The following is a 72089-nucleotide window of genomic DNA, read 5'->3' as shown; positions in this document are numbered from 1 at the left end:
TCGTGACCCACAAAGATTCGGAGAACAGGTTGCCACTCTGAGTTGTCCCGGGGGACGGTCCCGCACTACTGGGGAGGAGTTGGCTTGCTGTCATGAACTGGAAATGGGGCAATGTTAATGCTATTTCCTCTGTGGAGCGAGTTTCATGCCCACAGATCCTGCACAAATTTGACTCATTATTTCAACCCGGCATTGGCACTTTCATGGGGGCCAAAGTAGTGATTCACATAAACCCGGACAGGCCAGGACACCACAAGGCCAGAGCGGTGCCGTACGTGATGTGGGAAAAGATAGAAGGTGAATTGAACCGCCTGCTGAGGGAAGGTATCATTTTGCCAGTCGAATTCAGTGACTGGGCGAGCCCGATTGTACCGGTGTTCAAGGTGGATGGGTCGGTCAGGATATATGGTGATTACAAGGCCACCATCAATCGGGTGTCACTCCAAGACCAGTACCCGCTACCGAGAGCGGAGGATCTCTTTGCGATGCTATCCGGTGGCAAACTTTTTTCAAAATTGGACGTGACCTCAGCTTACATGACCCAGGAGCTGGCGAGAGAGTTGAAGAAACTGACCACCATCACGACACACAAGGGGTTGTTTGAGTACAACAGATGTCCGTTCGGGATTCGCTCGGCCGCCGCGACCTTCCAACGAAATATGGAAAGCCTCCTCAAGTCGATTCCAGGGACGATGGTTTTTCAGGACGACATCCTCATCACGGGTTACGATACTGAAGAACACCTCCACAACCTGGAGGAGGTGCTACGCAGACTGGACCAGGTAGGGCTGCGACTGAAAAAGGCGAAGTGCATCTTCCTAGCTCCAGAGGTAGAATTCCTGGGGATGAGGGTAGGAGTAGACGGGATGAGCCCGACTGCGTCCAAGCCGGAAGCGATCCAGAGAGCACCCAGACCCCGTAACACGACGGAGTTGCGTTTGTTCCTGGGGCTCCCGAACTATTTGGTAACTTTCTTCCCAAATTGAGCACGCTGCTAGAGCCGCTACACGTGTTCCTAAGCAAAAGTCGCGAATGGGTCTGGGGGGACAGCCAGGAAAGGGCTTTTAATAGAGCACACAATTTGTTATGTTCCAACAATCTGTTAACGCGATATGACCCATGTAAGAAACTTGTGTTAACGTGCGATGCGTCGTCCTATGGTGTCGGGTGTGTGTTGCAGCATGTCAATGCCAAGGGTCAGTTACAGCCGGTAGCTTATGCCTCCAGAAGTCTGTCCCAGGCAGAAAGGGGCTACGGGATGATAGAAAAGGAGGCGCTCGCATGTGTATATTCGGTAAAGAAAATGCACCAGTACCTGTTTGGCAGGAAATTTGAGCTGGACACAGATCACAAACCCCTCACGTCCCTTTTGGCCGACAACAAGGCCATAAATGCAGACGCATCGGTCCGCATACAGAGGTGGGCACTCACGTTAGCCACCTATGACTACACAATTCGGCACAGACCGGGCACCGAAAACTGCGCCGATGCATTCAGCAGGCTCCCACCAGCCACCACTGAGGGGGCTACCGAGCATGCCGCTGAGATGGTCATGGCTGTTGAAGCTTTCGCAAGCGAAGGCTCACCCGTGACAGCCCGTCAGACTAAAGTCTGGACAAATAGAGACCCGCTATTGTCTCTAGTCAAGAAATGTGTCCTGAATGGGGACTGGGCAGCCACGTACAGGGCATGCCCTGAGGAATTTAAACCATTTCACAGGGGCAGGGATGAACTCTCGATTCAGGCCGATTGCCTACTGTGGGGAAACCGCGTAGTCATGCCCCAGATGGGCAGAGAGGTGTTCATCAGAGAACTCCACAATGAGTATCCGGGCATTGTCATGATGAAGGCAATTGCCAGGTCACACGTTTGGTGGCCAGGGATAGATGCAGATCTGGAAGTTTGTGTTCGCAGGTACAACACGTGTGCCCAGCTGTGCAATGCGCCCAGGGAAGCCCCCCTTAGCCCCTGGCCATGGCCCGCCAAGCCTTGGTCACGCATCCATGATGACTACACAGGTCCTTTCATCGGAAAAATGTTTTTGGTTGTAGTAGACGCTCACTCCAAATGGATCGAGTGTGACATTTTAAATTCAAGCACATCCTCTGCCACGGTAGAAAGTCTACGGGCAATGTTCGCCGCCCACGGTCTACCGGACATCTTGGTCAGCGACAATGGCCTGTGCTTCACAAGCACTGAATTCCAGGACTTCATGGCAGGCAATGGAATTAACCATGTCAGAAAGGCACCGTTCAAGCCAGCCTCAAACGGCCAGGCAGAACGAAAAGTGCAGATAATCAAACAGGGGATGCTCAGAATCCAAGGGGGTTCCCTACAAAGCCACTTATCACGCCTCCTGTTGGCCAATAGATCCCGACTACACTCGCTCACAGGGGTTCCACCCGCAGGGCTGCTAATGATAAGGATGCTCAAATCCCGTTATCCCTTATACACCACACCATGAAAGAAATTGTTGAGAGCAGGCGCCAATCACAATATAACTACCATGACAGGAATGCGGGGGCACGATATATTGGTGTAAACGACCCTGTTGTTGTCCATAACTACACTGCAGGGCCTAAATGGCTCACAGGCACTGTGATTGCCAAAGAGGGCAATAGGATTCTGGTAGTTAAACTAACCAATGGACAAATCTGCCGCAAACATGGGGATCAAACAAAAAGGAGGTTCAGCAACCCCATAGAAGAAGCAGAGGAAGAACACGATACAGAGTTCACTCCAGCACAGGTGACCGAACACCGGAACCAAAGGGAGGAGAGCCCAGTCACTGTGGGCAGCCCGGACAGGCCTGAGGCACCGCAAACAGCAGACACTCAGGCCAGCGCCCAACAACCGGAGCCCCAACTCAGGCGCTCTACAAGAGAGCGTAAACCACCAGAGAGACTCAACCTGTGATCCCAAAAAGACTTTGGGGTCATGTATTCAACCAGCATTGTAACCCATTTTTAAATTCAAAACCTTATAAAATTGACGACATGCAGCCAACGTGCAAAAGTAAGAATTCTTTTAATCACCGTTAATTAGCCGATAACCTTCTTCAGAATGAAATAAATAATAATATAATTACTGAGGAACAGTGGTATCCTCAATCATTCATTTTCTCTTTACATGTGATGAAGTTTTATCCCTATCTCATTTACACGCTGTATGAGAATGGTTTAAAATTGTAAGTGTTTATGACTCAGTTGTAAAACCATTGATTGTGTGTGTGTCTATACTTGATAGGAGGAGCACTTGAGACCGAAGTTCCAGTTCTATATATGTACCAATAGAATCAATTTCCACCAGTTTCTTTAAACCCAATAACATAATTTATTTCTAATGGGCTGGATGGAACATGATCCATGTAAAAAATTGTTATCGTTTTACTTGAACTGAATGCTCATAAAATATTGGAGTGGGAACTAATTGGATAACAGCACTGCTGGCAACATTTGCGGAATAGATTCGTGCAGCCAAAACGCACAATGACAACCTGGGACTGTGCGGCACCGAATCCTCGGGGAAAAACAGTTAAACTCTTCGTCCCTGGGTGGGCTCGAACCACCAACCTTTCGGTTAACAGCCAAACGCGCTAACCCATTGCGCCACAGAGACTGATGGAAGTATAAGGTGCAAGACATCCAAAACCAGGGTGTCAGTCAGTTCAAGCTTCAGATTGCTCCGACCGGGATGGAACTTGTCCACTCTAAGTTGTACTTTTCCCAAATAAATGGAGGGACATTCATTGTGGATGTGTGGAAGCAGTCTGGTCCCGCACACTGCAGACACTTCCATGTCACCGCCAACCAGCTCTCCCACAACCGGTGTGATCTACCTTCCAGCCTTCCGGTGCCTTGTCTGTGACGAAGTATTCTGATTGTCCCGAAGCCGGTATTAGGTTTGAATTCCTTTTCAGCTCCTGACTGCGGATATTCCTGTGATTAAACGGGAACTAAATGCTTACAGGGACAGTTGGATTCACCATTTCTTTGCTTGGTGAAATTTCAAAGATTGAAAGCAACGCACATCAACCCCAAACCTCCCGTGAGATGGAAGCCCAGTTGCTGTTTCAAGCTTGAATGCAGGTACAAGCAGAACTTATTCAAAGAAAGTCCAAGTCCCTGAGACGCCTGATTATTTGCACCAAACTCTTTGCAAAGAGTTGAGGTTCATGTTTGGTGATCTGGGCACATCTTTCCCCAAACTACAACACTTCAAACATAACTCAATGGCTGTAAAGCGCTTTGGGGCGTCATGAGTTCCTGAAAGGCGCTGCAGATATGCAAGTCCTTCTTTGCAAAAGTTCGATGCAATTTCAAAATATGCGAGCAATATCAGGGCTCCTCTGGGACCCCTCGTAAATTTCAATGAACAACTCCAAAGGGAAATCACAGCCCGAGACCAACGAGCCAACTGTTTGACAAACGTGAAGATAAGGTGTAACCATGATCAAAGCATTTTTTTGTGTGTCGCTATTCAGAACATAAGAACTTAAGAACTAGGAGCAGGAGTAGGCCATATGGCCCCTCGAGCCTGCTCCGCCATTTAATATGATCATGGCTGATCCGATCATGGACTCAAGTCCACATCCCTGCCCGTTCCCCATAAGCCTTATTCCCTTATCAGTGAAGAAGCTATCTCTGTCTTAAATTTATTTAATGTCATGGCTTTCTCAGCTCTCTGAGGCAGTGAGTTTGACAGATTTACAATCCTCTGAGAGAAGAAATTCCTCCTCATCACAGATTTAAATGGGCGGCCCCTTATTCTGAGATTATGCCCCCTAGTTCTAGTCTCCCCTATCAGTGGAACCATCCTCTCTGCATCCACCTTATCAAGCTCCCTCATTACCTTATACGTTTCGATAAGATCACCTCTCATTCTTCTGAATTCCAATGAGTAGAGGCCCAACCTACTCAACCTTTTCTCATAAGTCGACCGCTCATCTCCAGAGTCAACCCAGTGAACCTTCTCTGAACTGCCTCCAAAGCAAGTATATCCTTTCGTAAATATTGTCAGTGTTTGTGATCCTCGCCTAATTGCCAGACGGACGGTTTGAATCGCCCCCACCTTACGAAAGTTCTAGATCCGGGAATTATTATTCAGAGTGTAAATTAAATCAGTCATGGAAAGGGATGCTTCAGTGATAAATCGTAGTATATTTATTTGGTCTAACATACACTGTCTAAAACATGCACTGCTAAACGAAATGTCTCTGTGGAGAATAAAATCCCGGTTACAAACAACATACATACAGTACAGAAATGAACCTAGTAACACGCAGTAATTCCCTGGTGGATTCTAACCCCACTCCTACCAATGAATTACCCTCCCCAGAATAGCCCTGAAAAGCTTCACTTCTGAGAAAACCCTGAGCCCTTACCCAGCTGGCCTGGGATATCTGGTGACTGGCTTGGGACACTCGCGACCATGTTCACCACCACACGCAGCCCGTTTCCTTGCTCAGCTCAGCTGTGGGAAGTCACTGCCTGGTCTTCAGTCTCGGTGGCTTCTTCTGCAGTACTGCGGCCCCTTCCTCTGGTACATCGATCGGTGGAGCGAGAGCGAGAGGGAGAGGGGGCTCTCTCTAGACACAAGCTGCAAGCTGCAAGCTCCAAGCTTCACACCAAGCTCCAAGCTAAAAATAAAGTGGAAAGGACCCTGTCTTTCTGGGAGTCTTGCTACCCCTATCTTTCCCGCCAATCTTTAAAACCCCTTTGTTTCTAAGCACGGGTACTTAGTCAGTGATGGGCCATCCCACCCATGCATTGGGCTGATGGCTCTTAGTCTGGGCATCTCTCTGAGCCTTTGAGTTGGGAAAGACCCAGCTCCTCCTTGGCTGGCCAGGCTGGTGGGTTCATTGTTCTGTGTCTCCTTCTGAGATGGAAGTGAGAAGTGCTTTTACAAATTAGAGTGGCTTTGTCAGTGGCCCCCCTTCCTGGCCGACAGCTCTTTTGTCAATGGATGACTGACAGGTCTTTTGTCCCAGCTAACTGCCATGCGGTCTCTGGAGTTTTAACAAAACCAGCTTTTTCACATATCTGCGCAGGGTGTTCCCAGCACAGGGAAAATAGCCTCAGAAAAATAAAATCCACAAAATATTCTCGACTGAGTCCATTCTTTAAACAGAAACTTTGTGATCTCTTCATTCTGCTCTGCTAATTATCGATCTTGCCACGTAAAAAGTGCGTTGGCATTGCAATGCATTAATGTAAAATGAATGAAAAGAAAATGCAACGTTTTGTCGAGTGCAAAACATGCAGTGCCTGCATTTCAAAAAGCATTGCTTTTATTCATCCTGCGGAATGCATATTGCACAGATAATCTCAGCACACATTGTGCAGGCAAAGACAGCATTCGACAACAAAGTGATTTGTCCTCCGCTGATTTGTAGCAGATAACTGACGGTTGAGCACACAATTTGACAACTAGACTTGTAGATCAAGCATCAATGAAAAAGGCAACAAAACTGCCCACCAGCACCAGGTGTCTTTCACTTGTTTGTCCCAAATTTTCAGCAGCTGGGACAACAAGAATTTAGGTTTCACTGAAATTTGAACTCAAATCACTAGATTTAAAATCAAGAGGGCTCACCATTACATGATGGAACCAACTATTCCAAAACATTTGAAACATACTTCGTCACAGACAAGGCACCGGAAGGCTGGAAGGTAGATCACACCGGTTGTGGGAGAGCTGGTTGGTGGTGACATGGAAGTGTCTGCAGTGTGCGGGACCAGACTGCTTCCACACATCCACAATGAATGTCCCACACTTTATTTGGGAAAAGTACAACTGAGAGTGGATAAGTTCCATCCCGGTCAGAGCAATCTGAAGCTTTAACTGACTGACACCCTGGTTTTGCATGTCTTGCAGTGTGTATCTGTGGTGCAATGGTTTAGCGCATTCGGCTGGTAACTGAAAGGTGGGTAATCCAAACCCATCTCCGGGCGAAGCCTTTTAATGTTTTTCCCCGAGGATTCGGTGCCGCACAGTTCCGGGTTGTCATTGTGCATTTTGGCTTCACGAATATATTCCGCAAACATTGCAAGCTTTGCTGTTATCCAGTGAGTTCCCACTCCAATACTTTTATGAACATTCAGCACAAGTAAAACGATAACAATTTTTTACATGGATCATGTTCCTCCATCCAGTCCAATCAAAATAAATTATGTTATTGGGTTTAAAGGAACTGGTGAAAATTGATTCTATTGATGCATATATCAAACTGGAACTTCGGTCTCAAGTGCTCCTCCTATCAAGAATAGACACACACACAATCAATGGTTTTACAACTGAGTCATAAACACTTACAATTTCTCATACAGCATGTAAATGAGATAGGGATAAAAATTCATCACATGTAAAGAGAAAATGAATGATTAAAGATACTACTGTCCCTCAGTAACTATATTGTTATTTATTTCATCCTGTAAAAGGTTATCGGTTATTTAACGGTGATTAAATGAATTCTTATTTTTTCATATTAGCTGCATGTCATCAATTTTATAAGGTTTTGAATTGAAAAAAGCTGTTACAGAAGTTACCGCCCTGACCTGGAATCGAAGCTGTTTTTCGGTGGTATAAGGAGTGGTTTTACCCAATCATTTAAAGGTGATTTCAAAGAATCACGTGACGTTAAATTCAGATCAAGGTTACAATGTGTTTCGGTGTGAAACAAGTGGATTGAAAAGGACAATAATGACACCAAGCATTACGATGCAGCGATGCAGCAATGCAGCGTTCCCTGGTGGTCCAGTGATTAGGATTCGGCGCTCTCACCACCGCGGCCCTGGGTCGATTTCCGGCCAGGGAAATTGCACTTCCATCAAAATTAAAACCTTAGAAGAAAGAGTTACATGCATCTCATGTGGAAAAAAAGATTCATTGATTTAAACATCATTAATTAATCCATTGTAGAACTTCAATCATTTAATTTGCCCTGAGTATGTGAGGAACTTTTATCCCGACCTCATTGTATTTTAAGAGCATGGTCCAGCCCCGGTATCTCCACCTGTGAAAGTAGGAAACTGCTGGAAATACACAACAGGACGGGTAGCCTTTGACAAATAATTAAACCCAGGTTACAGACTCTCTCCCTTCCCCTGCCCTTTGCGGGACACTTGTTCCCCTTTAATTTTACAGACTGACTGAGTTCACTAACCGCGGGGAGAGAGTAGATGTCTCCGCGGCCCCACTGTGCTAACATGGAAGATAACACGATGGGGATGTGGGGTGGTGGGTGGGGATCAGTGACATGTTTGTGTAAAGGGCAGCGGAGGAGAAGGATTGACAGCTGTCAGTGAGGGACAGAAGTTGTTTAAGGTGAGCCAACACATTCCCGATCAGCACAGAAGGCATTCACTGGTCAGCTGCCCTCTGCTGTACTTCTGGTCAGAGCGGTTTCCGCAGTGGAGCCGTTATCACGTTTGCTTTCCATGTGAAAGGATCCCGTGCAGGAAGATTATGTTTAAACTTGCTGTGGATGAACAGTCATGGGCGAGTTTATTCTCCTGTCAAAAGAGCGACAGTGGCTTCTCCCTTATTCTTTAATTGCTCTTTATTTCACTTCACTAAATAGATATATTTGAGTGAGAGAAATTGTTCCAGAGTGTCGCACACTTCATCTTTTGTTCCCTTTCAAACACATAAAATTAGGCCGGGGGAATAAATCCAGAAAACAAAGCCGAGGGATATCGACAAGAGGAAGAGAGAAGGGGAAATACTGTCCCCACCCAGAACTAATGCAGAAACCCCTCTGCTGCGCTCGGGGTGGCCACCCACAGCCTGGATACACTAACGTCCCAACAGCTCATTGACTGTCGGAGTGGGACCGTGCGACGCTTCAGAAGACAGGACGAAAAAGCAAAGTCACTGATTCAGTGCCATGTGCTTCTCTGACTGACACCGGGGAAACGGTGAGACAGATTTTGGAGCATAGGTCTGGTTATTGTGAAACAGCAAAGAAAATATGCAGTCTGGAATTAAATTATTGAATGTGTATCCTGCTCGTTTCTTGGTTAGGGAGCCCGAGTTCGGAAAGTAACTTTTTAATTCAAACTTTTTTCAAATAATTACATGCAATTAATTAAACTCTGTGGGAGGTGGGGTGATTAAAACATCACCGATCGGAAAGGAATTGCCCGCGGGAAGCCTCCAACCGGAATTTTTGCGCCAATATTCCCACCTGGATTGTTTTGCAGACTTACAGTCAATACTTCAATAACTGAACTGTAATAATTTCAGGAGCTTTCATCATAGATGATATTTTATACCCTATCTGACTGAACACACTCTGAATTTTTGAAATTGGTTTCAAATGTTCATTGCTCAGAAGTCAAGGAACCTGGGGTACTTTTTTCAATTTATTTCACAGCAAATATATTCTAAAATGATGTTTCGGCCCGGGCTCGTTTCGTGCGTGAGACGAACGTGATAACCACTACACTACAGAAACCACTGCTGAACTTATGGCCCAGAGAGAAGTGTTAAGCCAGAAGGTGTAATTCTGAATCCCTTTCTCTGAAAAAATCTTTTCACAAACATTTCTCTGACCGAAGCTGCACAAGTCAAAAATGTTCCTTTCAAAGTCGTCAAACTCCCAAATTAACGCACCCCCCGAATCTTCTGGATCAGAAAGCTCGAGTTGTGCCGACTCAATCCATAAATCTGACTTTACTCACCCTGTATTTTAGGAGATTGGTTTAAAATGTTCATTGCTCATAAGACACGGAACCTGGGGCTACTTTTGTTCAATGTATTTCACAGCAAATATATTCTAAAATAAAGCACGCGCCCAGGCTCAAACCAGGGACATTTCATGTGGGAGGTGAACATGATAACCGCTACACTACGTAAACCTTTCCTGAACCCAGCCCCCGGTTCGTCATTTGTACCACAATTAAACCCAATGAGATCGGAATAAAAGTTCCTCACATGCTCATGGCAAAATAAATGGTAAAAGATTTACAAAATAATTTATGTATTAATTAATGATGTTCAAGTCAATGATTCTTATTTTTTATACATGATTTGCATATAGATCTGTCAAATAAATGAACTCTTTTTTTAAGCAGGTTTTGAATTAAAAGTACAACTTCCCAGGGTGGGAATTGAATCCAGGACACAACGTTGAGAGTATTGAATCCTTACCACTCGACAACCAGGGACCGATAGACCGTTTTACTGCTGCATCATTATAGTTCCTGACATTATTGTCATTTTCAGTTCACTTGATTCACACCGAAAAAGATTGTAACTGTTGTGTATGCATGCCTGTTTACTGTGTGATGTCTGTAACACTGCTATGTAACACTGAATGTACTCTTACACTCTACACACCTTACCTACACCAGAGGATGCTGCTGCTTGAGACTGAAAGGTTACCTGCAACCCAGTATATGAAGGAGCTCACAGCTTGGTGTCCTCACTCGAGGAGCTTCAAATAAATGACTACAGGTCTACACAGTTTAAGTATCATACCCTGCCTCGTGGAGTCATTACTCAAGGTGCCTACATACACTACAGTAAACGCCACTTGAAATCACATTCAAATGATTCATTGAATCCACCCCTTGTACCACCGCAACACAGGTTCAATTCTTGGTCAGGGAGATAATATTTACAACACAGTTTTCAAACTAATAGCCCTATATAAATGTCAACATACAGCTAATGTGAAAAAATTAATTCATTTAATCATGTTCAATGAACCGATAACTTTCTTTTGCAGAATTAAAGAAATGATAATATGCTTACTGAGGGATAGTGGTACATAAGAACATAAGAACATAAAAATTAGGAACAGGAGTCGGCCATCTAGCCCCTCGAGCCTGCTCCGCCATTCAACAAGGTCATGGCTGGTCTGGCCGTGGACTCAGCTCCACTTATCCGCCCGCTCCTCATAAACCTTAATTCCCTTATTGGTTAAAAATCTATCTATCTGTGACTTGAATACATTCAATGCGCTAGCCTCAACTGCTTCCTTGGGCAGAGAATTCCACAGATTCACAACCCTCTGGGAGAAGGAATTCCTTCTCAACTCGGTTTTAAATTGGCTCCCCCGTATTTTGAGGCTGTGCCCCCAAGTTCTAGTCTCCCCGACCAGTGGAAACAATCTCTCTGCCTTTATCTTGTCTATCCCTTTCATTATTTTAAATGTTTCTACAAGATCACCCCTCATCCTTCTGAACTCCAACGAGTAAAGACCCAGTCTACTCAATCTATCATCATAAGGTAACCCACTCATCTCCGGAATCAGCCGAGTGAATTGTCTCTGTACCCCCTCCAAAGCTAGTATATCCTTCCTTAAGTAAGGTGACCAAAACTGCACGCAGTACTCCAGGTGCGGCCTCACCAATACCCTATACAGTTGCAGCAGGACCTCCCTGCTTTTGTACTCCATGCCTCTCGCAATGAAGGCCAACATTCCATTCGCCTTCCTGATTACCTGTTGCACCTGCAAACTAACTTTTTGGGATTCATGCACAAGGATCCCCAGGTCCCTCTGCACCGCAGCATGTTGCAATTTCTTCCCATTCAAATAATATTCCCTTTTTACTGTTTTTTTTTCCCAAGGTGGATGACCTCACACTTTCCGACATTGTATTCCATCTGCCAAACCTTAGCCCATTCATTTAACCTATCTAAATCTCTTTGCAGCCTCTCTGTCCTCTACACAACCTGCTTTCCCACTAATCTTTGTGTCATCTGCAAATTTTGTTGCACTACACTCTGTCCCCTCTTCCAGGTCATCTATGTATATTGTGAACAGTTGTGGTCCTAGCACCGATCCCTGTGGCACACCACTAACCACCGATTTCCAACCCGAAAAGGGCCCATTTATCCCGACTCTCTGCTTTCTGTTAGCCAGCCAATTCTCTATCCATGCTAATACATTTCCACTGACTCCGCGTATCTTTATCTTCTGCAGTAACCTTTTGTGTGGTACCTTATCGAATGCCTTTTGAAAATCTAAATACACCACATCCATCGGTACACATCCAACATGCTCGTTATATCCTCAAAGAATTCCAATAAATTAGTTAAACATGATTTCCCCTTCATGAATCCATGCTGCGTCTGCTTGATTGCACTATTCCTATCTTGATGTCCCACTATTTCTTCCTTCATGATAGTTTCAAGCATTTTCCCTACTACAGATGTTAAACGAACCAGCCTATAGTTATCTGCCTTTTGTCTGCCCCCTTTTTTAAACAGAGGCGTTACATTAGCTGCTTTCCAATCCGCTGGTACCTCCGCAGAGTCCAGAGAATTTTGGTAGATTATAACGAATGCATCTGCTATAACTTCCGCCATCTCTTTTAATACCGGCATTTCATCAGGACCAGGGGACTTGTCTACCTTGAGTCCCATTAGCCTGTCCAGTACTACCCCCTAGTGATAGTGATTGTTTCAAGGTCCTCTCTTCCCACATTCTTGTGACCAGCAATTTCTGGCATGGTTTCTGTGTCTTCCATTGTGAAGACCGAAGCAAAATAATTGTTTAAGGTCTCAGCCATTTCCACATTTAGAAACATAGAAACATAGAAAATAGGTGCAGGAGTCGGCCATTCGGCCCTTCTAGCCTGCACCACCATTCAATGAGTTCCTGGCTGAACATGTAACTTCAGTACCCCATTCCTGCTTTCTCACCATACCCCTTGATTCCCCTAGTAGTAAGGACTTCATCTAACTCCTTTTTGAATATATTTAGTGAATTGGCCTCAACAACTTTCTGTGGTAGAGAATTCCACAGGTTCACCACTCTCTGGGTGAAGAAATTCCTCCTCATCTCGGTCCTAAATGGCTTCCCCCTTATCCTTAGACTGTGTCCCCTGGTTCTGGACTTCCCCAACATTGGGAAGATTCTTCCTGCATCTAACCTGTCTAACCCCGTCAGAATTTTAAACGTTTCTATGAGGTCCCCTCTCATTCTTCTGAACTCCAGTGAATACAAGCCCAGTTGATCCAATCTTTCTTGATAGGTCAGTCCCGCCATCCCGGGAATCAGTCTGGTGAACCTTCGCTGCACTCCCTCAATAGCAAGAATGTCCTTCCTCAGGTTAGGAGACCAAAACTGTACACAATACTCCAGGTGTGGCCTCACCAAGGCCCTGTACAATTGTAGCAACATCTCCCTGCCCCTGTACTCAAATCCCCTCGCTATGAAGGCCAACATGCCATTTGCTTTCTTAACCGCCTGCTGTACCTGCATGCCAACCTTCAATGACTGATGTACCATGACACCCAGGTCTCTTTGCATCTCCCCTTTTCCTAATCTGTCACCATTCAGATAATAGTCTGTCTCTCTGTTTTTACCACCAAAGTGGATAACCTCACATTTATCCACATTATACTCATCTGCCATGCATTTGCCCACTCACCCACCCTATCCAAGTCGCGCTGCAGCCTCATAGCATCCTCCTCGCAGCTCACACTGCCACCCAACTAAGTGTCATCCGCAAATTTGGAGATACTACATTTAATCCCCTCGTCTAAATCATTAATGTACAGTGTAAACAGCTGGGGCCCCAGCACAGAACCTTGCGGTACCCCACTAGTCACTGCCTGCCAGTCTGAAATGTCCCCATTTACTCCTACTCTTTGATTCCTGTCTGACAACCAGTTCTCAATCCATGTCAGCACACTACCCCCAATCCCATGTGCTTTAACTTTGCACATTAATCTCTTGTGTGGGACCTTGTCGAAAGCCTTCTGAAAGTCCAAATATACCACATCAACTGGCTCTCCCTTGTCCACTCTGCTGGAAACATCCTCAAAAAATTCCAGAAGATTTGTCAAGCATGATTTCCCTTTCACAAATCCATGCTGACTTGGACCTATCATATTACCTCTTTCCAAATGCACTGCTATGACATCCTTAATAATTGATTCCATCATTTTACCCAGTACCGATGTCAGGCTGACCGGTCTATAATTCCCTGTTTTCTCTCTCCCTCCTTTTTTAAAAAGTGGGGTTACATTGGCTACCCTCCACTCCATAGGAACTGATCCAGAGTCAATGGAATGTTGGAAAATGACTGTCAATGCATCCGCTATTTCCAAGGCCACCTCCTTAAGTACTCTGGGATGCAGTCCATCAGGCCTTGGGGATTTATCGGCCTTCAATCCCATCAATTTCCCCAACACAATTTCCCGACTAATAAGGATTTCCCTCAGTTCCTCCTCCTTACTAGACCCTCTGACCCCTTTTATATCCGAAAGGTTGTTTGTGTCCTCCTCAGTGAATACCGAACCAAAGTACTTGTTCAATTGGTCCGCCATTTCTTTGTTCCCCGTTATGACTTCCCCTGATTCTGACTGCAGGGGACCTACGTTTGTCTTTACTAACCTTTTTCTCTTTACATATCTATAGAAACTTTTGCAATCCGTCTTAATGTTCCCTGCAAGCTTCTTCTCGTACTCCATTTTCCCTGCCCTAATCAAAACCTTTGTCCTCCTCTGCTGAGTTCTAAATTTCTCCCAGTCCCTGGGTTCGCTGCTATTTCTGGCCAATTTGTATGCCACTTCCTTGGCTTTAATGCTATCCCTGATTTCCCTTGATAGCCACGGTTGAGCCACCTTCTCTTTTTTATTTTTATGCCAGACAGGAATGTACAATTGTTGTAGTTCATCCATGCGGTCTCTAAATGTCTGCCATTGCCAATCCACAGTCAACCCCTTCAGTATCATTCGCCAATCTATCCTAGCCAATTCACGCCTCATACCTTCAAAGTTACCCTTCTTTAAGTTCTGGACCATGGTTTCTGAATTAACTGTTTCATTCTCCATCCTAATGCAGAATTCCACCATATTATGGTCACTCTTCCCCAAGGAGCCTCGCACAACGAGATTGCTAATGAATCCTCTCTCATTACACAACACCCAGTCTAAGATGGCTTCCCCCCTAGTTGGTTCCTCGACATATTGGTCTAAAAAACCATCTCTTATGCACTCTAGGAAATCCTCCTCCACCGTATTACTTCCAGTTTGGTTAACCCAATCTATGTGCATATTAAAGTCACCCATTATAACTGCTGCACCTTTATTGCACGCACCTCTAATTTCATGTTTGATGCCCTCCCCAACATCACTACTACTGTTTGGAGGTCTGTACACAACTCCCACTAACGTTTTTGCCCTTTGGTATTCTGCAGTTCTACCCATATAGATTCCCATTATTGAATCCCCCTTCTCATCTTCTAAGGGACCAACATTTACTTTAGTCACTCTTTTCCGTGTTATATATCGGTAAAAGCTTTAACTATCCATTTTTATGCTTTGCACAAGTTTACCTTTGTAATCTATCTTTCCTTTCTTTATTGCTTTCTTAGTCATTCTTTGCTGTCGTTTAAAATTTTCCCAATCTTCTATTTTCCCACTAACCTTGGCCACCTTATACGCATTGGTTTTTAATTTGATACTCTCCTTTATTTCCTTGGTTATCCACGGCTGGTTATCCCTTCTCTTACCGCCCTTCTTTTTCACTGGAATATATTTTTGTTGAGCACTATGAAAGAGCCCCTTAAAAGTCCTCCACTGTTCCTCAATTGTGCCACCGTTTAGTCTGTGTTTCCAGTCTACTTTAGCGAACTCTGCCCTCATCCCACTGTAGTCCCCTTTGTTTAAGCATAGTACGCTCGTTTGAGACACTACTTCCTCACCCTCAATCTGTATTACAAATTCAACCATACAGTGATCACTTATTCCGAGAGGATCTTTTACTAGCTTCAATCATTAATTTTCTCTTTACATGTGATGAACTTTTATCCCTATCTCGTTTACACACTGTATTTTAGGAGAATGGTTTAAAATTTTAAGTGCTTATTGTCATGTATTCAACCAACATTGTAACCCATATATAATCTGACCTCAGTTGTACACTGTGAGAACAATGACCACTAGGTAGTGAACTTGTGGGAGACACTTCTAACCTGGACCTTCAGGTATAAAAGGGGAAGCTCCACCCACTTTCATCACTTGAGTGCTAAGGAATAAAGGACAGGCCACAGACTGACCTTCTCTCAAGCATGGGCCTCGTGTGCATTTCTACTGTATAGTAAGGATGTATCAATGGCGACGAGAAACTGGGATTTAAACCACGTGAGCATGGCCGCTAGCAGAATAGACGAGAGATACTGTGTTAAGGAATGGTTGGGACAGAGAATCAACATTGTTGAAGCAGCACACAGTTCTCCAGGCAGACAAGGGCAATCGGGCATGCCCCAACATGTAGTCGAACCCAGAGGGGGAGTTCGACAGAGATAATGGCAAGCTGAACGGTGATTCACACCATTGCAAGGGACAATGTGGCCAGTAATGGGGCCATCAACACCTGTTAATGGCACACTCAAGGACAGTCACAGGGGTAGTCAGGGACGATTGACTAGCAAGGGATCTTTTGTTTCCAACAACAGCTCATGTTGGAGGCATGGAGGCACAAACTCAGCCGGAGATTGCAGAGATGAGCAAAATACCTACAGAAATTGCAGAAATGAACGCTGGGGGAAATCGCTGGAAGCTGAAGTTCAGTGAGTTCATGTGGAGCACGTATACAGTTCATACACCAGGACGCCACCGATAATGATGAAAGTGCTCCTCAGTGGCATCCCAGTATCAATGGAGCTAGACACGGGGGCTAGCCAGTCCCTGATGGGTAACAAATAGTTTGAAAAGTTGTGGGCGTCCAAGGCCAGTAGGGCCAAAATTATCACCGATTGACGCACAGCTACGGACATACACCAAGGAGATCATTCCGGTGCTTGGCAGCGCCACGACAATCGTGACCCACAAAGATTCGGAGAACAGGTTGCCGCTCTGGGTTGTCCCGGGGGACGGTCCCGCACTACTGGGGAGGAGTTGGCTTGCTGTCATGAACTGGAAATGGGGCAATGTTAATGCTATTTCCTCTGTGGAGCGAGTTTCATGCTCACAGATCCTGCACAAATTTGACTCATTATTTCAACCCGGCATTGGCACTTTCATGGGGGCCAAGGGAGTGATTCACATAAACCCGAAAGCCAGGCCAGGACACCACAAGGCCAGAGCGGTGCTGTACGTGATGTGGGAAAAGATAGAAGGTGAATTGAACCGCCTGCTGAGGGAAGGTATCATTTTGCCAGTCGAATTCAGTGACTGGGCGAGCCCGATTGTACCGGTGTTCAAGGCGGATGGGTCGGTCAGGATATATGGTGATTACAAGGCCACCATCAATCGGGTGTCACTCCAAGACCAGTACCCGCTACCGAGAGCGGAGGACCTCTTTGCGATGCTATCCGGTGGCAAACTTTTTTCAAAATTGGACGTGACCTCAGCTTACATGACCCAGGAGCTGGCGAGAGAGTTGAAGAAGCTGACCACCATCACGACACACAAGGGGTTGTTTGAGTACAACAGATGTCCGTTCGGGATTCGCTCGGCCGCCGCGATCTTCCAACGAAATATGGAAAGCCTCCTCAAGTCGATTCCAGGGACGGTGGTTTTTCAGGACGACATCCTCATCACGGGTTGCGATACTGAAGAACACCTCCACAACCTGGAGGAGGTGCTACGCAGACTGGACCGGGTAGGGCTGCGACTGAAAAAGGCGAAGTGCATCTTCCTAGCTCCAGAGGTAGAATTCCTGGGGATGAGGGTAGGAGTAGATGGGATGAGCCCTACTGCGTCCAAGACGGAAGCGATCCAGAGAGCACCCAGACCCCGTAACACGACGGAGCTGCGTTTGTTCCTGGGGCTCCCGAACTATTTGGTAACTTTCTCCCAAATTGAGCACGCTGCTAGAGCCGCTACACGTGCTCCTAAGCAAAGGTCGCGAATGGGTCTGGGGGGACAGCCAGGAAAGGGCTTTTAATAGAGCACACAATTTGTTATGTTCCAACAATCTGTTAACGCGATATGACCCATGTAAGAAACTTGTGTTAACGTGTGATGCGTCGTCCTATGGTGTCGGGTGTGTGTTGCAGCATGTCAATGCCAAGGGTCAGTTACAGCCGGTAGCTTTTGCCTCCAGAAGTCTGTCCCAGGCAGAAAGGGGCTACGGGATGATAGAAAAGGAGGCGCTCGCATGTGTATATTCGGTAAAGAAAATGCACCAGTACCTGTTTGGCAGGAAATTTGAGCTGGAGACAGATCACAAACCCCTCACGTCCCGTTTGGCCGACAACAAGGCCATAAATGCAGATGCATCGGTTTACATACAGAGGTGGGCACTCACGTTAGCCACCTATGACTACACAATTCGGCACAGACCGGGCACTGAAAACTGCGCCGATGCACTCAGCAGGCTCCCACCAGCCACCACTGAGGGGGCTACCTAGCATGCCGCTGAGATGGTCATGGCTGTTGAAGCTTTCGCAAGCGATGGCTCACCCGTGACAGCCCGTCAGACTAAAGTCTGGACAAATAGAGACCCGCTATTGTCTCTAGTCAAGAAATGTGTCCTGAATGGGGACTGGGTAGCCACGTACAGGGCATGCCCTGAGGAATTTAAACCATTTCACAGGGGCAGGGATGAACTCTCGATTCAGGCCGATTGCCTACTGTGGGGAAACCGCGTAGTCATGCCCCAGATGGGCAGAGAGGTGTTCATCAGAGAACTCCACAATGAGCATCCGGGCATTGTCATGATGAAGGCAATTGCCAGGTCACACGTTTGGTGGCCAGGGATAGATGCAGATCTGGAAGTTTGTGTTCGCAGGTACAACACGTGTGCCCAGCTGGGCAATGCGCCCAGGGAAGCCCCCCTTAGCCCCTGGCCATGGCCCGCCAAGCCTTGGTCACGCATCCATGATGACTACACAGGTCCTTTCATCGGAAAAATGTTTTTGGTTGTAGTAGACGCTCACTCCAAATGGATTGAGTGTGACATTTTAAATTCAAGCACATCCTCTGCCACGGTAGAAAGTCTACAGGCAATGTTCGCCGCCCATGGTCTACCGGACATCTTGGTCAGCGACAATGGCCTGTGCTTCACAAGCACTGAATTCCAGGACTTCATGGCAGGCAATGGAATTAACCATGTCAGAAAGGCACCGTTCAAGCCAGCCTCAAACGGCCAGGCAGAACGAAAAGTGCAGATAATCAAACAGGGGATGCTCAGAATCCAAGGGGGTTCCCTACAAAGCCACTTATCATGCCTCCTGTTGGCCAATAGATCCCGACCACACTCACTCACAGGGGTTCCACCCACAGGGCTGCTAATGATAAGGATGCTCAAATGCTGTTATCCCTTATACACCACACCATGAAAGAAATTGTTGAGAGCAGGCGCCAATCACAATATAACTACCATGACAGGAATGCGGGGGCACGATATATTGGTGTAAACGACCCTGTTGTTGTCCACAACTACACTGCAGGGCCTAAATGTCTCGCAGGCACTGTGATTGCCAAAGAGGGCAATAGGATTCTGGTAGTTAAACTAACCAATGGACAAATCTGCCGCAAACATGTGGATCAAACAAAAAGGAGGTTAAGAAATCCCATAGAAGAAGCAGAGGAAGAACACGATACAGAGTTCACTCCAGCACAGGTGACCGAACACCGGAACCAAAGGGAGGAGAGCCCAGTCACTGTGGGCAGTCCGGATAGGCCTGAGGCACCGCAAACAGCAGACACACAACCGGAGCCCCAACTCAGGCGCTCTACAAGAGAGCGTAAACCACCAGAGAGACTCAACCTGTGATCCCAAAAAGACTTTGGGGTCATGTATTCAACCAGCATTGTAACCCATTTTTAAATTCAAAACCTTATAAAATTGACGACATGCAGCCAACGTGCAAAAGTAAGAATTCTTTTAATCACCGTTAATTAGCCGATAACCTTCTTCAGAATGAAATAAATAATAATATAATTACTGAGGAACAGTGGTATCCTCAATCATTCATTTTCTCTTTACATGTGATGAAGTTTTATCCCTATCTCATTTACACGCTGTAAGAGAATGGTTTAAAATTGTAAGTGTTTATGACTCAGTTGTAAAACCATTGATTGTGTGTGTGTCTATACTTGATAGGAGGAGCACTTGAGACCGAAGTTCCAGTTCTATATATGTACCAATAGAATCAATTTCCACCAGTTTCTTTAAACCCAATAACATAATTTATTTCTAATGGGCTGGATGGAACATGATCCATGTAAAAAATTGTTATCGTTTTACTTGAACTGAATGCTCATAAAATATTGGAGTGGGAACTAATTGGATAACAGCACTGTTGGCAACATTTGCGGAATAGATTCATGCAGCCAAAACGCACAATGACAACCTGGGACTGTGCGGCACCGAATCCTCGGGGAAAAACAGTTAAACACTTCGTCCCTGGGTGGGCTCGAACCACCAACCTTTCGATTAACAGCCGAACGCGTTAACCCATTGCGCCACAGAGACTGATGGAAGTCAAAGGTGCAAGACATCCAAAACCAAGGTGTCAGTCAGTTAAAGCTTCAGATTGCTCCGACCGGGATGGAACTTGTCCACTCTCAGTTGTACTTTTCCCAAATAAATGGAGGGACATTCATTGTGGATGTGTGGAAGCAGTCTGGTCCCGCACACTGCAGACACTTCCATGTCACCACCAACCAGCTCTCCCACAACCGGTGTGATCTACCTTCCAGCCTTCCAGTGCCTTGTCTGTGACAAAGTATTCTGATTGTCCCGAAGCCGGTATTAGGTTTGAATTCCTTTTCAGCTCCTGACTGCGGATATTCCTGTGATTAAACGGGAACTAAATGCTTACAGGGACAGTTGGATTCACCGTTTCTTTGCTTGGTGAAATTTCAAAGATTGAAAGCAACGCACATCAACCCCAAACGTCTCGTGAGATGGAAGCCCAGTTGCTGTTTCAAGCTTGAATGCAGGTACAAGCAGAACTTATTCAAAGAAAGTCCAAGTCCCTGAGACGCCTGATTATTTGCACCAAACTCTTTGCAAAGAGTTGAGGTACATGTTTGGTGATCTGGGCACATCTTTCCCCAAACTACAACACTTCAAACATAACTCAATGGCTGTAAAGCGCTTTGGGGCGTCATGAGTTCCTGAAAGGCGCTGCAGATATGCAAGTCCTTCTTTGCAAAAGTTCGATGCAATTTCAAAATATGCGAGCAATATCAGGGCTCCTCTGGGACCCCTCGTAAATTTCAATGAACAACTCCGAAGGGAAATCACAGCCCGAGACCAACGAGCCAACTGTTTGACAAACGTGAAGATAAGGTGTAACCATGATCAAAGCATTTTTTTGTGTGTCGCTATTCAGAACATAAGAACTTAAGAACTAGGAGCAGGAGTAGGCCATATGGCCCCTCGAGCCTGCTCCACCATTTAATATGATCATGGCTGATCCGATCATGGACTCAAGTCCACATCCCTGCCCGTTCCCCATAAGCCTTATTCCCTTATCAGTTAAGAAGCTATCTCTGTCTTAAATGTATTAAATGTCGTGGCTTTCTCAGCTCTCTGATGCAGTGAGTTCGACAGATTTACAACCCTCTGAGAGAAGAAATTCCTCCTCATCACAGATTTAAATGGGCAGCCCCTTATTCTGAGATTATGCCCCCTAGTTCTAGTCTCCCCTATCAGTGGAACCATCCTCTCTGCATCCACCTTATCAAGCTCCCTCATTACCTTATACGTTTCGATAAGATCACCTCTCATTCTTCTGAATTCCAATGAGTAGAGGCCCAACCTACTCAACCTTTTCTCATAAGTCAACCCCCTCATCACCGGAGTCAACCCAGTGAACCTTCTCTGAACTGCCTCCAAAGCAAGTATATCCTTTCGTAAATATTGTAAGTGTTTGTGATCCTCGCTCAATTGCCAGATGGACGGTTTGAATCGCCCCCACCTTACGAAAGTTCTAGATCCGGGAATTATTATTCAGAGTGTAAATTAAATGAGTCACGGAAAGGGATGCCTCAGTGATAAATCGTAGTCTATTTATTTGATCTAACATGCACTGTCTAAAACATGCACTGCTAAACAAAATCACTGTCTCTGTGGAGAATAAAATCCCGGTTACAAACAACATACATACAGTACAGAAATGAACCTAGTAACACGCAGTAATTCCCTGGTGGATTCTAACCCCACCCCTACCAATGAATTACCCTCCCCAGAATAGCCCTGAAAAGCTTCACTTCTGAGAAAACCCTGAGCCCTTACCCAGCTGGCCTGGGATATCTGGTTACTGGCTTGGGACACTCGCGATCATGTTCATCACCACACGCAGCCCGTTTCCTTGCTCAGCTCAGCTGTGGGAAGTCACTGCCTGGTCTTCAGTCTCGGTGGCTTCTTCTGCAGTACTGCGGCCCCTTCCTCTGGTACATCGATCGGTGGAGCGAGAGCGAGAGGGAGAGGGGGCTCTCTCTAGACACAAGCTGCAAGCTGCAAGCTCCAAGCTTCACACCAAGCTCCAAGCTAAAAATAAAGTGGAAAGGACCCTGTCTTTCTGGGAGTCTTGCTACCCCTATCTTTCCCGCCAATCTTTAAAACCCCTTTGTTTCTAAGCACGGGTACTTAGTCAGTGATGGGCCATCCCACCCATGCATTGGGCTGATGGCCCTTAGTCTGGGCATCTCTCTGAGCCTTTGTGTTGGGAAAGACCCAGCTCCTCCTTGGCTGGCCAGGCTGGTGGGTTCATTGTTCTGTGTCTCCTTCTGAGATGGAGGTGAGAAGTGCTTTTACAAATTAGAGTGGCTTTGTCAGTGGCCCCCCTTCCTGGCCGACAGCTCTTTTGTCATTGGATGACTGACAGGTCTTTTGTCCCAGCTCACTGCCATGCGGTCTCTGGAGTTTTAACAAAACCAGCTTTTTCACATATCTGCGCAGGGTGACCCCAGCACAGGGAAAATAGCCTCAGAAAAATAAAATCCACAAAATATTCTCGACTGAGTCCAATCTTTAAACAGAAACTTTGTGATCTCTTCATTCTGCTCTGCTAATTATCGATCTTGCCACGTAAAAAGTGCGTTGGCATTGCAATGCATTAATGTAAAATTAATGAAAAGAAAATGCAACGTTTTGTCGAGTGCAAAACATGCAGTGGCTGCATTTCAAAAAGCATTGCTTTTATTCATCCTGCGGAATGCATATTGCACAGATAATCTCAGCACACATTGTGCAGGCAAAGGCAGCATTCGACAACAAAGTGATTTGTCCTCCGCTGCTTTGTAGCAGATAACTGATGGTTGACACACAATTTGACAACTAGACTTGCAGATCAAGCATCAATGAAAAAGGCAACAAAACTGCCCACCAGCACCAGGTGTCTTTCACTTGTTTGTCCCAAATTTTCAGCAGCTGGGACATCAAGAATTTAGGTTTCACTGAGATATGAACTCAAATCACTAGATTTAAAGTCAAGAGAGCTCACCATTACACCATGGAACCAACTATTCCAAAACATTTGAAACATACTTCGTCACAGACAAGGCACTGGAAGGCTGGAAGGTAGATCACACCGGTTGTGGGAGAGCTGGTTGGTGGTGACATGGAAGTGTCTGCAGTGTGCGGGACCAGACTGCTTCCACACATCCACAATGAATGTCCCACCCTTTATTTAGGAAAAGTACAACTGAGAGTGGATAAGTTCCATCCCGGTCGGAGCAATCTGAAGCTTTAACTGACTGACACCCTGGTTTTGCATGTCTTGCAGTGTGTATCTGTGTTTCAATGGTTTAGCGCATTCGGCTGGTAACTGAAAGGTGGGTAATCCAAACCCATCTCCGGGCGAAGCCTTTTAATGTTTTTCCCCGAGGATTCGGTGCCGCACAGTTCCGGGTTGTCATTGTGCATTTTGGCTTCACGAATATATTCCGCAAACATTGCAAGCTTTGCTGTTATCCAGTGAGTTCCCACTCCAATACTTTTATGAACATTCAGCACAAGTAAAACGATAACAATTTTTTACATGGATCATGTTCCTCCATCCAGTCCAATCAAAATAAATTATGTTATTGGGTTTAAAGGAACTGGTGAAAATTGATTCTATTGATGCATATATCGAACTGGAACTTCGGTCTCAAGTGCTCCTCCTATCAAGAATAGACACACACACAATCAATGGTTTTACAACTGAGTCATAAACACTTACAATTTCTCATACAGCATGGAAATGAGATAGGGATAAAAATTCATCACATGTAAAGAGAAAATGAATGATTAAAGATACTACTGTCCCTCAGTAACTATATTATTATTTATTTCATCCTGAAAAAGGTTATCGGTTATTTAACGGTGATTAAATGAATTCTTATTTTTTCATATTAGCTGCATGTCGTCAATTTTATAAGGTTTTGAATTGAAAAAAGCTGTTACAGAAGTTACCGCCCTGACCTGGAATCGAAGCGGTTTTTCGGTGGCAGAAGGAGTGGTTTTACCCAATCATTTAAAGGTGATTTCAAAGAATCACGTGAAGTTAAATTCAGATCAAGGTTACGATGTGTTTCGGTGTGAAACAAGTGGATTGAAAAGGACAATAATGACATCAAGCATTACGATGCAGCGATGCAGCAATGCAGCGTTCCCTGGTGGTCCAGTGATTAGGATTCGGCGCTCTCACCACCGCGGCCCTGGGTCGATTTCCGGCCAGGGAAATTGCACTTCCATCAAAATTAAAACCTTAGAAGAAAGAGTTACATGCATCTCATGTGGAAAAAAAGATTCATTGATTTAAACATCATTAATTAATCCATTGTAGAACTTCAATCATTTAATTTGCCCTGAGTATGTGAGGAACTTTTATCCCGACCTCATTGTATTTTAGGAGCATGGTCCAGCCCCGGTATCTCCACCTGTGAAAGTAGGAAACTGCTGGAAATACACAACAGGACGGGTAGCCTTTGACAAACAATTAAACCCAGGTTACAGACTCTCTTCCTTCCCCTGCCCTTTGCGGGACACTTGTTCCCCTTTAATTTTACAGACTGACTGAGTTCACTAACCGCGGGGAGAGAATAGGTGTCTCCGCGGCCCCACTGTGCTAACATGGAAGATAACACGATGGGGATGTGGGATGGTGGGTGGGGATCAGTGACATGTTTGTGTAAAGGGCAGCGGAGGAGAAGGGTTGACAGCTGTCAGTGAGGGACAGAAGTTGTTTAAGGTGAGCCAACACATTCCCGATCAGCACAGAAGGCATTCACTGGTCAGCTGCCCTCTGCTGTCCTTCTGGTCAGAGCGGTTTCCGCAGTGGAGCCGTTATCACGTTTGCTTTCCACGTGAAAGGATCCCGTGCAGGAAGATTATGTTTAAACTTGCTGTGGATGAACAGTCATGGGCGAGTTTATTCTCCTGTTAAAAGAGCGACAGTGGCTTCTCCCTTATTCTTTAATTGCTCTTTATTTCACTTCACGAAATAGATATATTTGAGTGAGAGAAATTGTTCCAGAGTGTCGCACACTTCATCTTTTGTTCCCTTTTAAACACATAAAATGAGGCCGGGGGAATAAATCCAGAAAACAAAGCCGAGGGATATAGACAAGAGGAAGAGAGAAGGGGAAATACTGCCTCTACCCAGAACTAATGCAGAAACTCCTCTGCTGCGCTCGGGGTGGCCACCCACAGCCTGGATACACTAACGTCCCAACAGTTCATTGATTGTCGGAGTGGGACCGTTCAGCGCTTCAGAAGACAGGTCGAAAAAGCAAAGTCACTGATTCAGTCCCATGTGCTTCTCTGACTGACACCGGGGAAACGGTGAGACAGATTTTGGAGCATAAGTCTGGTTATTGTGAAACAGCAAAGGAAATATGAAGTCTGGAATTAAATTATTTAATGTGTATCCTGCTCGTTTCGTGGTTAGGCATTCACAGAGGGAGCCCGAGTTCGGAAAGTAACTTTTTAATTCAAACTTTTTTCAAATAATTACATGCAATTAATTAAACTCTGTGGGAGGTGGGGTGATTAAAACATCACCGATCGGAAAGGAATTGCCCGTGGGAAGCCTCCAACCGGAATTTTTGGGCCAATATTCCCACCCGGATTGTTTTGCAGACTTATCGTCAATACTTCAATAACTGAACTGTAATAATTTCAGGAGCTTTCATCATAGATGATATTTTACACCCTATCTGACTTAACACACTCTGAATTTTTGAAATGGTTTCAAATGTTCATTGCTCAGAAGTCAAGGAACGTGGGGTACTTTTTTCAATTTATTTCACAGCAAATATATTCTAAAATGATGTTTCTGCCCGGGCTCGCACCAGGGCCGTTTCGTGTGTGAGACAAACGTGATAACCACTACACTACAGAAACCACTGCTAAACTTAGTGCCCAGAGAGAAGTGTTAAGCCAGAAGGTGTAATTCTGAATCCCTTTCTGTGAAAAAATCTTTTCACAAACATTTCTCTGACCGAAGCTGCACAAGTCAAAAATGTTCTTTTCAAAGTCGTCAAACTCCCAAACTCCCAGAAAGCTCCAGTTGTGCCGACTCAATCCATAAATCTGACTTTACTCACCCTGTATTTTAGGAGATTGGTTTAAAATGTTCATTGCTCATAAGACACGGAACCTGGGGCTACTTTTGTTCAATGTATTTCACAGCAAATATATTCTAAAATAAAGCACGCGCCCAGGCTCAAACCAGGGACATTTCATGTGGGAGGTGAACATGATAACGGCTACACCACGTAAACCTTTCCTTAACCCAGCCCCCGGTTCGTCATTTGTACCACAATTAAACCCAATGAGATCGGAATAAAAGTTCCTCATATGCTCATGGCAAAATAAATGGTAAAAGATTTACAAAATAATTTATGTATTAATTAATGATGTTCAAGTCAATGATTCTTATTTTTTATAAAAGATTTGCATATAGATCTGTAAAATAAATGAACTCTTTTTTTTATAAGGTTTTGAATTAAAAGTACAACTTCCCAGGGTGGGAATTGAATCCAGGACACAACGTTGAGAGCATTGAATCCTTACCACTCGACAACCAGGGACCGATAGACCGTTTTACTGCTGCATCATTATAGTTCATGACATTATTGTCATTTTCAGTTCACTTGATTCACACCGAAAAAGATTGTAACTGTTGTGTATGCATGCCTGTTTACTGTGTGATGTCTGTAACACTGTTATGCAACACTGAATGTACTCTTACACTGTACACACCTTACCTACACCAGAGGGTGCTGCTGCTTGAGACCGAAAGGTTACCTGCAACCCAGTATATAAAGGAGCTCACAGCTTGGTGTCCTCACTCGAGGAGCTTCAAATAAAGGACTACATGTCTACACAGTTTAAGTATCATACCCTGCCTCGTGGAGTCATTACTAAAGGTACCTACATACACTGCAGTAAACGCCACTTGAAATCACATTCAAATAATTCACTGAATCCACCCCTTGCACCACCGCAACACAGGTTCAATTCTTGGTCAGGGAGATAATATTTACAACACAGTTTTCAAACTAATAGCCCTATATAAATGTCAACATGCAGCTAATGTGAAAAAATTAATTCATTTAATCACGTTCAATGAACCGATAACTTTCTTTTGCAGAATTAAAGAAATGATAATATGGTTACTGAGGGATAGTGGTACATAATAACATAAGAACATAAAAATTAGGAACAGGAGTCGGCCATCTAGCCCCTCGAGCCTGCTCTGCCATTCAACAAGATCATGGCTGATCTGGCCGTGGACTCAGCTCCACTTATCCGCCCGCTTCTCATAACCCTTAATTCCCTTATTGGTTAAAAATCTATCTATCTGTGACTTGAATACATTCAATGCGCTAGCCTCAACTGCTTCCTTGGGCAGAGAATTCCACAGATTCACAACCCTCTGGGAGAAGGAATTCCTTCTCAACTTGGTTTTAAATTGGCTCCCCCGTATTTTGAGGCTGTGCCCCCAAGTTCTAGTCTCCCCGACCAGTGGAAACAATCTCTCTGCCTCTATCTTGTCTATCCCTTTCATTATTTTAAATGTTTCAACAAGATCACCCCTCATCCTTCTGAACTCCAACGAGTAAAGACCCAGTCTACTCAATCTATCATCATAAGGTAACCCCCTCATCTCCGGAATCAGCCGAGTGAATTGTCTCTGTACCCCTTCCAAAGCTAGTATATCCTTCCTTAAGGAAGGTGACCAAAACTGCACGCAGTACTCCAGGTGCGGCCTCACCAATACCCTATACAGTTGCAGCAGGACCTCCCTGCTTTTGTACTCCATGCCTCTCGCAATGAAGGCCAACATTCCATTCGCCTTCCTGATTACCTGTTGCACCTGCAAACTAACTTTTTGGGATTCATGCACAAGGACCCCCAGGTCCCTCTGCACCGCAGCATGTTGCAATTTCTCCCCATTCAAATAATATTCCCTTTTTACTGTTTTTTTTTCCCAAGGTGGATGACCTCACACTTTCTGACATTGTATTCCATCTGCCAAACCTTAGCCCATTCATTTAACCTATCTAAATCTCTTTGCAGCCTCTCTGTCCTCTACACAACCTGCTTTCCCACTAATCTTTGTGTCATCTGCAAATTTTGTTGCACTACACTCTGTCCCCTCTTCCAGGTCATCTATGTATATTGTAAACAGTTGTGGTCCCAGCACCGATCCCTGTGGCACACCACTAACCACCGATTTCCAACCCGAAAAGGGCCCATTTATCCCGACTCTCTGCTTTCTGTTAGCTAGCCAATTCTCTATCCATGCTAATACATTTCCACTGACTCCGCGTATCTTTATCTTCTGCAGTAACCTTTTGTGTGGTACCTTATCGAATGCCTTTTGAAAATCTAAATACACCACATCCATCGGTACACCTCTATCCAACATGCTCGTTATATCCTCAAAGAATTCCAATAAATTAGTTAAACATGATTTCCCCTTCATGAACCCATGCTGCGTCTGCTTGATTGCACTATTCCTATCTTGATGTCCCACTATTTCTTCCTTCATGATAGTTTCAAGCATTTTCCCTACTACAGATGTTAAACTAACCAGCCTATAGTTACCTGCCTTTTGTCTGCCCCCTTTTTTAAACAGAGGCGTTACATTAGCTGCTTTCCAATCTGCTGGTACCTCCGCAAGTGCAGAGAATTTTGGTAGATTATAATGAATGCATCTGCTATAACTTCCGCCATCTCTTTTAATACCCTGGCATTTCATCAGGACCAGGGGACTTGTCTACCTTGAGTCCCATTAGCCTGTCCAGCACTACCCCACTAGTGATAGTGATTGTTTCAAGGTCCTCTCTTCCCACATTCCTGTGACCAGCAATTTCTGGCATGGTTTCTGTGTCTTCCATTGTGAAGACCGAAGCAAAATAATTGTTTAAGGTCTCAGCCATTTCCACATTTAGAAACATAGAAACATAGAAAATAGGTGCAGGAGTAGGCCATTCGGCCCTTCTAGCCTGCACCACCATTCAATGAGTTCATGGCTGAACATGCACCTTCAGTACCCCATTCCTGCTTTCTCACCATACCCCTTGATTCCCCTAGTAGTAAGGACTTCATCTAACTCCTTTTTGAATATATTCAGTGAATTGGCCTCAACAACTTTCTGTGGTAGAGAATTCCACAGGTTCACCACTCTCTGGGTGAAGAAATTCCTCCTCATCTCGGTCCTAAGTGGCTTCCCCCTTATCCTTAGACTGTGTCCCCTGGTTCTGGACTTCCCCAACATTGGGAAGATTCTTCCTGCATCTAACCTGTCTAACCCCGTCAGAATTTTAAACGTTTCTATGAGGTCCCCTCTCATTCTTCTGAACTCCAGTGAATACAAGCCCAGTTGATCCAATCTTTCTTGATAGGTCAGTCCCGCCATCCCGGGAATCAGTCTGGTGAACCTTCGCTGCACTCCCTCAATAGCAAGAATGTCCTTCCTCAGGTTAGGAGACCAAAACTGTACACAATACTCCAGGTGTGGCCTCACCAAGGCCCTGTACAATTGTAGCAACACCTCCCTGCCCCTGTACTCAAATCCCCTCGCTATGAAGGCCAACATGCCATTTGCTTTCTTAACCGCCTGCTGTACCTGCATGCCAACCTTCAATGACTGATGTACCATGACACCCAGGTCTCTTTGCATCTCCCCTTTTCCTAATCTGTCACCATTCAGATAATAGTCTGTCTCTCTGTTTTTACCACCAAAGTGGATAACCTCACATTTATCCACATTATACTTCATCTGCCATGCATTTGCCCACTCACCTAACCTATCCAAGTCGCTCTGCAGCCTCATAGCATCCTCCTCGCAGCTCACACTGCCACCCAACTTAGTGTCATCCGAAAATTTGGAGATACTACATTTAATCCCCTCGTCTAAATCATTAATGTACAGTGTAAACAGCTGGGGCCCCAGCACAGAACCTTGCGGTACCCAACTAGTCACTGCCTGCCATTCTGAAATGTCCCCATTTACTCCTACTCTTTGCTTCCTGTCTGACAACCAGTTCTCAATCCATGTCAGCACACTACCCCCAATCCCATGTGCTTTAACTTTGCACATTAATCTCTTGTGTGGGACCTTGTCGAAAGCCTTCTGAAAGTCCAAATATACCACATCAACTGGCTCTCCCTTGTCCACTCTTCTGGAAACATCCTCAAAAAATTCCAGAAGATTTGTCAAGCATGATTTCCCTTTCACAAATCCATGCTGACTTGGACCTATCATATTACCTCTTTCCAAATGCACTGCTATGACATCCTTAATAATTGATTCCATCATTTTATCCAGTACCGATGTCAGGCTGACCGGTCTATAATTCCCTGTTTTGTTTCTCCCTCCTTTTTTAAAAAGTGGGGTTACATTGGCTACCCTCCACTCCATCGGAACTGATCCAGAGTCAATGGAATGTTGGAAAATGACTGTCAATGCATCCACTATTTCCAAGGCCACCTCCTTAAGTACTCTGGGATGCAGTCCATCAGGCCCTGGGGATTTATCGGCCTTCAATCCCATCAACTTCCCCAACACAATTTCCCGACTAATAAGGATTTCCCTCAGTTCCTCCTCCTTACTAGACCCTCCGACCCCTTTTATATCCGGAAGGTTGTTTGTGTCCTCCTCAGTGAATACCGAACCAAAGTACTTGTTCAATTGGTCTGCCATTTCTTTGTTCCCCGTTATGACGTCCCCTGATTCTGACTGCAGGGGACCTACGTTTGTCTTTACTAACCTTTTTCTCTTTACATATCTATAGAAACTTTTGCAATCCGTCTTAATGTTCCCTGCAAGCTTCTTCTCGTACTCCATTTTCTCTGCCCTAATCAAACCCTTTGTCCTCCTCTGCTGAGTTCTAAATTTCTCCCAGTCCCTGGGTTCGCTGCTATTTCTGGCCAATTTGTATGCCACTTCCTTGGCTTTAATGTTATCCCTGATTTCCCTTGATAGCCACGGTTGAGCCACCTTCCCTTTTTTATTTTTACGCCAGACAGGAATGTACAATTGTTGTAGTTCATCCATGCGGTCTCTAAATGTCTGCCATTGCCCATCCACAGTCAACCCCTTCAGTATCATTCGCCAATCTATCCTAGCCAATTCACGCCTCATACCTTCAAAGTTACCCTTCTTTAAGTTCTGGACCATGGTCTCTGAATTAACTGTTTCATTCTCCATCCTAATGCAGAATTCCACCATATTATGGTCACTCTTCCCCAAGGGGCCTCGCACAACGAGATTGCTAATTAATCCTCTCTCATTACACAACACCCAGTCTAAGATGGCCTCCCCCCTAGTTGGTTCCTCGACATATTGGTCTAAAAAACCATCCCTTATGCACTCCAGGAAATCCTCCTCCACCGTATTGCTTCCAGTTTGGTTAACCCAGTCTATGTGCATATTAAAGTCACCCATTATAACTGCTGCACCTTTATTGCACGCATCTCTAATTTCATGTTTGATGCCCTCCCCAACATCACTGCTACTGTTTGGAGGTCTGTACACAACTCCCACTAGCGTTTTTTGCCCTTTGGTATTCTGCAGCTCTACCCATAAAGATTCCCATTATTAAATCCCCCTTCTCATCTTCTAAGGGACCAACATTTACTTTAGTCACTCTTTTCCGTTTTATATATTGGTAAAAGCTTTAACTATCCGTTTTTATGCTTTGCACAAGTTTACCTTTGTAATCTATCTTTCCTTTCTTTATTGCTTTCTTAGTCATTCTTTGCTGTCGTTTAAAATTTTCCCAATCTTCTATTTTCCCACTAACCTTGGCCACCTTATACGCATTGGTTTTTAATTTGATACTCTCCTTTATTTCCTTGGTTATCCACGGCTGGTTATCCCTTCTCTTACCGCCCTTCTTTTTCACTGGAATATATTTTTGTTGAGCACTATGAAAGAGCCCCTTAAAAGTCCTCCACTGTTCCTCAATTGTGCCACCGTTTAGTCTGTGTTTCCAGTCTACTTTAGCCAACTCTGCCCTCATCCCACTGTAGTCCCCTTTGTTTCAGCATAGTACGCTCGTTTGAGACACTACTTCCTCACCCTCAATCTGTATTACAAATTCAACCATACTGTGATCACTTATTCCGAGAGGATCTTTTACTAGCTTCAATCATTAATTTTCTCTTTACATGTGATGAACTTTTATCCCTATCTCGTTTACACACTGTATTTTAGGAGAATGGTTTAAAATTTTAAGTGCTTATTGTCATGTATTCAACCAACATTGTAACCCATATATAATCTGACCTCAGTTGTACACTGTGAGAACAATGACCACTAGGTGGTGAACTTGTGGGAGACACTTTTAACCTGGACCTTCAGGTATAAAAGGGGAAGCTCCACCCACTTTCATCACTTGAGTGCTAAGGAATAAAGGACAGGCCACAGACTGACCTTCTCTCAAGCATGGGCCTCGTGTGCATTTCTGCTGTATAGTAAGGATGTATCAATGGTGACGAGAAACTGGGATTTAAACCACGTGAGCATGGCCGCTAGCAGAATAGACGAGAGATACTGTGTTAAGGAATGGTTGGGACAGAGAATCAACATTGTTGAAGCAGCACACAGTTCTCCAGGCAGACAAGGGCAATCGGGCATGCCCCAACATGCAGTCGAACCCAGAGGGGGAGTTCGACAGAGATAATGGCAAGCAGAACGGTGATTCACACCATTGCAAGGGACAATGTGGCCAGTAATGGGGCCATCAACACCTGTTAATGGCACACTCAAGGACAGTCACAGGGGTAGTCAGGGACGATTGACTAGCAAGGGATCTTTTGTTTCCAACAACAGCTCATGTTGGAGGCATGGAGGCACAAACTCAGCCGAAGGTTGCAGAGATGAGCAAAATACCTACAGAAATTGCAGAAATGAACGCTGGGGGAAATCGCTGGAAGCTGAAGTTCAGTGAGTTCATGTGGAGCACGTATACAGTTCATACACCAGGACGCCACCGATAATGATGAAAGTGCTCCTCAGTGGCATCCCAGTATCAATGGAGCTAGACACGGGGGCTAGCCAGTCCCTGATGGGTAACAAATAGTTTGAAAGGTTGTGGGCGTCCAAGGCCAGTAGGGCCAAAATTATCACCGATTGACGCACAGCTACTGACATACACCAAGGAGATCATTCCGGTGCTTGGCAGCGCCACGACAATCGTGACCCACAAAGATTCGGAGAACAGGTTGCCACTCTGGGTTGTCCTGGGGGACGGTCCCGCACTACTGGGGAGGAGTTGGCTTGCTGTCATGAACTAGAAATGGGGCAATGTTAATGCTATTTCCTCTGTGGAGCGAGTTTCATGCTCACAGATCCTGCACAAATTTGACTCATTATTTCAACCCGGCATTGGCACTTTCATGGGGGCCAAGGTAGTGATTCACATAAACCCGGAAGCCAGGCCAGGACACCACAAGGCCAGAGCGGTGCCGTACGTGATGCGGGAAAAGATAGAAGGTGAATTGAACCGCCTGCTGAGGGAAGGTATCATTTTGCCAGTCGAATTCAGTGACTGGGCGAGCCCGATTGTACCGGTGTTCAAGGCGGATGGGTCGGTCAGGATATATGGTGATTACAAGGCCACCATCAATCGGGTGTCACTCCAAGACCAGTACCCGCTACCGAGAGCGGAGGACCTCTTTGCGATGCTATCCGGTGGAAAACTTTTTTCAAAATTGGACGTGACCTCAGCTTACATGACCCAGGAGCTGGCGAGAGAGTTGAAGAAGCTGACCACCATCACGACACACAAGGGGTTGTTTGAGTACAACAGATGTCCGTTCGGGATTTGCTCGGCCGCCGCAATCTTCCAATGAAATATGGAAAGCCTCCTCAAGTCGATTCCAGGGACGATGGTTTTTCAGGACGACATCCTCATCACGGGTTACGATACTGAAGAACACCTCCACAACCTGGAGGAGGTGCTACGCAGACTGGACCGGGTAGGGCTGCGACTGAAAAAGGCGAAGTGCATCTTCCTAGCTCCAGAGGTAGAATTCCTGGGGATGAGGGGAGGAGTAGACGGGATGAGCCCTACTGCGTCCAAGACGGAAGCGATCCAGAGAGCACCCAGATCCCGTAACACGACGGAGCTGCGTTTGTTCCTGGGGCTCCCAAACTATTTGGTAACTTTCTTCCCAAATTGAGCACGCTGCTAGAGCCGCGACACGTGCTCCTAAGCAAAGGTCTCGAATGGGTCTAGGGGGGACAGCCATGAAAGGGCTTTTAATAGAGCACACAATTTGTTATGTTCCAACAATCTGTTAACGCGATATGACCCATGTAAGAAACTTGTGTTAACGTGCGATGCGTCGTCCTATGATGTCGGGTTTGTGTTGCAGCCTGTCAATGCCAAGGGTCAGTTACAGCCGGTAGCTTATGCCTCCAGAAGTCTGTCCCAGGCAGAAAGGGGCTACGGGATGATAGAAAAGGAGGCGCTCGCATGTGTATATTCGGTAAAGAAAATGCACCAGTATCTGTTTGGCAGGAAATTTGAGCTGGAGACAGATCACAAACCCCTCACGTCCCTTTTGGCCGACAACAAGGCCATAAATGCAGACGCATCGGTCCGCATACAGAGGTGGGCACTCACGTTAGCCACCTATGACTACACAATTCGGCACAGACCGGGTACTGAAAACTGCGCCGATGCACTCAGCAGGCTCCCACCAGCCACCACTGAGGGGGCTACCGAGCATGCCGCTTTGATGGTCATGGCTGTTGAAGCTTTCGCAACCGATGGCTCACCCGTGACAGCCCGTCAGACTAAAGTCTGGACAAATTGAGACCCGCTATTGTCTCTAGTCAAGAAATGTGTCCTGAATGGGGACTGGGCAGCCACGTACAGGGCATGCCCTGAGGAATTTAAACCATTTCACAGGGGCAGGGATGAACTCTCGATTCAGGCCGATTGCCTACTGTGGGGAAACCGCGTAGTCATGCCCCAGATGGGCAGAGAGGTGTTCATCAGAGAACTCCACAATGAGCATCCGGGCATTGTCATGATGAAGGCAATTGCCAGGTCACACGTTTGGTGGCCAGGGATAGATGCAGATCTGGAAGTTTGTGTTCGCAGGTACAACACGTGTGCCCAGCTGGGCAATGCGCCCAGGGAAGCCCCCCTTAGCCCCTGGCCATGGCCCGCCAAGCCTTGGTCATGCATCCATGATGACTACGCAGGTCCTTTCATCGGAAAAATGTTTTTGGTTGTAGTAGACGCTCACTCCAAATGGATCGAGTGTGACATTTTAAATTCAAGCACATCCTCTGCCACGGTAGAAAGTCTACGGGCAATGTTCGCCGCCCACAGTCTAGCGGACATCTTGGTCAGCGACAATGGCCCGTGCTTCACAAGCACTGAATTCCAGGACTTCATGGCAGGCAATGGAATTAACCATGTCAGAAAGGCACCGTTCAAGCCAGCCTCAAACGGCCAGGCAGAACGAAAAGTGCAGATAATCAAACAGGGGATGCTCAGAATCCAAGGGGGTTCCCTACAAAGCCACTTATCACGCCTCCTGTTGGCCAATAGATCCCGACCACACTCGCTCACAGGGGTTCCACCCGCAGGGCTGCTAATGATAAGGATGCTCAAATCCCGTTATCCCTTATACACCACACCATGAAAGAAATTGTTGAGAGCAGGCGCCAATCACAATATAACTACCATGACAGGAATGCAGGGGATATATTGGTGTAAACGACCCTGTTGTTGTCCACAACTACACTGCAGGGCCTAAATGGCTCGCAGGCACTGTGATTGCCAAAGAGGGCAATAGGATTCTGGTAGTTAAACTAACCAATGGACAAATCTGCCGCAAACACGTGGATCAAACAAAAAGGAGGTTCAGCAACCCCATAGAAGAAGCAGAGGAAGAACATGATAGAGAGTTCACTCTAGCACAGGTGACCGAACACCGGAACCAAAGGGAGGAGAGCCCAGTCACTGTGGGCAGTCCGGATAGGCCTGAGGCACCGCAAACAGCAGACACACAGGCCAGCGCCCAACAACCGGAGCCCCAACTCAGGCGCTCTACAAGAGAGCGTAAACCACCAGAGAGACTCAACCTGTGATCCCAAAAAGACTTTGGGGTCATGTATTCAACCAGCATTGTAACCCATTTTTAAATTCAAAACCTTATAAAATTGACGACATGCAGCCAACGTGCAAAAGTAAGAATTCTTTTAATCACCGTTAATTAGCCGATAACCTTCTTCAGAATGAAATGAATAATAATATAATTACTGAGGAACAGTGGTATCCTCAATCATTCATTTTCTCTTTACATGTGATGAAGTTTTATCCCTATCTCATTTACACGCTGTATGAGAATGGTTTAAAATTGTAAGTGTTTATGACTCAGTTGTAAAACCATTGATTGTGTGTGTGTCTATACTTGATAGGAGGAGCACTTGAGACCGAAGTTCCAGTTCTGTATATGTACCAATAGAATCAATTTCCACCAGTTTCTTTAAACCCAGTAACATAATTTATTTCTAATGGGCTGGATGGAACATGATCCATGTAAAAAATTGTTATCGTTTTACTTGAACTGAATGCTCATAAAATATTGGAGTGGGAACTAATTGGATAACAGCACAGCTGGCAACATTTGCGGAATAGATTCGTGCAGCCAAAACGCACAATGACAACCTGGGACTGTGCGGCACCAAATACTCGGGGAAAAACAGTTAAACACTTCGTCCCTGGGTTGGCTCGAACCACCAACCTTTCGGTTAACAGCCGAACGCGCTAACCCATTGCGCCACAGAGACTGATGGAAGTATAAGGTGCAAGACATCCAAAACCAGGGCGTCAGTCAATTAAAGCTTCAGATTGCTCCGACCGGGATGGAACTTGTCCACTCTCAGTTGTACTTTTCCCAAATAAATGGAGGGACATTCATTGTGGATGTGTGGAAGCAGTCTTGTCCCGCACACTGCAGACACTTCCATGTCACCGCCAACCAGCTCTCCCACAACCGGTGTGATCTACCTTCCAGCCTTCCGGTGCCTTGTCTGTGACAAAGTATTCTGATTGTCCCGAAGCCGGTATTAGGTTTGAATTCCTTTTCAGCTCCTGACTGCGGATATTCCTGTGATTAAACGGGAACTAAATGCTTACAGGGACAGTTGGATTCACCGTTTCTTTGCTTGGTGAAATTTCAAAGATTGAAAGCAACGCACATCAACCCCAAACGTCCCGTGAGATGGAAGCCCAGTTGCTGTTTCAAGCTTGAATGCAGGTACAAGCAGAACTTATTCAAAGAAAGTCCAAGTCCCTGAGACGCCTGATTATTTGCACCAAACTCTTTGCAAAGAGTTGAGGTACATGTTTGGTGATCTGGGCACATCTTTCCCCAAACTACAACACTTCAAACATAACTCAATGGCTGTAAAGCGCTTTGGGGCGTCATGAGTTCCTGAAAGGCGCTGCAGATATGCAAGTCCTTCTTTGCAAAAGTTCGATGCAATTTCAAAATATGCGAGCAATATCAGGGCTCCTCTGGGACCCCTCGTAAATTTCAATTAACAACTCCGAAGGGAAATCACAGCCCGAGACCAACGAGCCAACTGTTTGACAAACGTGAAGATAAGGTGTAACCATGATCAAAGCATTTTTTTGTGTGTCGCTATTCAGAACATAAGAACTTAAGAACTAGGAGCAGGAGTAGGCCATATGGCCCCTCGAGCCTGCTCCACCATTTAATATGATCATGGCTGATCCGATCATGGACTCAAGTCCACATCCCTGCCCGTTCCCCATAAGCCTTATTCCCTTATCAGTTAAGAAGCTATCTCTGTCTTAAATGTATTAAATGTCGTGGCTTTCTCAGCTCTCTGATGCAGTGAGTTCGACAGATTTACAACCCTCTGAGAGAAGAAATTCCTCCTCATCACAGATTTAAATGGGCAGCCCCTTATTCTGAGATTATGCCCCCTAGTTCTAGTCTCCCCTATCAGTGGAACCATCCTCTCTGCATCCACCTTATCAAGCTCCCTCATTACCTTATACGTTTCGATAAGATCACCTCTCATTCTTCTGAATTCCAATGAGTAGAGGCCCAACCTACTCAACCTTTTCTCATAAGTCAACCCCCTCATCTCCGGAGTCAACCCAGTGAACCTTCTCTGAACTGCCTCCAAAGCAAGTATATCCTTTAGTAAATATTGTAAGTGTTTGTGATCCTCGCCCAATTGCCAGATGGACGGTTTGAATCGCCCCCACCTTACGAAAGTTCTAGATCCGGAATTATTATTCAGAGTGTAAATTAAATGAGTCATGGAAAGGGATGCTTCAGTGATAAATCGTAGTATATTTATTTGGTCTAACATACACTGTCTAAAACATGCACTGCTAAAAGAAATCACTGTCTCTGTGGAGAATAAAATCCCGGTTACAAACAACATACATACAGTACAGAAATGAACCTAGTAACACGCAGTAATTCCCTGGTGGATTCTAACCCCACCCCTACCAATGAATTACCCTCCCCAGAATAGCCCTGGAAAGCTTCACTTCTGAGAAAACCCTGAGCCCTTACCCAGCTGGCCTGGGATATCTGGTTACTGGCTTGGGACACTCGCGACCATGTTCACCACCACACGCAGCCCGTTTCCTTGCTCAGCTCAGCTGTGGGAAGTCACTGCCTGGTCTTCAGTCTCAGTGGCTTCTTCTGCAGTACTGCGGCCCCTTCCTCTGGTACATCGATCGGTGGAGCGAGAGCGAGAGGGAGAGGGGGCTCTCTCTAGACACAAGCTGCAAGCTGCAAGCTCCAAGCTTCACACCAAGCTCCAAGCTAAAAATAAAGTGGAAAGGACCCTGTCTTTCTGGGAGTCTTGCTACCCCTATCTTGTCCGCCAATCTTTAAAACCCCTTTGTTTCTAAGCACGGGTACTTAGTCAGTGATGGGCCATCCCTCCCATGCATTGGGCTGATGGCCCTTAGTCTGGGTATCTCTCTGAGCCTTTGTGTTGGGAAAGACCTAGCTCCTCCTTGGCTGGCCAGGCTGGTGGGTTCATTGTTCTGTGTCTCCTTCTGAGATGGAGGTGAGAAGTGCTTTTACAAATTAGAGTGGCTTTGTCAGTGGCCCCCCTTCCTGGCCGACAGCTCTTTTGTCATTGGATGACTGACAGCTCTTTTGTCCGAGCGAACTGCCATGCGGTCTCTGGAGTTTTAACAAAACCAGCTTTTTTACATATCTGCGCAGGGTGTCCCCAGCATAGGGAAAATAGCCTCAGAAAAATAAAATCCACAAAATATTCTCGACTGAGTCCATTCTTTAAACAGAAACTTTGCGATGTCTTCATTACGCTCTGCTAATTATCGATCTTGCCACGTAAAAAGTGCGTTGGCATTGCAATGCATTAATGTAAAATTAATGAAAAGAAAATGCAACGTTTTATCGAGTGCAAAACATGCAGTGCCTGCATTTCAAAAAGCATTGCTTTTATTCATTCTGCGGAATGCATATTGTACAGATAATCTCAGCACACATTGTGCAGGCAAAGGCAACATTAGACAACAAAGTGATTTGTCCTCCGCTGATTTGCAGCAGATAACTGACGGTTGAGCACACAATTTGACAACTAGACTTGTAGATCAAGCATTAATGAAAAAGGCAACAAAACTGCCCACCAGCACCAGGTGTCTTTCACTTGTTTGTCCCAAATTTTCAGCAGCTGGGACAACAAGAATTTAGGTTTCACCGAGATTTAAACTCAGATCGCTAGATTTAAAATCAAGAGGGCCCACCATTACACCATGGAACCAACTATTCCAAAACTTTTGAACCATACTTCATCACAGACAAGGCACCGGAAGGCTGGAAGGTAGATCACACCGGTTGTGGGAGAGCTGGTTGGTGGTGACATGGAAGTGTCTGCAGTGTGCGGGACCAGACTGCTTCCACACATCCACAATGAATGTCCCACACTTTACTTGGGAAAAGTACAACTGAGAGTGGATAAGTTCCATCCCGGTCGGAGCAATCTGAAGCTTTAACTGACTGACACCCTGGTTTTGCATGTCTTGCAGTGTGTATCTGTGGCGCAATGGTTTAGTGCATTCGGCTGGTAACTGAAAGGTGGGTAATCCAAACCCATCTCCGGGCGAAGCCTTTTAATGTTTTTCCCCGAGGATTCGGTGCCGCACAGTTCCGGGTTGTCATTGTGCATTTTGGCTTCACGAATATATTCCGCAAACATTGCAAGCTTTGCTGTTATCCAGTGAGTTCCCACTCCAATACTTTTATGAGCATTCAGCACAAGTAAAACGATAACAATTTTTTACATGGATCATGTTCCTCCATCCAGTCCAATCAAAATAAATTATGTTATTGGGTTTAAAGGAACTGGTGAAAATTGATTCTATTGATGCATATCTCGAACTGGAACTTTGGTCTCAAGTGCTCCTCCTATCAAGAATAGACACACACACAATCAATGGTTTTACAACTGAGTCATAAACACTTACAATTTCTCATACAGCATGTAAATGAGATCGGGCAAAAAATTCATCACATGTAAAGAGAAAATGAATGATTAAAGATACTACTGTCCCTCAGTAGCTATATTAATATTTATTTCATCCTGAAAAAGGTGATCGGTTATTTAACTGTGATTTAATTAATTCTTATTTTTTCTTATTAGCTGCATGTCTTCAATCTTATAAGGTTTTGAATTGAAAAAAGCTGTTACAGAAGTTACCGCCCTGACCTGGAATCGAAGCTGTTTTTCGGTGGTACAAGGAGTGGTTTTACCCAATCATTTAAAGGTGATTTCAAAGAATGACGTGGCGTTAAATTCAGATCAAGGTTACGATGTGTTTCGGTGTGAAACAAGTGGATTGAAAAGGACAATAATGACACCAAGCATTACGATGCAGCGATGCAGCAATGCAGCATTACCTGTTGGTCCAGTGATTAGGATTCGGCGCTCTCACCACCGCGGCCCTGGGTCGATTTCCGGCCAGGGAAATTGCACTTCCATCAAAATTAAAACCTTATAAGAAAGAGTTACATGCATCTCATGTGGAAAAAAAGATTCGTTGATTTAAACATCATTAATTAATCCATTGTAGAACTTCAATCATTTAATTTGCCCTGAGTACGTGAGGAACTTTTATCCCGACCTCATTGTATTTTAGTAGCATGGTCCAGCCCCGGTATCTCCACCTGTGAAAGTAGGAAACTGCTGGAAATACACAACAGGACGGGTAGCCTTTGACAAACAATTAAACCCAGGTTACAGACTCTCTCCCTTCCCCTGCCCTTTGCGGGACACTTGTTCCCCTTTAATTTTACAGACTGACTGAGTTCACTAACCGCGGGGAGAGAGTAGGTGTCTCCGCGGCCCCACTGTGCTAACATGGAAGATAACACGATGGGGATGTGGGGTGGTGGGTGGGGATCAGTGACATGTTTGTGTAAAGGGCAGCGGAGGAGAAGGATTGACAGCTGTCAGTGAGGGACAGAAGTTGTTTAAGGTGAGCCAACACATTCCCGATCAGCACAGAAGGCATTCACTGGTCAGCTGCCCTCTGCTGTACTTCTGGTCAGAGCGGTTTCCGCAGTGGAGCCGTTATCACATTTGCTTTCCACGTGAAAGGATCCCGTGCAGGAAGATTATGTTTAAACTTTCTGTGGATGAACAGCCATGGGCGAGTTTATTCTCCTGTCAAAAGGGTGACAGTGGCTTCTCCCTTATTCTTTAATTGCACTTTATTTCACTTCATTAAATAGATACATTTGAGTGAGAGAAATTGTTCCAGAGTGTCGCCCACTTCATCTTTTGTTCCCTCTTAAACACATAAAATGAGGCCGGGGGAATAAATCCAGAAAACAATGCTGAGGGATATAGACAAGAGGAAGAGAGAAGGGGAAATACTGCCTCTACACACCGGAGAAGTGTGAGCTTGTGGACCGGAGAAGTTGCAGCTGCTGGAGCTGTGCGTTTTATCGGGGAGGGACGGGGGGAGAGCCCGCCGAGCGACCGGAGAAGCTGAGAAGCTGCTGTGCTTTTCATCGGGTTTGACACTGTTTAAAAATGGCCGAGTGCCAAGTTTTCTCTCCCTACTGCCCATGTGCGAAGGTGCCGGCAGTGGTTTCGGCGCAGGCATTTGGCTCCGCCCCCCACTTCACCATCGACACCACGCCAGGACTCCGGGGACTGTACACAGCGGCCAGGATGGGGAGAGTTTTTCCCCAAGCCGTTTCCAGCGCGCAAAGTCAATGCGCTTGAGGTCAGTGCGCCGACAAAACTGCTTGGGGAAAATCTAGCCCTTGAAGAGTAAGGAGTGCACTGAAGGAAATACAAATATGTTTCCCGAGCAACTGTCAAATTTTAATAACTTTTTATACAACCATCGAATCAGCAAAAAAACAGGGCACTCGGCCCATAGTACCTAATATATAGCCCACAGTACAAGAGTAAGGAAGTCTTGTTACAATTGTACAGGGCCCTGGTGAGACCACACCTGGAGTACTGCGCACGGTTTTGGTCTCCTTATCTGAGGAAGGATACACTTGCCTGGGAGGTGGTACAACAGAGGTTCACCAGATTGATTCCTGGGATGAGAGGACTGTCTTAAGTTGAGAGATTGTGTAGAATGGGCCGATACTCTCCGGAGTTTCGAAGAATGAGAGGTGATCTCATTGAAACACACAATATTCTGAAGGGGATTGACAGGGTAGATGCTGAGAGGTTGTTTCCCCCGGGCTGGAGTGTCTAGAACCAGGGGGCACAGTCTCAGGTTAAGGGGTCGGCCATTTAAGACAGAGATGAGGAGGAATTTCTTCACTCAGAGGGATATGAATCTTTGGAATTTTCTGCCCCACAGGCCTGTGGATGCTGAGTCTCTGAATATATTCAAGGCTGCGTTAGATAGATTTTTCGAGTCTCTGGGAATCAAGGGATCGAGAGATCACTGGAGTTTGGAAGAATGAGAGGGGATCTCATGGAAACATATAAAATTCTGACGGGACTGGACAGGTCCCGATGTCGGGGAAGTCCAGATCCAGGGGTCGGAGACTAAGGGATAAGGGGTAAGCCATTCAGGACTGAGATGAGGAGAAACTTCTTCGCTCAGAGAGTTGTTAACCCGTGGAATTCTCTGCTGCAGAGTTGTTGATGCCAGTGTGTTAGATATATTCAAGAGGGAGTTCAATGTGGCCCTTATAGCTAAAGGGATCAAGGGGTATGGAGAGAAAGCAGGAAAGGGGTACTGAGCTGAATGATCATCCATGATCTTATTGAATGGTGGTGCAGGCTCGAAGGGCCGAACGCCTACTCCTGCACCTATTTTCTATGTTTCGATGTTTCTATGTCCTGCTACTGCTTCTTTAATAAATGATTCCAACATTTGCCCAACCATAGATGTTAGGCTAACTGGTCTATAGTTTCCTGCTTTTTGTCTGCCTCCCTTTTTAAATCGGGGCATTACATTTGCAGTTTTCCAATCTGCTGGGTCCTCCCCAGAATCCAGCGAGTGCATGTCCACAGATCCCTGAAAGTAGCAGGCCAGGTAGCTAAGGTGGTTGAGAAGAAATATGGAATGATTGCCTTTATTAGCCGAGGCATAGAATACAAGAGATGGGGTCGGTGGGGCAGGTTAGGTCACAGCTGGAGTACTGCGTGCAGTTCTGGTCGCCATATTACAGGAAGGACATGATTGCACTGAAGATGGTGCAGAGGAGATTTACGAGGATGTTGCCGGCAGTGGAGAATCTTAGCCATGAGACAGATTAGATAGGCTGGATTTGTTTTCCATGGAACAGAGCCTGAGGGGAGACCTCATTGAGGTGTATAAAATGATGAGGGTCCGAGATATAGTGGATAGAAAGGACCTATTTTCCTTAGCAGAGGGATCAACAACAAGGAGGCATAAATTTAAAGTAATTGGTCGAAAGTTTAGAGGGGATATTTCTTCACGCAGAGGGTTGTGGGGGTCTGGAACTCACTGCCTGAAAGGGTGGTAGAGGCAGAAACCCTCACCACATTTAAAAAGTGCTTGGATGTGCACCTGAACTGCAGTAACCTGCAGGGTTATGGACCTAGAGCTGGAAAGTGGGATTAGGCTGGATAGTCTCTTGTTGGCCGGCGCGGACACCATTGGCCGAAATGGCCTCCTTCTGTGCTGTAAACTTATTTGATTCTATGAACTCGTTTGCAAAGAGTTGAGGTGATTTGGGCACATCTTTCCTCACATTACAACATTTCAAAGGCAACTCAACGGCTGTAAAGCGCTTTGGGGCATCATGAGTTCCTGACAGACGCTGCAGAAATGCAAGTCCTTCTTTGCAAAATTTCAAAACAAATTCAAGGCTGGTCTGGGATTTGAAACCAGGATTTTTCTGCAAATTTCAAGTAACAACTGCGAAACAAGAATCATACCCCTCGACCAACAAACCACCTGCTCAGCAAATGTGGAGATAAGATGTCACCATTATTGAAGCATTTTTAGTGTGTGTTGCTGTTCTTGATCGGAGCAGCACATGAGACGGAATCAGTGACTTTGCCTTTTCGACATGTTTTCTGAAGTGCCGCACGGTCCCACTCCTGCAGTCAATGAGCTGTTGGGACGTTAATGTATCCATCATCATCATCATCATAGGCGGTCCCTCGAAACGAGGATGTCTTGCTTTCACGTCGAAAAAGGATGAGTTCACAGGCGTTTCAATGAAGGACCCAAACTACATCCCGAAGGGTGGAAGATGCCTGTGCATGGATTTTTTTAACGTGTGGTGGCCGTTGCACCCCAGCCATCACACGGGCTTGACAGAGCGAGGTCTTGGTCCAGTGGCAAGGGTTAACCAAGACGACTGGAGACCAGCTCTGCTGCACGGACCCAGTGTGCACACATATCGCAGTGTGGGCTGGTCCGTGCTGCCCCTGGGCCCCTGGTCCCAAACTCATGCCTCCCCTGGGCCCCGATCACGTCCCTCTACAGTCTCTCGCCGCTCCTTCGCCCCGATCTCGCCGCTCCTGCTGTATCTGCCCACGCTCCAATCACCGACCTGGACCTTGATGACGTCACTCTCCGCTGCCGCCGCCCTCCTGCACCAGCTCGCGCTGCTCCCTGGAGTATTCTCCTGGGATCTCCAAGCTGCTCCCAGGGCCGCTCGCCGTTCCTTTTATGGCCCCGACCTGCCGCTGGTGTTCTCCCGTTAATGTATCCAGGCTGTGGGTGGCCACCCCGAGCGCAGCTGAGGGGTTTCTGCATTAGTTCTGGGTGGGGACAGTATCTTTCCCCTTCTCTCTTCCTCTATATCCCTGTGCTTTTATTTCTCTATTTATTCCCCCTGTCTCAGTTTCTAGCGTTTAAAAGGGAACAAAAGATGAAATGGGTATCACTGTGGAACAATTTCTCTCACTCAAAGTTCGACGCACTCCCGTTGCACCATGAGGTCTCGGTAGCGAGCCGTTGATATTCAGGTTCATATATAAATATATATGAATATATCTACATGTATCATAACCGTTCCCTGGTGGTCGAGGGGTTAAGATCCGGCGCACTAAACTGATTTCAATTCTCGATCAATTCATCGCATAAAAATAATTGAGTTCTGTGAGACGATTAATAATTGCTGTAATCACCATGAATACCAATACTTTCTGTGATAGACCGAGCTTACAGACGATCTGGCTTCTCCTGCCCTTTGCCGGGCACGTGTTGGGGGTTTAATTTTGTAAATTGGGCGAGTTCGCTGATCGCGGGGAGACAGTAGGAGCCTCTGTGGCCCCACTGTGAGGATATGGAAGTGAACACGGTGGCTGGGTGATCCGTGACATTTCTGTAAAGGGCAGTGGAGGAGAAGGATTGAGAACTTTCAGTGTGGGACAGAAGTTGTTTCAGGTGAGCCAACACATTCCCGATCAGCACAGAGGGAGCTCACTGGTCAGCTCCCCTCTGTTGGGGCTGTTGTGCCAGAGGTTTCTGTCGTGTAGTGGTTATCACATTTGCTTTATACATGAAATGTACCGGGTTTGATTCTGGGTAGAAACATTATGTTTAAACTTGCTATAAGGGAACAATCGGAGGAGAGTTTAGTCTCCTGGAAAATGCTGCCTGACCTGCTGAGATTTCCAGCGTTTGCTGTCGTTATTTGCTATTTATTCTCCTGGTAAAAGGGCTCCCTTATTCCTGAATTGCTCTTTATTTAACCAATAAATAGATAACTTTCAGTGAGAGAAAACGGATCCACCGGGGACCTTTCGCGTGTGAGGCCAACGTGATATCCGCTACACTGCAGCCCATCAAAGGGCGAGAAACCACTGAATATAAAGGATGAGCTCACAAATATCAGGGACAGTGCAGTCTGGTCAACGTCAAACCCTCCTTTCTTATTCAGCAGAGGCATGAACGGGAGTCAGACGCCACAAAGTTTAATTAAAGATACAAATACAAGTAACACTTCCAAATCTTTTCACTGTAAAATTCTTTCACTTTATTTGAAATCCTACTGCGTTGAATCTGAAAATGATCACCATGGGATTTTATCTTCACGACTGATTCTAATTTATCTGCACGGAAGGAATAACCGGTGTTGTTAAATTTGACAAAAGTTGCCCCAGATTCCTGGTGACATCGGCAATACAGTGTGTAAAATGGGTTAACATGCTGAAGAACATAAGAACAAAAGAAATAGGTGCAGGAGTCGGTCATACGCCCCTCGAGCCTACTCCGCCTTTTAATACGATCATGGCCGATGTGATCATGGACTCAGGTCCACTTCCCTACCCGCTCCCCAAAGCACAGGACAAATGATTGAAGTATCGACTGTCCCTCAGTTAGCATTTCTCTCATTGTGCAAGTGAAGGTGAGGGGTTAATTAATGATGCTTTTCCATGAAAACAACACAAAAGTTTAAGAAAAAAACATACGGTGACTGGCAGGTGAGCACTGCTTCTGACACCTGGTGGGAATGGGACGAGATTTTAAAGCCCCTTCTGTTGTGAAAGCTTCATATAGAGGAACATCTCAAACACATTGTGTAGGCCTCGTGGCGCAATGGTAGCGTGTCTGACTCCAGATCAGAAGGTTGCGTGTTCAAATCACGTCGAGGTCACTGTTCTTTTGGGTAATCCCGGAATTAATATTTTCTTTGCTGTTTGGCAATAACCAGACTTTTGTTCCAAGGTCTGTCTCATTGTTTCCCCGGTGTCAGGCAGAGATACGCCTGCTGCCCTCATTTAATTCATGTGCCAGGACACACAAGTTCAAAATCAACTTGCAGGTGACCACACACACCGGCGAGTGGTCTGAGGTGCTGTGATTAGATCGCAGTTTTCTCTGGAGGTGTGGGTTTGAATCCAACTTCTGACATTTATTATTTTTAATCACTAAGCGAAACTCATTGTTTGACACCACGACCAACTCCTTAAAACTGGGATTCAGCAGCTCACCTGCTCGCTTAACATCTCCGTCTGACCTGGTGCTGAAAGTGGAGATGTTTCCGCAGTGTCGCGGTTAACACGTTCGCCTCACAGACGGGAATATTTTCTGTAGCTTTCTCCTCATGCATGCTCAGGGGCAAGTTTGTTCTCCTGTGAAAGGTCATAAGATCATAAGTATGGAAGGATTAGGGGCCGGAGTAGGCCATTCGGCCCCTCGAGTCTGGTCCACCATTCAAGAAGATCCTGGCAGTTCCTCGACAGCAAGTTTAAACATCTGGGGCGGAGCCAACAGGCGCCTGTCTGCAATCAGTGAGAGAACGGTATGTTTGGCAGAAGCCTGGCGAGCTCAGTCGGTGAAATATAAGACTTTTAATCTCAGGGTCGTAGTTTCGACACCCACATTGGACATTTACATTTTTCATAGAATTATAGAATGATAGAAGTTTGCAGCCATTTCGGCCCATCACTTCCACCCCGGCCAACAAGAGGCGATCCAGCTTCATTCCACTTTCCAGTTCTGGGTCCATAACCCTGCAGGTTACGGTACTTCAGGTGCACATCCAAATACTTTTTACATGTGGTATCTGCCTCCGCCATTCTTTCATGCAGCGAGTTCCTGACCCCCACAAACCTCTGCATGAAGAATTTTACCTTCAAATCCTCTTTAAACCTTCCACCAATTGCTTTAAATATATGCCCCCTGATTGTTGACCCCTTTGCTATCCACTATATCTCGGCCCCTCATCATTTTATGCATCTCAATGTTGTCTCCCCTCAGCCTCCTCTGTTCCAATGAAAACAAACCCAGCCGATCCAATCTGTCCTCATAGCTAAGATTCTCCACGCCTGGCAACATCCTCGTTCATCTCCTCTGTACCCTCTCGTACAATCACATAATTCCTGTAATACGGTGACCAGAACTACACACAGTACTCCAGCTGTACCCTAACCAGTGTTTTATACATTTCAGACATAACCAACCTGCTCTTCTATCCCATGCCTCAGCCAATAAAGGCAAGCATTCCGTGCGCCTTCTTAACCACCTTATCCAACTGGCCTGCTACCTTCAGGGATCTGTGGACATGCACTCCAAGGTCCCTTTGTTCTTCCACACTTCTCAATGTCGGACCATTTAATGTGTGTTTCTTTCCTTGTTTGCCCTCCCGAAATACACAGCCTCACACTTCTCTGGATTAAATTAGTATCACCTGAAAACGTTTTAATCATACCTCCTATATTTAAGTTTAGATCATTGATGTTGCCACTAGAAGCCAGGGACCTAGCACTGAGCCCTGTGGAACCCCACTGGAACCATCCTTCCAGTCCGAAACACTCATCAAACATTACCCTTTGCTTCCTGCCTCTGAGCCAATTTTGGATCCAACTTGCCACTTTGCCCTGGATCCCATGGGCTTTTACTTTCGTGACCAGTCTTCCAGGTGGGAACTTGGTGAAAGCTTTGCTAAAATCCTTATACACTCCATCGTACGCACTGCCCTCATCGATCCACTTGGTTACCTCCTCAAAAAATTCAATCAAGTGAGTCAGACAAAACCTTCCCTGAACAAATCCATGCTGACTATCCGTGATTAACCCATGTCTTTCTAAATGCAGAAATTAAATCATTGTTAAATTTTATCCTGCTTTCACGGGAAAACACCATTAATTAACCGATGATCTTTGTTGTGCATGTATAAAATAAGTATACACCCTGTACACTCAATGTACAGTTACATAAGAGCATTGGATGTATCTTCACACTGTATGCACTATGCTTGTATCACCAGAGGGTGCAACTGGTGGAGACCTCGGGGTCACCTGTACACGACAGGTAACCAGGTATAAAAGGGAGCTCACAGTCCTGTACCCTCACTCAGGAGCTGCAATAAGTGGACTAAGGTCACCACAGTTCAAGTACAATACCTTACCTCGTGGAGTCATTACGAGAGTGCTTACAGACACAATAACCGGTGACGAGAATACGAATTTCCATGTGACAATGGCTAACCTTGGCACGTTTGAACAATTCGCCGATGGGGAAGATTGGAAGGCCTTTGTGGAAAGGCTCGAACACTTCTTTATTGCGAATGACGTGGGGGGAGACGACCCGACCTCGCTGGCTGATAAGTGCAGAGCTATCCTGCTCAGTAGTTGTGGGCCCACCGTCTATGGCCTTGTCAGGGACCTGCTAGTCCCAGAGAAGACAATAACATATCTTGAGCTCGTAACGCTGGTACAGGAACAGCTCAAACCTAAAGAGAGCATCCTCACAGCCAGACACCGGTTCTCTCCCCACCGGTGGATCCGAAGGCCAAGAAATCGCAAAATATGCTGCAGACCTGAGACGATTGGCTGCACCATGTGATTTTAGCGATCACCTCACCGAAGCACTGAGGGACATCTTTGTTATTGGAATCGGTCACAAGGGCCTTCTCCATAGGCTGCTCTCTGCGGACACCACGGTCACCCTGCAGAAGGCAATTAACGTGAGCCAGGCGTTCATGATCTCGGCCTGCGATTCCAAGTGGATGTCTCACCCCCAGGACTCTAACCCGGCAAGTACTGTGAACCAAAAGGTGCTTTTTAGAGGCAGGGCTGCTGCTAGCAGTCTCTCTCAGGGAAGAGAGAACAGAACCCCGAGTCCCACAATCCTGAGTCCGCCACATGTGGCCAATCGGCCAACCCCATGCTGGCACTGTGGAGGAAATCACAGGGCCCACCAGTGCCGCTATAAAGACTATAATTGCAAAGGCTGTAACATGAAGGGCCACCTCCAGCGAATATGCAAGAGAAATCATACTCACCGAGTCGATGAAGAGTTGGCTGATCATCCGGAGTCCAGCGACGATGAGGTGTACGGAGTGTTTACCTGCACCACCGAGAATTCCCCGTTGAAAATGGAAGTTGAAGTCAACGATGTTCCAGTCATGATGGAGGTGGACACAGGGGCGAGCCAGTCACTGATGAATCAGGCAGCCTTTGAGAAACTCTGGGACAATCCAATCGAACGACCTAAAATGATCCCGATCGAAGTGAAACTGCTCACCTACACAAACGATACATCCCAGTCGTTGGCAGCGTGGCTGTCCAGGTGTCCCATGGCGGCGAGATGCAAAGGTTACCTTTGTGGACCGTTGCTGGGGATGGTCCAAAGCTATTAGGAAGAAGGTGGATGAAAAAGATCAATTGGAGCTGGGAATAGCTCCAACCTCCAGCGATCGACATCCCCTATGACCCCGAAGTTGGATCCAGCACAACACCTGAAAAACCAACCACCCAACTCGACTGTGCGGCGACGACACAGACAGCTCAACCCAACGGCGAGATGATCCAGCCCAAACAACCAGACCTCACCTTCCAGGCTCCAGTGGCAGTACTCCGGAGAAGAAAATTCACGCAGAAGATAACTTCCTGTCTTCCGTGGCAGAACCTGTGGAGAAAAGGATCACCGCAGCCTACGTCATGGAGAGAAAGAAGATGGCGTCTGAACCACGAGGTGAAGGACCTGAAGTCAAGATGGCGGCAGCCAGACCACAAGGGAGCAACACGTGATGCCGAGCGGCGAACCGGATTGGGGTAAAGATTGAAAGACCCTCTTAAAGGAGACCGGCAACCCATCACAATTAAAGGGACAGTTCCACTCTTTATACAGCGATGATGGTGATACAAATGTAAAAGATGTAACTGACAATTTCAAGTTTGTAAATGTAACTAATCATGATAAGTCAGGCACTTGCGATCAGAACCAATGTATTGTGAGAGTAAACGAAGTGATGACGTGCGATGCTGGGATTTACATGTCTGCCGACAAAACCAAGGGCAACCTCCCGTCAGCACCCAGGTCCAGCGACCATGTAGCCTGCCCCTCCGGGACCAATGTGATACCCCAGGGAGTGTGGCCACACACAGAGGGAGCATACCAGCTGCAGGCCCAGTGATCAGCGGACAGCAAAGTCACCACTACCGGTACCCTGCCCCCGATCGGCTCTAACTCTCTGGCCACCAGGGCCAGTACTGGGAGCGAGCGGATAGCACCCTCCTGACCTCCCAACGGGACCTGGGATGACCAGGCTCCCATTATCGCTGAAGAGCAGCGGGGAGACACCGCAGCCCTCAAAGGAGGACAGAGAGGCCACACACTCCTGTGGCTCTGCCCATCACTAGGCAACGGCAAAGGCTCTGAGACTCAGCCAGGTGAGCGATCTGAGCCCACCCAGCTGGCAGGGGACACAGCTCCGCCATCAGACAACCTGGACACAATCTGGTTACTCTGGAACTAGTGTCCTCACCCACCTGCACCTACACAACCCAGGGGCAAGACTGTGATACCACGTATGTACCTTACCTGTAAAATGTACTTGTTGCACTACTGCAGAACCCAAACAGTGATGTAACTAATCCGATGTTTTTTTGTTCTTTCTGTCTGTACAGGTCTGCACATGCAGGTGTTGAGCCACACACAGGGTCTATGTATGGGGCGGGGGAATGGATGTATGTAGCCATGGACACACATGGATCACACCCAGAACCCACACAACCCCCACTGCAACCTCCAACCATCCAATGCTGACCATTTCCCAATGTCGTGGTAATAAGGACTTGGGGGTCCACAGGGAGAGAACCAAGCCAAAGCATTGACAAGGTGCAAGGGCTTTGGGCACTCAAGTCTCGGGCCAGAGCACACAATGCAAAGGCAAGTGGCACAAGACTAAGTGGAGAGTGATGTTGTGTCTGTTTAATATAAGTATACTCCCTGTACACTCAATGTACAGTTACATAAGACTACTGGATGTAACTTCACACTGTATACACTATGCCTGTACCACCAGAGGGTGCAACTGGTGGAGACCTCGGGGTCACCGGTACACGACAGGTAACCAGGTATAAAACGGAGCTCACCATACTGTATCCTCACTCAGGAACTGCAATAAATGAACGAAGGTCACCACAGTTCAAGTACAATACCTTGCCTCATGGAGTCATTACTTGAGTGCTTACAGGCACAATAGAAAGAGATTAAACATTAAATGGTAGGACATTAAGAATTGTAGAGGAACAAAGCGACCTGGGAGTGCATGTCCACAAATCCCTTAAGGTAGCAGGCAAGGTGGATTAGCTGGTTAAGAAGACATACAGAATGCTGGCCTTTATTAGCCGAGGCCTAGAATAAGAGAGCAGGTGGATTATGCTTGAATATAAAACACTGGTTAGGCCACAGCTGGAGTACTGCGTGCAGTTCTCGTCACCACTTTACAGGAAGAAGACTGTGATTGCACTGGAGACTTACAGAGGAGATTTCGAGGATGTTATCGGGAGTGGAGAATCTTAGCTATGAGGACAGATTGGATAGGCTGGGGTTGTTTTTCTTGGAACAAAGTGGGCTGAGGGGAGGCATCATTGAAGTGTATACAATTATGAGGGTCCTTGATATAGTGGACAGAATGGGCCCATTTCCCTTAGCAGAGGGGTCAACAACCATGGGGCATAAATTTTAAGTCATTGGTAGAAAGTGTAGGAGGGATTTGAGGGGAAATTTCTTCACGCAGAGGGTTGTGGGGGTCTGGAACTCACTGCCTGAAATGGTGGGAGAGGCAGAAACTCTCACCACATTTAAAAAGTGCTTGGATGTGCACCTGAAGTGCCGTAACCTGCAGGGTTATGGACCGAGAGCTGGAAAGTGGGATTAGGCTGGAGAGCCTGTTATTGGCCGGCACGGTCACGATGGGCCGAAATGGCCTCCTTCCGTGCTGTAAACTTCTGATTATATAATTCGATGAAAAATAATCACCCAACGTGGGCTCGCACCTCTGACCCTGAGATTTAGAATCTCATGATCTACTGACTGATTTAGCTGGGCTTCTACAAAATGCACCTTTCTGTCGTTGATTACAGCTCCGCCCCAGATGTTTAAACTTGCTGTCGAGGAACTGCCAGGATCTTCTTGAATGGTGGACCAGGCTCGAGGGGCCGAATGGCCTACTCTGGCCCCTAATCCTTACATGCTTATGATCTTATGACATTTCACAGGAGAACAAACTCGTCCCTGAGCATGCATGAGGAGAAAGCTCCAGAAAATAATCCCGCCTGGTGAGCTTTCGCGTGTGAGGCGAACGTGTTAACCGCTACACTGTGGAAACATCTCCACTTTCAGCACCAGGTCAGACGGAAGTGTTAAGCGAGCAGGTGGACTGCAAAATCCCACTTTTTAGGCGTTGGTCGTGGTGTCAAACAATGAGTTTCACTTAATGATTAAAAACAGGAAGTGTCAGAAGTGTGATGTGAACCCACACCTCCAGAGGAGACTGCGACCTAAACACAGAACCTTGGACCGCTCGGCCATCCTGACTATTTAGGGCTATATGTGGCCAACTGCAGGTTTATTTTGAACTTTTGTGTCCTGACACATGAAATAAATGAGGGCAGCAGGCGTATCTCTGTCTGACACCGGGGAAACAGTGAGACAGACCTTGGAGCAAGGGTCTGGTTATTGCCAAACAGCAAAGAAAATATTAATTCCCGAATTACCCTGAAGAACAGTGACCTCGACGTGATCTGGGGTCAGACACGCTACCGTTGCGTCACGAGGTCGATACAGCACATCGCAAATGTTTGACGATATGAAGGTTTCACAATACAAGGGGCTTTAAAATCCCCGCCCATTCCCACCGGGTGTCAGAAGCAGTGCTCACCTGCCAGTCACCGTATGTTTTTTTGTTCAACTTTTGTGTTGCTTTCACGGGATTGCATCATTAATTAACCCGTCACCTTCTTTTGCACAATGAAAGAAATGCTAACTGAGGCAGAGTCGATACTTCAACCATTTTTTTCTGTGCTTTGCATAGAAACATAGAAACATAAAAACAAAGAAAACAGGTGCAGGATTAGGCCATTCGGCCCTTCGAGCCTGCACCACCATTCAATATGATCATGACTGATCATTCACCTCAGTACTCCTTTCCTGCTTTCTCTCCATACCCTTGATACCTTCAGCCATAATGGCAACATTTAACTCCCTTTTGAATGTATCAAACGAATTGGCCTCAACAACTTTCTGTGGCAGAGAATTCCACAGGTTCAGAATTCTCTGAGTGAAGAAGTTTCTCCTCATCTCGGTCCTAAATGGCTTACCCCTTGTCCTTAGACTGTGATCCCTGGTTCTGGACTTCCCCAACATCGGGAACATACTTCCTGCCTCTAACCTGTCCAATCCCATCAGACCTGTATATGTTTCTCTGCGATCCCTTCTCATTCTTCTAAATCCCAGTGAAGAAAAGTCTAGTTGATCCAGTCTTTCTTTACATGTCAGTCCTGCCCTCCCGGGAATCAGTCTGGTGAACCTTCGCTGCACTCACTCAATAGCAAGAATGTCCTTCCTCAGATTAGGAGACCAAAACTGTACACAATATTCCAGGTGAGGCCTCACCAAGGCCTGCGTCCGCGCACATACAGAGGCTGAACTCCAGGACATAGTCGACATATTTACTGAGGCGTATGAAAGCATGGGCCTTACGCTAAACATCCGTAAGACAAAGGTCTTCCACCAGCCTGTCCTCACCGCACAGCACTACCCCGCAGTCATCAAGATCCACGGCGCGGCCCTGGACACCATGGACCACTTCCCATATCTGGGGAGCCTCCTATCAACAAGAGCAGGCACCGACGACGAGATTCAACACAGCCTCCATGCGCCAGTGCAGCCTTCGGCCGCCTGAGGAAAAGAGTGTTTGAAGACCAGGCCCTCAAAACTGCCACCAAGCTCATGGTCTACAGGGCTGTAGTAATACCTGCCCTCCTGTAAGGCTCAGAGACATGGACCATGTACAGTCGACACCTCAAGTTGCTGAAGAAATATCACCAACGATGTCTCCGCAAGATCCTACAAATCCCCTGGGAGGACAGATGCACCAACATCAACAGCCTTATTCAGGCTAACATCCCCAGCTTTGAAGCACTGACCACACTCGATCAGCTCCGCTGGGCAGGCCACATAGTCCGCATGCCAGACACGAGACTCCCAAAGCAAGTGCTCTACTCGGAACTCCTTCATGGCAAACGAGCCAAAGTGGGCAGCAGAAACTCTACAAGGACACACTGAAAGCCTCCCTGATAAAGTGCAACATCCCCACTGACACCCAGGAGTCCCTGACCCAAGACCACCCTAATTGGAGAAAGTGCATCCGAGAGGGCGCTGAGCACCTCGAGTCTCAACGCCGAGTGCATGCAGAAATCAAGTGTCGACAGCAGAACCTGTCCCACCCATCCCTTCCCTCAACGACTATCTGTCCCACCTGTGATAGGGTCTGTGGCTCTAGTATTGGACTGTTCAGCCACCAAAGAACTCACTTTAGGAGTGGAAGCAAGTCTTCCTCGATTCCGAGGGACTGCCAATGTAGATTCCAAAATTCATGGAAACCCCCCAGTGTTTGGACTCACTGAAAAGGAAATTCGATTTAGGACTATTAAACTTAAAGTTTGGGATTCTAAAAAGCATATGGAGGAAATGTACAATTCTTAACCAAGTTTGGGATGTTAAAAGGCATGTTTGGGCCTGTGGGGAAAAGCTGCAGTGACAGAGGGGTGGGATTTAGAGTTTGGATATTGTAGCTAATCAGTTTGTCTGGGGGAGCTCTTTAACCATAGTCAGACTCCCAGAAAACATTAGCATTTAAACAATCGACCACGGAAGAAACATTATCCACCCTACCCACAGGACCCAAATATCACATCCATATTCCAACACCTTTTCAACATGTATAGAAATATCTGGCTCAGCTCAGACTTCCCGAAGCCAAAGCAGTGCTATTACAATGGACAAGTTCATAAATAAGGAGTATCACCATCCCAAAGTCTATCAACACCAGATTAAAACATTTAATCAAGTCTCAGTTAGCTAGTCCGCCAAAACTTATACAAAGAAGACCACTTAAATCAATGGGCAGCAAAACTTAAACAAAAGAAACGTTAGATTTGGCACGAAGATTAAGCAGCCTCTCAGAGTATAACTGGGGGCCTATCGTACCAAGAGCAACCTATTTTTCTGACCATTACTTTGGAACAACAAGATCAAGATCGAGAGCACACGGCGAGATAACACAGGAAGAGACATCACGACATCGGAGAAAAGAACTTCAAAAAACCAATCAGTGGAACATCAATACCAACTGACTTGGTAACAGGCATCAACCGGACCACCGCGACCGACGGACCCAACCAGGAAAATCAACCACTAGAAAACCGGGGTCCACGCAAGTGTTCCACTCGACAATTTGTGCCTCGACTGTCCAGCAGGTAAAAATTACCGAAACAACTTAAAACCCGATTGATGACAAAGGATACCGGCTTCGGGACAGTCAGAATACTTCGTCACAGACAAGGCACCGGAAGGCTGGAAGGTAGATCACACCGGTTGCGGGAGAGCTGGTTGGCGGTGACATGGAAGTGTCTGCAGTGTTCGGGAGCAGACTGCTTCCACGCATCCACAATGAATGTCCCACCCTTTATTTGGGAAAAGTACAACTGAGAGTGGACAAGTTCCATCCCGGTCAGAGCAATCTGAAGCTTTAACTGACTGACACCCTGGTTTGGGATTGTAATGTCTGTCAGCATGTAATGCTTGTAGCGCCACACTGTGGATGTGGACGTATTGTGTACTGCAACTGTACAGTTAATCATTCAACAGAACAGGCTCTTTCCGGAGAGTTCCGAGAGAGCAGCCTGCATGTTAGGAAGCTGTGTGTGCTGTGCTCTGTGAAGGTATCACAGGGATGTCTTGCAATATGTGCATCTATCAGTCTCTGTGGTGCAATGGATCAGTGCGTTCTGCAAGGTTGGTGGATCGTAGCCCATTCAGGGACAAAGCCTTTAATTGTTTTTCCCTGAGGATTCGGTGCCGTGCAGTTCCAGGTTGTCATTGTGCGTTTTGGCTGCACGAATATATTCCGCAACCATTGCCAGCTGTGCTGTTATCAAGTTATACCAACTGTTACTTGCATTTTCGCGTGGTTGTTCGTTGTCTCGTCGCCAATTGATACGCTCATAATAAAGAATGAAACTGAGTACTGTGAACAATGAGTAAGTGTGACATTCGCTCCTTTAATAAGACTTCAGAGTGCTTATATACCGTGCTCCCAATGGATGCTGGAATCCCTTGGGACTCCAACAGGTCGGCCCTCTGGTGGTGGTGTGATACAGGTGGCCAAGGGTTAAATACATAACACAAGGTGTGTACGGAAATCAACCATCAAAAGCCCTGTCATTAACCACAAGGGTTTCCGGCAATTTTCTGATTGCAAAGCGCTTTCAGTCCTTGTCCTTAAAATTGCAGATGTAGAAATTGGGGAGTTTAATGACTTTGAAAGGAGAACATTGTTGTTTGGTGCAGTTCTGGTCAGAAAATGTTTGTGAAAGGAACTTTTTGCAGAGAGAGGGATTGAGCATTTCAGCTTGTTGCTGAACACTTCTCTCTGGGCACTGAGCTAAGCAGCAGTTTCCGTAGTGTAGCGGTTATCATGTTTGCCTCACACGCGAAAGGTCTCTGTTGCGAGCCTGGGCGGAAACATTATTTGTGAAGCAAAAACTTGTCTGCAATAAAATTGAACAAAAGCAGTCCAGGGTACACTGTCGCATGAGCAATGAACATTTTAAAACTAATCTACTCAAATACAGAGTGTGTAAAATCAGATCGGGGATAAAACTTCATCAAGGGTTAAAGTTTCACTAATTATTAAAGTTCAGTTATTGAAATTTCGATTGTCCCTGTTTGCATTTCTTTCATTCTGTGAAACAACACTATCGGTTTATACCATCAGATCTAAGTTGCATTTGAAACCCACAAACAGCTCATTAATTATTCGCTCTTCCCCAGTTCCAGAGCTCAGAGGGTTATTGTCCATCCCTGGGATGCAAGCTACCTCAGACCTGGGCCAAACCTCCCCGTGCACCGATCACAGGCTCAGGAAAACCCCCGGGGAGAGGATATCCCGATCACTGGGCCTTCCAGCAACACTGAACAAGCACCCGGTCTGAAACTTTCCTGAGTAATAACTTGTAACTGAAGCATCACACAGTCAGGATGGCCGAGCGGTCTAAGGCGCTGCGTTCAGGTCGCAGTCTCCTCTGGAGGCGTGGGTTCAAATCCCACTCCTGACATTCAGTGTTTTTAATTGCAAACTCATTTGTTTTAACACCACTCTGAAGTGCTTTGGGACATCCATCCAACATAATAAAATTACTCCACTTCAATTACAAACGGTGATATCAAAGTTACTTCCCAAACCGGGAAACGATCCCGGGTGGCTGTAGCGAAAGGAATGGTTTTGTGAAGCATTGAAAGGTGCCCGATAAATATCCCGCACTGCTAATTTAAACTCACGGTTATAATTTGTTTCAGTGCAAAAGAAGGCAGGCTCGAAGGGCCAAATGGCCGACTCCTGCTCCTGGTTCTTGTGTTCTTATGCAGAGCACAGAACAGATGATTAAATTATCAGCTCTCCCTCAGTTCGCATTTCTTTCATTGTGCAAAAGAAGAAAATGGGTTCATTAATGATGTTTTCCTGTGAAAGCAACATAAATTTTAAGGAACTGTAATCGACGAACATGGGGCTCAAACCCACGATCCTGAGATTAAGAGTCTCATGCTCTACCGACTGAGCTAGCCAGGCTTCTCAACATCTACCCTGTCAATCCCCTTCAGAATATTGTCCGTTTCAACGAGATCACCTCCGATTCTTCGAAACCCCAGAGAGAATCGGCATATTCTACACAATCTCTCATCATAGGACAGCCCTCTCATCCCAGGAATCAATCTGTTGAACCTCTGTTGCACCACCTCCAAGGCAAGTGTGTCCTTCCACAGATAAGTACTATGGGCGAATATCCTGTTTTTCTGCTGATTCTACTTCCTCCTCCTTTGATAGTCCTTCTCTGTACATTCTGTATTCTGCTTGGTTCTCTGCTGAAATATGAGCCTGAAGTTTATCACAAGCTTCCATTTTTGTGTTTTAGTTGATCTTCATTCATCCACCGAGCTGTAGCTAGCTATCATGCTATTTCTGCACCCTGCATGAGAACGTGTCTAGTCGTTACCCGATCTATCTCATTTTTGAAAGTCTCCCAATGTGCATTTACTGTTTTACCGAGAAATCTTTGGTTTCAATCTACCTGGGCCGGATCCCTTTCAACTCATAAAATTAGTCCTCCTACAGTTGGGTATTTTCACACATGATTATACCTTCTCCTTTTCCATAACTACTCTAAACCTAATGATATTGTGATCACTGTTTCCTCAATGCTCCTCCACAGAAACATGTTCTACTTAATCCATTTCCGAGATCCAGAACTGCTTTCTTCCCCATTGTGCTGGAAACATACTGATGGAGAAAGTTCTAATACAGATTTCAGGAAATCCTCCCCTGCATTTTCCCTTTGCATGGTTATTTTCCCAGTTTACGTTGAAGTCCCACATTATCACGACAGATCTTGAATCTTTCTGCATTTTACCTAAATTTACACCTCTTTATCCTTCCCACTATTAGGTGGCCAATAACATAATCGCTCATCTAACTTTCTACAGGCACATTCATTTAAAAAAGAATGTCGGATGGGAATAGGGCCACAAATCGATGGACAATATTAAATCACATGAAGCGATGGAAAAATTACATAAAATATGAAATAATTACTTTGCCTCTGTATTTACCAGGGACACAGGGCAGATGGACATGACGGTGGAATAATGTATGGGAAATTATATAACTGCAATAAGTAAAGAGGAGAAATATTAAATGAACGAACCAAATGAAAGGAGGATTGAACCTCTGGTCTGGATGGATTACATCCATACACTTTAAAATAATTCAGCGAAGAGATAGCAGGAGCACTATTACAAATATTTAATGATCAGTTTGAAAAATGTGTAGTGTCAGAGGAATGGCGGATAGCTAACGTAATACTTATATTTGAGATGGAAGATAGAACATGTCCGGGGAACTATAGACCAGTCAGTGGAACTTCGGTGGCAGGAAAATAATGGAATCCCTACTAAAGTAGAGAATAGAAGAATATCTATAAACCAAAAATATAATTATGTATAATCAGCATGGATTCAAAAGCAAAAGTCTTGCTTGACCAACTTCTTTGATTTCATTGAAGAAGTAACAGGGAGAGTAGACCAGGGTAATGTGGTCGATATAATATACTTAAATTTCCAAAAAGTCTTTGATGAGGTACCACATATTAGGATAATGAATAAGGTCAGAGCTTGCGGTGTTAGGGGACAAGTCGTGGAATGTATAGCGAGCTGACCCCAAGACAGAAAGCAGAAGTAAAGGACTGTTATTCTGAGTGCAGAAGGTGTAAAGTGGGCTCCCATGAGGATCAGTGTGGGACCAATGCTGTTCACAATTTAAATTGTCCATTTAGACTTTGGAATCAAAAAAACAATTTCTACACTTTCAGATGAGGCCAAATTGGGGTGGGGCTGATAGACATTATTGAGGAGGACTGCAACAAACTACAACAATACATTAATAATCTTGTAGACTGGACATTGAATTGGCAAATTCAATCCAACACAGACAGAGTGAGGTCATGTACTTTGGTAAGAAAGATAAGGTCAAATACTACGTGAGAATAAGAATCTAAGTGAGGTCGAGGAGCAAAGGGATCTCAGAGTAGAAATACAAATAAACAGTAAAGTTCGTGATGCGGGTTATACATGCATAAAAAGAAAATGGAGCACCAAGGGTTAATTCAAGATGGATAGTGTTGAAAAGTTGTGAAGTTCTGTTGAACTGGTATCAAACTTTCTTTGGACCACACTTGCAGTACACTGTACAATTCTCATCGCCGTGTTATAAGAACATAAGAACATAAGAATTAGGAACAGGAGTAGGCCATCTAGCCCCTCGAGCCTGCTCCGCCATTCAATAAGATCATGGCTGATCTGGTCGTGGACTCAGCTCCACTTACCCGCCCTCTTCCCGTAACCCTTAATTCCCTCATTGGTTAAAAATCTATCTATCTTTGACTTGAAAACATTCAATGAGCTAGCCTCAACTGCTTCCTTGGGCAGAGAATTCCACAGATTCACAACCCTCTGGGAGAAGAAATTCTTTCTCAACTCGGTTTTAAATTGGCTCCTCCGTATTTTGAGGCTGTGCCCCCTAGTTCTAGTCTCCCCTACCAGTGGAAACAACCTCTCTGCCTCTATCTTGTCCATCCCTTTCATTATTTTAAATGTTTCTATAAGATAACCCCTCATCCTTCTGAACTCCAATGAGTAAAGACCCAGTCTACTCAATCAATCATCATAAGGTAACCCCCTAATTTCTCGAATCAGCCTAGTGAATCGTCTCTGTACCCCTTCCAAAGCTAGTATATCCTTCCTTAAGTAAGGTGACCAAAACTGCACGCAGTACTCCAGGTGCGGCCTTACTAATACCTTATACAGTTGCAGCAAGACCTCCCTGCTTTTGTACTCCATCCCTCTCGCAATGAAGGCCAACATTCCATTCGCCTTCCTGATTACCTGCTGCACCTGCAAACTAAACTTTTGGGATTCATGCACAAGGACCCCCAGGTCCCTCTGCACCACAGCATGTTGTAATTTCTCCCCATTCAAATAATATTCCCTTTTACTGTTTTTTTTCCCCAAGGTGGATGACCTCACACTTTCCGACATTGTATTCCATCTGCCAAACCTTAGCCCATTCGCTTAACCTATCCAAATCTCCTTGCAGCCTCTCTGAGTCCGCTACACAAACCGCTTTCCCACTAATCTTAATGTCATCTGCAAATTTTGTTGCACTACACTCTGTCCCCTCTTCTAGGTCATCTATGTATCTTGTAAACAGTTGTGGTCCCAGCACTGATCCTTGTGGCACATCACTAACCACTGATTTACAACCGGAAAAGGACCCATTTATCCCGACTCTGTTAGCCAGCCAATTCTCTATCCATGCTAATACATTTCCACTGACTCCGCGTACCTTTATCTTCTGCAGTAACCTTTTGTGTGGCACCTTATCGAATGCCTTTTGGAAATCTAAATACATCACATCCATCGGTACACCTCTATCCACCATGCTCGTTATATCCTCAAAGAATTCCAATAAGTTAGTTAAACATGATTTCCCCTTCATGAATCCATGCTGCGTCTGCTTGATTGCACTATTCCTATCTAGATGTCCCGGTATTTCTTCCTTAATGATAGTTTCAAGCATTTTCCCCACTACAGATGTTAAACTAACTGGCCTATCGTTACCTGCCTTTTGCCTGACCCCTTTTTTAAACAGAGGCATTACATTAGCTGCTCTCCAATCCGCTGGTACCTCCCCAGAGTCCAGAGAATTTTGGTAGATTATAACGAATGCATCTGCTATAACTTCCGCCATCTCTTTTAATACCCTGGGATGCATTTCATCAGGACCAGGGGACTTGTCTACCTTCAGTCCCATTAGCCTGCCCAGCACTACCCCCCTAGTGATAGTGATTGTCTCAAGGTCCTCCCTTCCCACATTCCTGTGGCCTGCAAATTTTGGCATGGTTTTTCTGTCTTCCACTGTGAAGACGGAAGCAAAATAATTGTTTAAGGTCTCAGCCATTTCCACATTTCCCATTATTAAATCCCCCTTTTCATCTTCTAAGGGACCAACATTTACATTAGTCACTCTTTTCCATTTTATAAATCTGTAAAAGCTTTTACTATCTGTTTTTATGTTTTGCGCAAGTTTACCTTCGTAATCTATCTTCCCTTTCTTTATTGCTTTTTTAGTCATTCTTTGCTGTTGCTTAAAATTTTCCCAATCCTCTAGTTTCCCACTAACCTTGGCCATCTTATACGCATTGGTCTTTGATTTGATACTTTCCTTTATTTCCTTGGTTATCCACGGCTGGTTATCCCTTCTCTTGCCGCCCTTCTTTTTCACTGGAATGTATTTTTGTTGCGCACTATGAAAGAGCTCCTTAAAAGTCCTCCACTGTTCCTCAATTGTGCCACCGTTTAGTCCTTGCTTCCAGTCTACTTTAGCCAACTCTGCCCTCATCCCACTGTAGTCCCCTTTGTTTAAGCATAGTATGCTCGTTTCTGACACAACTTCCTCATCTTCAATCTGTATTACAAATTCAACCATATTGTGATCACTCATTCCGAGAGGACCTTTTACTTGGAGATCATTTATTTTTCCTGTCGCGTTACACAGGACCAGATCTAAGATGGCTTGCTCCCTTGTAGGTTCTGTTACATACTGTTCTAAGAAACAATCCCGTATGCATTCTATAAATTCCTCCTCCAGGCTACCCCGTGCGATTTGATTTAACCAATCGATATGTAGGTTAAAATCCCCCATGACTACTGCCGTTCCTTTTTCACATGCCTCCATTATTCCCTTGATTATTGCCCGCCCCACCGTGAAGTTATTATTTGGGGGCCTATAGACTACGCTGACCAGTGACTTTTTCCCTTTACTGTCTCTAATCTGCACCCACAATGATTCAACATTTTGTTCATTGGAGCCAATATCATCCCTCACAACTGCCCTGATATCATCTTTTATTAACAGAGCTACCCCACCTTCTTTCCCTTCTTGTCTATCTTTCTGAATCGTCAGATACCACTGTATGTTTAATTCCCAGTCTTGGTCACCCTGCAACCATGTTTCTGTAATGGCCACCAAATCATACCCATTTGTAATGATTTGTGCCATCATCTCATTTACTTTATTTTGAATGCTGCGTGCATTTAGATAGAGTGTTTTCATCCTAGTTTTTAAACCATGATTTTTAGTTTTGACCCCTCCTGCAGCCCTTTTATATTCAGTCGCCCTTTTTGTTTCTTGCCTTTATATCCTTATAAAAAGGATATAGAGGCACTGGAGAGGTTGCAAACACGATTTACAAGAATGATACCAGAAATACGACTTTATACCTATCAGAAAGGGATGAAGAGACTGGATCTCTTTTCTTTTGAAAAGCGAAGTCTGAGGTGTGACCTAATTGAGGTGTATAATATGATGAAAGGTTTTGATTGAGTTGACACAGAGAGAGCGTGTTCATCTGTGGGGAAGAACAACACTGGAACTATCAATATAAGAGAGTCACCAAGAAACCAAGTGGGGAATTCAGCAAAAGTGTCATTACACAGAGATAGGTGAGGAAGTAGTTGAGGCGAAAAGTATAGATTAATTTAAGGGGAGGCTAGATAAGTAACTGAGGAATAAGGGAATAGAGAGTTACACTGATAGAGTTAGATGTGAAAAGACATGAGGAGGCTCGAGTGGAATATAAACACCAAATGGGCTATTGCTGTGCTGTATATAATATGTCATTCTATATGTGACTCACATTCAGAACAATTCTCCAATGACAGATACCTCCACTAATACATCGCCAATGGAATCAGGGGTTCCACTGCAGTTAATGACCCACAACCAGTGCAGTTCTATAGTGGCATATACGCCCAGTGTTACATGACAACTGGGGTAAAATGATCCACTTCAGTTCGTGACCCACACTCAGTACAATTCAACAATCGCTATTACATAAGAACATAAGAACATAAGAATTAGGAACAGGAGTCGGCCATCGAGCCCCTCGAGCCTGCTCCGCCATTCAATAAGATCATGGCTGATCTGGTCGTGGACTCAGCTCCACTTACCCGCCCTCTCCCCGTAACCCTTAATTCCCTTATTGGTTAAAAATCTATCTATCTGTGACTTGAAAACATTCAATGAGCTAGCCTCAACTGCTTCCTTGGGCAGAGAATTCCACAGATTCACAACCCTCTGGGAGAAGAAATTCTTTCTCAACTCGGTTTTAAATTGGCTCCTCCGTATTTTGAGGCTGTGTCCCCTAGTTCTAGTCTCCCCCACCAATGGAAACAACCTCTCTGCCTCTATCTTGTCTATCCCTTTCATGATTTTAAATGTTTCTATAAGATCACCCCTCATCCTTCTGAACTCCAAGGAGTAAAGACCCAGTCTACTCAATCTATCATCATAAGGTAACCCCCTCATTTCTCGAATCAGCCTAGTGAATCATCTCTGTACCCCTTCCAAAACTAGTATATCCTTCCTTAAGTAAGGTGACCAAAACTGCACGCAGTACTCCTGGTGCGGCCTTACCAATACCTTATACAGTTGCAGCAACACCTCCCTGCTTTTGTACTCCATCCCTTTCACAATGAAGGCCAACATTCCATTTGCCTTCCTGATTACCTGCTGCACCTGCAAACTAACCTTTTGGGATTCATGCACAAGGACCCCCAGGTCCCTCTGCACCACAGCATGTTGTAATTTCTCCCCATTCAAATAATATTCCCTTTTACTGTTTTTTTCCCCAAGGTGGATGACCTCACACTTTCCGACATTGTATTCCATCTGCCAAACCTTAGCCCATTCGCTTAACCTATCCAAATCTCCTTGCAGCCTCTCTGAGTCCGCTACACAAACCGCTTTCCCACTTATCTTAATGTCATCTGCAAATTTTGTTGCACGACACTCTGTCGCCTCTTCTAGGTCATCTATGTATCTTGTAAACAGTTGTGGTCCCAGCACTGATCCCTGTGGCACACCACTAACCACTGATTTCCAACCGGAAAAGGACCCATTTATCCTGACTCTCTGCTTTCTGTTCGCCAGCCAATTCTCTATCCATGCTAATACATTTCCTCTGACTCCGCGTACCTTTATCTTCTGCAGTAACCTTTTGTGTGGCACGTTATCGAATGCCTTTTGGAAATCTAAATACACCACATCCATCGGTACACCTCTATCCACCATGCTCGTTGTATCCTCAAAGAATTCCAGTAATTACATGGCCACTATGGTCAGATGTTCGACCCCAGTCAATGAACGACACTCAATACAGTTGTACAATGACAGATAGTCCCAGTAATACAGATTCAGTCCGGTCAGATATTGCAGTCTGCCCAGTGCCTCTCAGTTCTCACAACTCTATTGTGACAGCGAATCCCAGTAAGAAACAAACTTTAGAGAGCTTTTAGTGCCGAGGGCAGGTGCAAGTATACAAAGTGTTCCAACAACAGCAATAACTTCATCATTTGCGTGTCTGCAGAGTACAGAGTTACGGTTTCTGTTAAAGGAACGGCATAAATGAGCAGTGGGAATTTGGCTAATGTGGACTTCCGATTTATTGAAATTATGTCACTGCCCCTATCATTTAATGGTCATCACTACATTGTCAGATACAGAACAAGGCCAAATATGGATCACACACAGAGTTACACAACGTCAATGACTATAATCACTGACCAGGAAGAGCAGTGACTGCAAGGATCACGTAGAATATTTTATCAATGATGGAAAATGTCGCAGGCATTGTCATGTATTCAACCAGCATTGTAACCCATGTATAAACTGACTTAAGTTGTACACCGTGAGGACACTGACCACTAGGTGGGAGACACTCCTAACCTGGACCTTCAGGTATAAAAGGGGAAGCTCCACCCACCTTCATCACTTGAGTGCTATGGAATAAAGGACAGGTCACAGACTGACCTTCTCTCAAGCATAGGCCTTGTGTGCATTTATACTGTGAAGTAAGGACGTATCAATGGCGACAAGAAACTGGGATTTAAACCACACGAGCATGGCCACTAGCAGAACAGACGAGAGGTACTGTGTTAAGGAATGGTTGGGACAGAGATTCAACATTGTTAAAGCAGCACACAGTTCTCCAGGCAGACAAGGGCAGTCAGGCATGCCCCAACATGGAGTCGAACCCAGAGGGGGAGTTCGACAGAGACAATGGCAAGCTAAACAGCGATTCACGCCATTGCAAGGGACAATGCGGCCAGTAATGGGGCCATCAACACCTGTTAATGGTGCACTCAAGGACAATAACAGGGGCAGTCAGGGACGATCGACTGGCAAGGGATCTTTTGTTTCAAACCGTAACTCATGCTGGAGGCGTGGAGGCATACATTCAGCCGGAGTTTGCAGAGATGAGCAAAATGCCTACAGAAATTGCAGAAATGGACACTGGGGGAAATCGCTGGAAGCTGAAGTTCAGTGAGTTCATGTGGAGCACGTATACAGTTCATACACCAGGACGCCACCAATAATGATGAAAGTGCTCCTCAATGGCATCCCAGTATCAATAGAGTTAGACACGAGTGCCAGCCAGTCCCTGATGGGTATCAAACAGTTCAAAAAGTTGTGGGCATCCAAGGCCAGGAGGCCAAAATTATCGCCGATTGACGCACAGCTACGGACTTACACCAAGGAGATCATTCCGGTGCTTGGCAGCGCCACGGTAGTCGTGACCCACAAAGATTCAGAGAACAGGTTGCCACTCTGGATTGTCCCATGGGACGGTCCCGCACTACTGGGGAGGAGTTGGCTTGCTGTCATGAACTGGAAATGGGGCGATGTCAATGCAATTTCCTCTGTGGAGCAAGTATCATGCTCACAGGTCCTGGACAAATTTGACTCATTATTTCAACCCGGCATTGGCACTTTCATGGGGGCCAAGGTAGTGATTCACATAAACCCGGACGCCAGACCAGTACACCACAAGGCCAGAGCGGTGCCGTACGTGATGCGGAAAAAGATAGAAGGTGAATTGGACCGCCTCCTGAGGGAAGGCATCATCTCGCCAGTCGAATTCAGTGACTGGGCGAGCCCGATTGTGCCGGTGCTCAAGGCAGATGGGTCAGTCAGGATATGTGGCGATTACAAGGCCACCATTAATCGGGTGTCACTGCAAGACCAGTACCCACTACCGAGAGCGGAGGACCTCTTTGCGACGCTATCCAGTGGAAAACTTTTTTCAAAATTGGACCTGACCTCAGCTTACATGACCCAGGAGCTGGCAAGTGAGTCGAAGAAGCTGACCACCATCACGACACACAAGGGGTTGTTTGAGTACAACAGATGTCCGTTCGGGATTCGCTCGGTCGCCGCGCTCTTCCAACGAAATATGGAAAACCTCCTCAAGTCGATTCCAGGGGTGGTGGTTTTTCAGGACGACATCCTCATTACGGGTTACGATACTGAAGAACACCTCCACAACCTGGAGGAGGTGCTACGCAGACTGGACCGGGTAGGTCTGCGCCTGAAAACTGCGAAGTGCGTCTTCCTAGCTCCAGAGGTAGAATTCCTGGGGATGAGGGTAGCAGCAGACGGGATCAGCCCAACTGCATCCAAGACGGAAGCGATCCAGAGAGCACCCAGACCCCGTAACACGACGGAACTGCGTTCGTTCCTGGGGCTCCTGAATTATTTTGGCAACTTTCTTCCCAAATTGAGCACGCTGCTGGAGCCGCTGCACGTGCTCCTATGCAAAGGTCATGAATGGGTCTGGGGGGACAGCCAGGAAAGGGCTTTTAATAGAGCACGCAATTTGTTATGTTCCAACAATCTGTTAACGCTATATGACCCATGTAAGAAACTTGTGTTAACGTGCGATCTGTCGTCCTATGGTGTCGGGTGTGTGTTGCAGCATGTCAATGCCAAGGGTCAGTTACAGCCGGTAGCTTATGCCTCCAGAAGTCTGTCCCAGGCAGGAAGGGGCTACGGGATGGTAGAAAAGGAGGCGCTCGCATGTGTATATGTGGTAAAGAAAATGCACCAGTACCTGTTTGGTAGGAAGTTTGAGCTGGAGACAGATCACAAACCCCTAACGTCCCTTTTGGCCGACAACAAGGCCATAAATGCAAACGCATCGGCCCGCATACAGAGGTGGGCACTCACGTTAGCTGCCTATGACTACACAATTCGGCACAGAACGGGCACTGAAAACTGCGCCGATGCACTCAGCAGGCTCCCTCTAGCCACCACTGAGGGGGCTACCGAGCATGGTGCTGAGATGGTCATGGCTGTTGAAGCTTTCGGAAGTGAAGGCTCACCAGTGACAGCCCGTCAGATTAAAGTCTGGACAAATAGAGACCCGCTATTGTCTCTAGTCAAGAAATGTGTCCTGAATGGGGACTGGGCAGCCACGTACAGGGCATGCCCTGAGGAATTTAAACCATTTCACAGGGGCAGGGATGAACTCTCGATTCAGGCCGATTGCCTACTGTGGGAAAACCGCGTAGTCATGCCCCAGATGGGCAGAGAGGTGTTCATCAGAGAACTCCACAATGGGCACCCGGGCATTGTCACGATGAAGGCAATTGCCAGGTCACACGTTTGGTGGCCAGGGATAGACGCAGATCTGGAACTTTGTGTTCGCAGGTGCAACACATGTGCCCAGCTGGGCCATGCGCCCAGGGAAGCCCCCCTTAGCCCCTGGCCAAGCTTTGGTCACGCATCCATGTGGACTACGCAGGTCCTTTCATGGGGAAAATGTTTTTGGTTGTAGTAGACGCCTACTCCAAATGGATCGAGTGTGACATTTTAAATTCAAGCACATCCTCTGCCACGGTAGAAAGTCTACGGGCAATGTTCGCCGCCCACAGTCTAGCGGACATCTTGGTCAGTGACAATGGCCTGTGCTTCACAAGCACTGAATTCCAGGACTTCATGGCAGGCAATGGAATTAACCATGTTAGAACGGCACCGTTCAAGCCGGCCTCAAACAGCCAGGCAGAACGAGCAGTGCAGATAATCAAACAGGGGATGCTCAGATTCCAAGGGGGTTCCCTACAAACCTGCTTATCACGCCTCCTGTTGGCCTATAGATCCCGACCACACTCGCTCACAGGGGTTCCACCAGCAGAGCTACTAATGAAAAGGACGCTCAAAACCCGATTATCCCTTATACACCCCACATAAAAGAAATTGTCGAGAGCAGGCGCCAGTCACAATATTACTACCATGACAGGAATGCGAGGGCATGATGTATTGATGTAAATGATCCTGTTTTTGTCCTCAACTACGCTGCAGGGCCCAAATGGCTTGCAGGCACTGTGGTTGCCAAAGAGGGAAATTGGTTTCTGGTAGTTAAACTTACCAATGGACAAATCTGCCGCAAACATGTGGATCAAACAAAAAGGAGGTTCAGCAACCCCATAGAAGAAGCAGAGGAAGAGAACGATATAGAGTTCACTCCACCACAGGTGACCGAACACCGGAACCAAAGGGAGGAGAGCCCAGTCACTGTGGGCAGTCCGGACAGGCCTGAGCACTGCAAACAGCAGACACTCAGGCCTGCGCCCAACAACTGGAGCCCCAACTCAGGCACTCTACAAGGGAGCGTAAACCACCAGAGAGACTCAACCTGTGATCCCAATAAGACTTTGGGGTAGGAGGTGATGTCATGTATTCAACCAGCATTGTAACCCATGTATAAACTGACCTAAGTTGTACACCGTGAGAACACTGACCACTTGGTGGGAGATACTCCTAACCTGGACCTTCAGGTATAAAAGGGGAAGCTCCACCCACCTTCATCACTTGAGTGCGAAGGAATAAAGGACAGGTCACAGACTGACCTTCTCTCAAGCATGGGCCTCGTGTGTATTTATACTGTGTAGTAAGGACGTATCAGGCATTTTCTGTGTTCAGCGATGCTGCCTCTTCATGCTTTAGGCAATCTCTCTGAATTAAACTCTGAAATATTCCCGGAGCCTTTCAATTATATCCTGTGGGCTCCCCACTGGGACAGTCAAGATGCAACAGAGTTGAAATTAGTTTCAGTTGTTTGAACAAACACATTACGGCCACTGATTTGAGTCCCTCATGACATAGAATATGTTTAAATGCAAAATTACGAAATTGAAGCTAAACGTCCCAAAACTGGAAAATGTTGATCAGACTTATTATATAATGTAATTGGAAACGATGCTCTCTCTCCAATGGCCATGTTCCTTCAAACACAATCAGACGCCTTGTATTGATTGTATATTGTTCTGATGAATGTTTTGCACTCTTCTGTGTTAATTCAGTGATTACTTTCCAAATGTTAGCTGAGTCTCTCGGGTCTGCTCTACTTCACTGCGATATGCGGCTGCCTACTATAACTCTGGATATGTAATTCTCAATTAAAGTGCAGTGCTCATTTTACTGTCGAACACTCATTTGTTCTAACTTAGAGTCAGCAATGAGTAAGGATCCATTTTTCCACAGCACCTCAAACAAATACAGCATGTCAAATCAATTAATGAAACACCTCGAACTAATAAAATAAGGTGCAATTTTCCCTCATAGTATAAATCTTAAATGTACGGTTTCATTCTGGGTAATCTGCGATATACGCCTTCAAAGGCAATGGGAAAACATCGCCAGGGTGCAAAATAATTTGTTCTGGGCTCTGCATGTTTGTAATGTAGACAAATTTGCTGCTGATACAAAGATATGGTGGGAAAGCAAGTTGTGAGGAGGACGCAAACAA

General features: G+C 45.8%; 7 non-coding genes across 7 annotated transcripts; 2 read left to right on the top strand and 5 right to left on the bottom strand.

The window, feature by feature from the left end:
- Positions 1-3544: 3544 nt before the first annotated feature.
- Positions 3545-3618, bottom strand: trnan-guu (transfer RNA asparagine (anticodon GUU)). The gene has a single exon. It is a non-coding gene; the product is annotated as a tRNA-Asn (tRNA).
- A 16694-nt stretch (positions 3619-20312) lies between these two features.
- Positions 20313-20386, bottom strand: trnan-guu (transfer RNA asparagine (anticodon GUU)). Its single transcript has one exon. It is a non-coding gene; the product is annotated as a tRNA-Asn (tRNA).
- Positions 20387-26178: 5792 nt separating this feature from the next.
- Positions 26179-26251, bottom strand: trnav-cac (transfer RNA valine (anticodon CAC)). Its single transcript has one exon. It is a non-coding gene; the product is annotated as a tRNA-Val (tRNA).
- Positions 26252-37104: 10853 nt separating this feature from the next.
- Positions 37105-37178, bottom strand: trnan-guu (transfer RNA asparagine (anticodon GUU)). Its single transcript has one exon. It is a non-coding gene; the product is annotated as a tRNA-Asn (tRNA).
- A 10220-nt stretch (positions 37179-47398) lies between these two features.
- Positions 47399-47470, top strand: trnaw-cca (transfer RNA tryptophan (anticodon CCA)). Its single transcript has one exon. It is a non-coding gene; the product is annotated as a tRNA-Trp (tRNA).
- Positions 47471-58863: 11393 nt separating this feature from the next.
- Positions 58864-58946, top strand: trnal-cag (transfer RNA leucine (anticodon CAG)). The gene has a single exon. It is a non-coding gene; the product is annotated as a tRNA-Leu (tRNA).
- Positions 58947-59385: 439 nt separating this feature from the next.
- Positions 59386-59458, bottom strand: trnak-cuu (transfer RNA lysine (anticodon CUU)). The gene has a single exon. It is a non-coding gene; the product is annotated as a tRNA-Lys (tRNA).
- Positions 59459-72089: the final 12631 nt, after the last annotated feature.

Source organism: Pristiophorus japonicus, chromosome 20, assembly GCF_044704955.1.
Source record: "Pristiophorus japonicus isolate sPriJap1 chromosome 20, sPriJap1.hap1, whole genome shotgun sequence".
Classification (NCBI taxonomy): Eukaryota; Metazoa; Chordata; class Chondrichthyes; family Pristiophoridae; genus Pristiophorus; species Pristiophorus japonicus.
The sequence above is the reverse complement of the archived record's forward strand: the minus strand, read 5'-3'. Positions and strand labels throughout refer to the sequence as shown.